This window comes from Teleopsis dalmanni, chromosome 1 (assembly GCF_002237135.1).
Source record: "Teleopsis dalmanni isolate 2A chromosome 1, ASM223713v2, whole genome shotgun sequence".
NCBI lineage: Eukaryota > Metazoa > Arthropoda > Insecta > Diptera > Diopsidae > Teleopsis > Teleopsis dalmanni.
The window spans coordinates 198436300-198508388 of NC_051846.1; the positions used below are offsets into that span (position 1 = coordinate 198436300).

The 72089-nt window shown below is 29.0% G+C and overlaps 2 protein-coding genes and 7 long non-coding RNA genes across 17 annotated transcripts; 2 read left to right on the top strand and 7 right to left on the bottom strand.

Moving 5' to 3' along the window:
• Positions 1 to 10877: 10877 nt before the first annotated feature.
• LOC119673683 lies at positions 10878 to 11835 on the bottom strand. Of its 2 annotated transcripts, XR_005252165.1 has the most exons (5): positions 11711 to 11835; positions 11557 to 11646; positions 11244 to 11498; positions 11103 to 11190; positions 10878 to 11033 (listed from the first exon to the last, which is right to left on the bottom strand). It is a non-coding gene; the product is annotated as an uncharacterized LOC119673683 (long non-coding RNA). The 2 variants fall into 2 exon arrangements; XR_005252164.1 differs by having other exon boundaries at positions 10878 to 11190.
• A 3024-nt stretch (positions 11836 to 14859) lies between these two features.
• On the bottom strand, positions 14860 to 16423 carry LOC119673699. 6 transcript variants are annotated; one of them, XR_005252169.1, is made up of 7 exons: positions 16293 to 16423; positions 16108 to 16225; positions 15804 to 15966; positions 15643 to 15734; positions 15448 to 15581; positions 15322 to 15353; positions 14860 to 15235 (listed from the first exon to the last, which is right to left on the bottom strand). It is a non-coding gene; the product is annotated as an uncharacterized LOC119673699 (long non-coding RNA). The 6 variants fall into 6 exon arrangements; XR_005252168.1 differs by having other exon boundaries at positions 15322 to 15377; XR_005252166.1 differs by having other exon boundaries at positions 15322 to 15386.
• Positions 16424 to 19615: 3192 nt separating this feature from the next.
• LOC119667034 lies at positions 19616 to 20299 on the bottom strand. The gene has a single exon (XM_038076314.1). The coding sequence runs from the start codon at positions 20297 to 20299 to the stop codon at positions 19616 to 19618; it is 684 nt and encodes a 227-aa protein (XP_037932242.1).
• A 6769-nt stretch (positions 20300 to 27068) lies between these two features.
• On the bottom strand, positions 27069 to 27904 carry LOC119673735. The gene is made up of 4 exons (XR_005252172.1): positions 27794 to 27904; positions 27579 to 27734; positions 27427 to 27515; positions 27069 to 27374 (listed from the first exon to the last, which is right to left on the bottom strand). It is a non-coding gene; the product is annotated as an uncharacterized LOC119673735 (long non-coding RNA).
• Positions 27905 to 28720: 816 nt separating this feature from the next.
• LOC119673746 lies at positions 28721 to 29666 on the top strand. Of its 2 annotated transcripts, XR_005252174.1 has the most exons (5): positions 28721 to 28833; positions 28898 to 28987; positions 29045 to 29300; positions 29354 to 29441; positions 29511 to 29666. It is a non-coding gene; the product is annotated as an uncharacterized LOC119673746 (long non-coding RNA). The 2 variants fall into 2 exon arrangements; XR_005252173.1 differs by having other exon boundaries at positions 29354 to 29666.
• A 6003-nt stretch (positions 29667 to 35669) lies between these two features.
• LOC119673762 lies at positions 35670 to 36658 on the bottom strand. Its single transcript, XR_005252175.1, has 3 exons — positions 36546 to 36658; positions 36381 to 36470; positions 35670 to 35989 (listed from the first exon to the last, which is right to left on the bottom strand). It is a non-coding gene; the product is annotated as an uncharacterized LOC119673762 (long non-coding RNA).
• A 617-nt stretch (positions 36659 to 37275) lies between these two features.
• LOC119673773 lies at positions 37276 to 38377 on the top strand. Its single transcript, XR_005252176.1, has 5 exons — positions 37276 to 37374; positions 37457 to 37533; positions 37588 to 37645; positions 37919 to 38038; positions 38093 to 38377. It is a non-coding gene; the product is annotated as an uncharacterized LOC119673773 (long non-coding RNA).
• An 8913-nt stretch (positions 38378 to 47290) lies between these two features.
• On the bottom strand, positions 47291 to 50013 carry LOC119673784. Of its 2 annotated transcripts, none has more exons than XR_005252178.1 (6): positions 49918 to 50013; positions 49688 to 49783; positions 49582 to 49623; positions 48456 to 48548; positions 47732 to 47944; positions 47291 to 47649 (listed from the first exon to the last, which is right to left on the bottom strand). It is a non-coding gene; the product is annotated as an uncharacterized LOC119673784 (long non-coding RNA). The 2 variants fall into 2 exon arrangements; XR_005252177.1 differs by having other exon boundaries at positions 47721 to 47944.
• A 3697-nt stretch (positions 50014 to 53710) lies between these two features.
• LOC119667035 lies at positions 53711 to 58702 on the bottom strand. Its single transcript, XM_038076315.1, has 3 exons — positions 58219 to 58702; positions 57948 to 58091; positions 53711 to 54784 (listed from the first exon to the last, which is right to left on the bottom strand). The coding sequence occupies exons 1-3, from the start codon at positions 58687 to 58689 to the stop codon at positions 54125 to 54127; spliced, it is 1275 nt and encodes a 424-aa protein (XP_037932243.1). The 5' UTR covers positions 58690 to 58702; the 3' UTR covers positions 53711 to 54124.
• Between the last annotated feature and the right edge of the window lie 13387 nt (positions 58703 to 72089).

The window sequence follows — 72089 nt, forward strand, 5'->3', positions numbered from 1 at the left end:
GAATGAGTGACACTTTAGTGGGTACATAATTAAATTCAGCAAATCTATTTTTAGTTAAGCATTTACTTCACATTATTTCAATATTTTTTTTTTTATTTTATATTAAGTGATGACGCAAGTTCAAGTGTTTAAGAAGAATCTAATTCAGATTTTCATTTCATGGATTAATCATTCCAACTAAGATTTTGTATGTGGTAGGAATGACGAAATGTTTTTTATGGAATATGTAATTAGGAAGCAGCAATTGTATATGGTAACTTCTATCAATTGTGAATTCTGATAATTTTTCACTGTGAGGTGTTCATTTAAAAGCTAGATAGATCAATAAATAGATAAAAGTGATAGCGCACTTTATGAATGGTAACTTCATTTAAGACATTTTGGTTATAATAAAGAAGTTTTAAGGCTATAGATGACTGCATCGTATTTTACGAGCAATGTCTTCGTATCATATATTGGAAATACTATAAGGTGATGAATAAACACACTGTGCTGATTATCGAATAGTCACAATACAAGCGAGTACTGAACAAGCAATGTCTTTGAAGCATACATTGGGAATATCATAAGGTGATGAATGGTCCAAAACAAGCGAGTATTGTACAAGCAATGTCCTTGATTCATACTTTGGAAATATAATAAGATAATAAACAAGCACTCTCTGTTGATTGTCGGATGGTCACAAAACAAACGAGTATTGAATAAGCAATGTCTTTGAACCATACATTAGGAATATCATAAGATAATGAATGAACACTCTCTCTCTCTTGATTATTGGATGGTCAGAAGACAAGCAAGCAATATTATTCTCTTATTTCTCTAACGCATTCGATCTACAGTAACCGTTGAAAAAGGCTCCAACTCTATTGGCATGCCTACAAAGTAGATAGTTCTCTTAATGCAGAAACATCAATTCTTAGTTGTCTATTACTTTTCAATGTAAGCTTTATCTGAAGCGAGATTCTATAATAATTACCTAAAGTAGTGGTAAGTGATGATGAAGCCTCAAAAGAATCATCGTTGTGTCTATTTGTAAAATAATTGTATCCAGGTTGTCATTAAACTTTTTCATAGTCGAATATTCAAATTATATGACAAATACTAAATATTCGGGCAAAAACAACACTAATTATCGTGGGTCTTTTGTGGTCTTGATTTTACAATAATAAAAAATGATTATCATGCAACCTATATTCAGTTTTTGTTGCTTTTTAATTACTAAGAATTATTGAAGCTGAAATTGTTAATAAATCGATATAACATTACACGTATATTACTCTATATAAGTAATCTTCTATAATAACAATATGAATATATTTTTTAGCTTATTTTCATTTTTAAAAAATATTTAATAAACTTTATAAATTGAACTTAACCTTGTATCAGATAGTGGAATGTGACTTGATAATAATAGTAAATATTAATTTAAAGTTCATAAATATATACGAATTTAGTATCACAACAAGAGGAAGTGCATGCTTTTCACTCTCGTTTCGAAGTATTTTTTTGTTTTCACATGTGGAAAGCGGAAATACACAGCGAGCACCGAAAGGTTGAACTACCTTCCTTGTAATGCACATTGCCTTTCACTGCATGCACACCTGCAAATCCGCTAAAATGGAAATGTTAACAACTACGGATTTATCACCAACAAGGGAACTTGAATGAGCAACATACACGTGAGCAACACTGCGCTATTGTTGCCAACAACAAAACAATTTACAAGTGCACAGGATGTTATTAATTCGCATATATCAAGCATTTTATTTAAATTTTTTATTCTCTGTTTCGTATCTTCTTGAGCTACTAACTACTATTTTGTAAGCAAGGACATTTCGTAGTAAATAAGCTGAGAAATTATTAGTGTAAATATTTGATTGACGATGAGCAAATAACAAAAATTTAAAATGCATGTAGGCAGAAAAGCATAGAGTTCAATAGACTAAGTCCCTTAACATTACTTACATTGAACTGTGAAAAACCTAAGCATTTTATTTTGTTATGAAAGTATGGAAAAATTTTTTATTTGTTAGGTTTCGTAAAGGACTTTGAACTCCTTGTGTTCATACACAGAAAAGGTAAATATACTTTTTGTACGTTGAACCGTACAAATATAAAAGAAATATTAACAATCAGGATAACTTAATAAAAGTTTTTGAAAAGACAGTAGGTAAATTAAATTATCGGAAAAATTTTGATATAAACATATGGTAAACTCTAAAGAGCATTTACCTTCATTCCAGCTTATTATAATATTATTTACATTCTTTATTAATTCGAAAGTTATTTGCGATAAGTTGCTTTTGTATATATAAAGCGAGTTATATTATTCGTTAAGGGCATCCGTGAAGTTTAACCTAAATCTGAATAAATCTTTATAATAATAATTGTCGTGTATCAAGAATATGGGCAAAATCGCAAAACTGGACCTGAATAAACCCAGATAAGAGCATGACCAGTATTCTGGTGGTTCCTCCTCAAGCACCGATAAACACAATCTACAAGAGTTTTGACACGGACAGGCACAGTCTTCCTTCATGTGTTTCTATTGTCTTTCTATTTCTATTGTCAGTATTCTATAAACAATATCATATAATTGTTTATATTATTTTATAATCTTATTCTAACCGATATTATCTTAAAAATCTCTATATCAAACTTACTATTGATCTAAAATGTTAGTCCCACCCCGTCAGCCAGTCGAAAAAACTTGTATGTCACTTCTGGAGTAGGGATTAATATGGCAGATTCTATCAAAAAGGCACTAACTGCCTAGATCATCAACGTATTTGCTCTTCGATATATTTCCAAGTAGTGTTCATAAGTCAGTTTTCGTCTATGTCGGGTAACAACAGGGGAGTTCGAGAATCGAGGAGACACCAAGTCTCATTACCTGATTCTCTGTTATATTTATATATCTCAATATAGTATATATTATGTCTTATAATTTCTGAATAATCACTTATAATTCTGAATAATCCAAACTTTCGATTTTTTCATAAAGATAGTTTGAAAACATAGACGCTTGACAACTAACGGAAGTTTTCTTTTATAAAATATATATGTTCGATCCAATTTATGCGAAAAATACTTTAGTTTGCATTACAAAATCAGCGAGGATTTACCCAAATATACGTCTAAGCTCATTGTGTGCGTTCAATCAACGATATCATACGTTATGACTGAATCTCTGACACTGAGTCGTGACTAAAGCAGGGAATCTGAGACGTCGATAAATTCGGTAGAATATGCAAAAAGTTGTAGCATAAACAAAACGAATGAATACTTGGCAAATATTGACAAAAATCGCAATATTCGTGAAAACTTTAACTTAAAAATCTTTAGGCAGGTTGCAGTAACGATAGGGTTAATGCTGTATAATAACATTTAAAGATGTTCAGACACCATAATTATAAACAATCGAATATTTACAAGTGTACAGGCATCATAAGTACTAGTAATCTAAACTAAACTTTGATTACAATGACAAGATTTATCCTTTAAAAATATAGTAAAAATTGAGAAGAGAATTACTTGATCAAAACTATAATATGTTAAATTGCCTATAAAACTTTCTGTGACAAGTTAAAATTAATTTTACTGCCATTCTATGGATAATATATAAGTCTGGGTATAAATCTTCGTTAAATTTCCAAATAAAAATACAGATATCTTTAATACTGGCCAATATTAGACTAATGAAAATACATAAAAAACATTTTCTTAGAAAACATAATATATCTACAAAGTCATTACAAATTTTAGTTGAAAAAATATCTTCTCATCTTTCTTTGTGTAGCTGGATTGCATGGAATGCAAGGTCAATAACATAAAGTTCAATCATAAAGCCAATCATTCCTCTAACAACTTCAGACCCAATACCAATGCACACAGGTCACGTATTATTGCGATGAACATAACCAGGGATAAATATAGCATACTGCAAAACGAATTATCTAACCACTTTCCATTTTCTCCGTTTAAGGGACACTTGAACGTTTTTTGTAGATAATAAAAATTACATTCATAATTTGTGTAGCATAAAAATGTTGAAAATATATTTGCATTGCATTTATTTTTAGCTTCGCTTGTAACCACTCTTGCAGTGCGCAACATGTCCTTCAGACAACAGAACGTGCATGGCATGTTGAGCGCAGCAAGTTTAATGACGTCGAGCATTAGAAAATCAAGGATGCATAGTACCTGCCAGAGCTGGGCATGTAAACATCTATGCAGCCAACAGATATGAATGCACATACACACACGCACACACACAAGAACACATATTTCTGAAATGTTTACAGGCGACATGAACGAAATACCAAAGCAGTGTTGCATATTTGGCTTATAGTAAATGAATGTCAAAGGTGTAAAATGGCGGCGAAGTCGGGACGGGGTGGTATATGTACTCGTACTAGTGAAAGTAGTAGCGGCCGTAATAATACTGTTTACAATTTATATGAACAGCCGCAGTCGGTATGAGTTTACAGTGACAATAACAGGAGCAACGAGCAACAGGCGACAGTGTACTTAATGAGTTTTCATTGTGCCACAATCGAGTTTTGTATGCCTAAGGTTATAGGCACACATATGTTCTCACTCACACTTACTTACATATAGAAATGTAATTGTACGTGTTATTCAGTCGCTGAATATTTACATTTAAGCGAGCACATAATACAAGTGTCTTAGGAAGTCCTAGTTTATGTGAGCAGAATTTTAATTGCACCCCACATGAAAATTCAAAACATTCCTAACAATTTGCTGTAATCTTCTCATATTCTTCCTTGTTATCTATGTTCCCATAATTGTTGAATAATAATTTTTAAATAATTTACTAATGAACCTTATACCGAAATTTTAAATTTAATTTTGAAGAGAATACGTATTAGTATTAATTGCTTCTAATGCAGTTATTTGGCTACAAAAAATTTGGGAACATTATGGATTACATGTTGATTACATGAAGTAATACTACTAAATATTTTACTTATAAAGAATATTTGATTACTGAATATTGTAATTGTAAAATCAATTATGCAATTAATATATATTAATTACAATTAATGCATTATAACCCATTCATAGTTAATACATTCAAATTTACCGATTTGTGGAATGAATAATTTAAGTGGGTGACCACCAACACGATAACGACGATCATCCTTATACTATTTATTTTTCTGCTTTTTGGATCAAGCAAAGAATAGGACAGACACCACCATCCACTTCCACCAACATCTTTGCCTGATCAAAGATGAAGAAAAATAAAGAGAATTAGGATAATCGTCGACATCCCGTCGGCGTTCATCCACTTAACTTGTTCACTCTATAAATCGATAGATTAAAATGATTTAAGAATGGGTTATAATTGATTTTACAACCGGTTATATAATATTCAGCAAACAAATATTGAACACAATCAAAAATAGCTCTGAATAAGATACCTTTTAAAAAGTTCATGACGCTTCTCCATTCAAGATCGCATCCATTTGCGTTATAGTTTTATAATCAAACTAAAGGAAATGATGGTTTGTTACTTTAAGTTTGTCGGCAATTTTGTTAACGTTGCAATATAAGTCAAAAGAGCTTAAAAGTCTTTTTAACTTTGATAGCAAAAAATCGAAATTCGTGTCAAGTGTACCCATAAAAATGTGGGAAAATCGCTTTAAAGATACTTTTTTATTTTATGTTGAGAAAATGTGGAACTAAAAATGTTAGCACATGCAAGAGAAAAAATAAAGCAAGGTATCTGCCAGTTTTAACGCTTTTTAATTAAAAAACACTAACTTACGCCATTTTTGCTCTATTTTTACACATTGATGTGAGTAAACTTTTGTATATTTGTAATAAAAAATATATAGAATGAATAAAAGTATGTCAGTTTGTTTTATTAAAGTTAAAAATATCTTCAGCCCATATGTCTTGGAGAGTTAGTTGAGGTGCGTGATCTGAAGATACTCTTTCATTGCTAATAATAAGCGGTGGATTACTTCTACTGAATTAATAATTCCCCCAAGACACCTCAACAAATATAATTAGTTTCGATAGATTAACATCTTTAAGTCGAAATCTATTTTCACGTTAATAAAGAACAGTTGTTTTTTATATGGATAATGATGTCTTCTTCGCGATGTTATAGTAGTGTGAAGTCTACATACAACATTATGATTAAAACCATAAAGTTGGAGATATCTCTTGGAAATATCATGTTCACCAAAAGCACAACCAAAGAATACATAAAAGATAGTATTATAATTTTGAAAATTACTTTGCAGTTTCTTAACTATTTCGAAATAGTTTTTTTTAAGCGAATTAATTCTCTTTGCGTTGAAGGCTACTGCGGATAAAGATAATGTTAAGCCGAAATTTCATCAAAAATGTTTAATTTAAAAAAATATATATGTGTAAAATGAAACAAAAAACTTGCAAAAATATTTGAACTAAAAATTAATAACCAACTTTTGTAAGAGATACAATAATAACAATAATTGCCAAGAACGAGTAATTTGACAGTAGCGCTGAAAAGGCACAGCTCGGCATTTCATGCAATTTAAAACTTGGCAATAACATCACGTACTGTGCACTGTGTTTATACTCTTTTAATATCTATAAGTTTTGTATATTTTTATAAAAATGTATACGGGCATTTCGGAAAAGAGCAGAAAAAAAATGTATTTTTAAATGCATTTGTACATACATTTATTTTTTATTATATTGAAATCCTTGACTTCTTTGTTTACAGGACTTATGAGCTTTTAGTTTGATTGTATTGCATTTTTATTGCAACTATGAATTGACCCAATTTTCAGCTATGCTCAACTGCAAGTGATGCGTGCTTAATTACTTTTGGCATGAGCTGTGCTGATGCAATAACAGGAAATGAAATTGTCATATTTTGAAACAAACTTAGTTACTAAATACTACTATAGTATAATTATTAAAATAATCTAGTAAGAAAGGTCAAAGTTTATAGCCGTTGTTAGCTGAAAAAGTAAATAAACAAATATTTAATAGCTTAGTAGTTCCGAATAAGTTGGAATACTGGTACTGGACTGAGTTTCTTTTATAGATTGAACATTTTTTTAACACGAAGTTGATTTTTTAATTTAATTTAATAACGAAAGTTGGAAAATAAGGTCTCTGCTAAAACGTATTCTGTAGTAAGACTTTTTTTCCACACTCTACTCTTTCCACCACCAGTGTGGTATCGGAATAGGCCATTATTCAGACTTTGAACACAATCTACCCTACCCTACTAGTGATCTAGGGTAAACCCGGGATCTGTAGCAGCTAATTCTGGAGTTACTTCCGATACTGATGAGTGAAGAGTGGAAAGCGAGTGAGTATCCACTTGGAATATTTGCAGATATGGCTGTTATACTGATTTCCTGTCACCAACTACGCTTTCCGGGCAGAGAAATGTGCAATCGTAAAAGCAGGCAGGTTCATACAATGTACTGTATACAATATATTTATAATATAGTATAGTAATTCATCTTTAGTATATTTAAATCTTTTTAGGCAGTCAAGCAGTTATGAAAATAATCGCATGTATAATTTTTGATTCAAAAAATTTATTATAAAGGCTGAATAAATTAAACGAATATGAAAATGTAATTAAAGATATAATTTAAAAGATTATTTTTAAGAATATTCGAATTTAATAACTATATACTGAACTCATTACTTAGGTAAAAATTCTAAAAATTCTCCGAAAGTGTGAAATCGGGGATTGCGAACAAATGTCATGTCTTACTAATAAATATGAAATATCATCAACACACTCATAAGCTGGATTTCAGAACACATGAAGTGCTGACAGCTGTTTCAGCACACAATCTCTCCTCCTCACCTAACCGAAGATTTTTTTGTAATAAAAAGATTAAGATTTATAGTAATATTAAATCAGAATCTGTGAATTAACTGCAACAAACTTTATCACATAAAATATGTACATCTGATAAACACACATATATATTATTATTATTAACATAATTGAATGGGGAATATTGTGCACCGCGACTCAAATGGTCTTTGGTGCTAACATCAGCTCTTTTCATCGATCAGTAGGCTTCTGATTAACTTGAGCATCTTCAAAGATTATATATTGTTTCATATACATATTATGAGGAATAACAAGTTTTTTCCCCCAGATATATATGTTAATACTATTGCTAGTCAGTTCAGAGGAAGCCAGAGAGATTTTGCTTAGTCGTGTTAACATCTAGTCTTAGAAATGCCAATTTTGTTGAGACAGTCCCGGAGCCGACAATACTCTTACAGAAACAGATGTTTCAACATCTGGTCTCTGAAAACCCTATTTTATTGAGACGGTCTCTCAGTCTACAGTACCCGAACAGAAGTCCTCTCTTTTCAGTATAAGAAGTTTACTAGAAACGTCATAAATAAAACTATGAAAAATGCTTCGCTAAAATAAATTGCTTCACTTAGATCAAATACCATTTCAATTTATATTTAATAACATTAATATCTGAAAATTATTTTCACTTATTTCAATGAAGTGTGAACACGAATTTCAATTTGAGAAATCAAGAATTTAATCACATTTTCAATTTCGCAAGGATATCGCAGGATCCCAGTTAACACTTTGTGCAACCAAATTGAATAAAAGTTGCAACGAAGCCAACCACAGCAGCCAAGTGACAAGTGTTTTTCCTTCAATTTTTTCTCAGCTCTAAACGAAACAGCACGAGCCATAAAAATATGTTGCCACTCAACATGCCGCAAATGGGAAAAACAGCAACTGCAATGATGCCACGTTCTATAAACAAAAGTGCACGCTATGACTTACTCGGGTAATTTAGTGAATGCTGCTGTGAAAGGAATGAAAACTGACCGCGTTGCAGTTGTGGCAGCAATGGTTTGCGGGTTGTGGCTTGCGGTTAGTGGTCCTTGTGGTTTTCGCGGTCAACAACCGCCCACCTACAATGCAGTAGTCACAGCAAAAATGTACACCAAATGATGCAGGAATTAAATTTTAAAAACTTCTCAACTTTTAATGATGATAATCGCTTTTCAAGGCTGGCAAATGCGCATTATTAACTCATTTAAAAGCGTTTTAATTTCATGCAGGCACCTACTGAATTTTTAATATTTAGCGCTTTGTAGCTGAAATTTTGCAGGATTTATTTCAATGGAATTTTCAATTAAAATTCTGTGTATTTCTCATTACCGTTTCCGCCAAAGCTTTTAAAATTAAAATTTAAACTTAAAATATTTAGAAATAACCATAAACAATTTTTATCTGTACATTTTTTTATTTCAATGAAACTTAATTAAATTGATTTAAAAGTTCCTAAATGTGGCCTTACAAAAATTTCCTCTATTAAGTATTTTTATTAATTATTTCATTAGATTACGCTTAAGTGCTTTTAAGGTCATTGGCCTTTGACACTAAGCAGGTTCCTTGATACCCTGAACATTTATTCGGCACTTTCCGCCTTTGTATTCCTTCAATTTGTTACTTTAATTTGTTTTATTATCTGCTGCTACAATCAAGATCTCTGTAAATATTTGTTGCTCAGCTTGTCGAAAACTTACAGGAGCAGGAATAACAATGAAAATGTTGTCATAATAGGCTCAACTGCCGACTGCAATAACAATGCCTGCCTCCGTTATATTGTCACATGGTTGAGCAGTTATGCTTATTTAAACACTCCTGGTAATTAAAGTGATGACTACTAATGTCGATGGTAGCAGAGCACAAAGCATGCTCCTTACTGCCTGCTCATTATGTTAGGAATGTGGGAATGTGGGATTATGGTTGCCAATATCCGAATTTTTTTAATTGTTTCAAAATGATACACACACTCATTGGTATGCAAAACTAATCAAGGTATCTTATTCTCAATACTTATTGATATGTGTTGTTTGGTTTTTAATAAAATAATTCAGATCATTTCAATCGATTATTTTTATGTATATGAGACTAAGTGGCAACTTTTGCTATCTTGCTGACTTTCTGTTAAAAAGGCCACCATTTCAATTAACATAATGATTTTGTACTCATAGTACCTCATGCCCGTGCTCGTGCCTGTGCCTGTTCCTGCAGTTGTGAGCTCTGTTGTTGGCAGCTGTTGTGATTTACGCTGCGCATAAATGTCACAAGGATATTTATTTTTTTGGAAGCCATTCTCAACATTTCAACATAAACAACGTAAACAGTTAAAAGGCAACTGACCTCATGAATTACATTCTCATTTCTTACCTTCTCAAAATATGCTTAATGGCTGGAACATTATGTCGAGGTTTAGTTTAAGACTATAAATACTAAGCAGTACAACAAGATACTTAACAACTGAATTGTTAAAATATTAAGTGCACTTTACAAGGACAATATTTTTATTAATATTATAAATTAAAACAACTCATAAAAATTTCACCAAACTACGCAATAGTTTCTATGAGTGGTTGGATATTATAGTAGAAAGGCATCGATAAGGTGGATATGATGATGATGGGTTAGCTTAGCTACTGATAGACTTAAGTACGAGTATATATCATTATTGTGATTAAAAGTGTAAAGTAACAATAATATCAAAAGATATCTTTCTATTGATATCAGCATCAAGTTATTAAAGGTTAGAGTGACTGAACTAAATAGTATAATAGATGGTCATTTCTACACTTAAAAGAATTCTAACATCGGGAGAAAGATTTGTCGATGTTTTACTAGAAACAAATTAAAAGTTATATGTTACAATAAAGGCGATATAAACTGCTAGGTTTGACCTAAAACTACTTTACTTAGTCTTAATATTAGTGCTGTTACCAACTCCATTAAATCATGATTCATAATTCAAATTCACTTACAAAAATATATGTAAAATAATTATAAAGCAATAAAAACCACATTTAATTTCGTCCATTAATTCTTTATTAAAATTAAGACGAAAAAGGGTTCAATTTGGTAGCCATCATGGTGAGATGCGACTCTTCTCATCTCCTTCGTTCAATAATCAAAAAAAATCAATTAATTTTCATGTCAGAATTGTTCGGTTCCCATGGTCCTTCACAATAGAATAGAGGATTGGATACCAAAGATACATAGTTAAATCAAATTTTAAGTGCAATCTTACATGATGACATCTCAAACTGGTTTTTAGACATAGTTGGGTTAATTTCTCGTCCAGAGTGTTTATAACGCAAGTTATTGTCTTCTTCATGCTAAAATTTGAACGAGTACTAAGATATATTAATAGAGATATTTTATAATATACTTTTGATCTAAGGTCTATTTTAGTTCTGAAATCCATGAATAGTACCATTCTTCTATCCAAATTCGAATATACTAATACCCAATAAACTGGTACACAAAAGGGGTATTATTTTTTAACTTCTTTTCCATTTTCTAATTTTTTCAATTGATTTTTGAATTTCATACGGGAATACATGAAGTCCATAACTTGCTTAGTTTCATTAGAGTCGAAGTAATTATGCATTACACATGATCGTTAGAGTTTTCGCAAAGATCGCTTAATGTATATAGACGACATTATTTTTCATAAAATTTAAAATTTCAGAAAAACTCACCAAAACTTATCCTGATCATTCAAAAATCTCTTAAATCCATTAAGAAATATACGTATTTTGTGGGTGCTATTCTGTATTCATATTTGCTATCTGTAATTTAGTATAAATTGAGTTCACTATATTTTGTTATATTGTAAATGTATTATAGATAAACCTTAACCTATATCCTTCTGGTTCTTGTTTTATATTTAAATTTTGTAAGGTACTAATTTAATTACGGAAATTTTGATGAAAATGCCAAAATATGTGAAGTGAACGAAAATGTCAAATAATATGAATAAAAACTTATTTTAATTATACTTGTATATTATTTAATAAAAATCAAAGGTAACTATTTTAAATAAATATGTCACCTTACAACACCTTTACCTTTTGCAAAAAATTTATCTTACGCAGAGTTGCATTTGAAATATCCTTTATTTCAGTCTTTGTTTCAACGAAATCAAGTCCATTTCGTTTTAACCTCAAAACTGAATTTTGTAAGGAGAAAAGAACTTAATTCCACTGAAACAAAGTTGAAATTAAGATTTTTTCGAAATTCATGTATGTCTCTGAACATAGTATTACTTTCACTACTAAAATTTAAGATTTGCTTTGTCGTATTTGAATGTTTTTACCAGATAGATATAGATAGTTCTATAGATATAGATATATATAGATATAGATATAGATAGTTCAGATAGTTCTATGTTCGCTAAGAATCTTTTCAGCAAAACGTTTTATTTTTTTTCATTATAATAAATAATTTTAAAAACTGAAAATATAACTCAAAATCATTTTAAGGTTCTTACTATTGAAATATTTTTTGCATATGCAGTAAATAACAGAAAACCTCTAAAATAAACAACTAAACCGCTTATATATTGCAAAAATATTTTGTGTTTAAAAGTAAGAAATGAAAAATTATCGTCACTAATTTAATAAATTGTCCTTGCCATTTTTCGAGAAAAACAAGAGAACAGTTCCTCAAAAATTGAATAAAGGAAATTGTTATGCATCTGCTGAACTTTTGTGGTGAATTAATGCTAACATCATCATAAGTTTTCGCGCGATTAACTTAACTCACACAAAGTTTAGCATCGCTGCGCATCAAGTTCTGGTCCGCTCCTGCAGCAGCTTCGCTGGAGCGATTCACTCCGGAGACAACTCATTTGTTACGCTTGAATTCCTGTCTAACTTTCACCTTTTTATTGTCCTTGTCTTCGGTGTCGCTGTTGTTTTTCACTGGTATGAGCAACGGATCTGCGGTATGAGAACGTCTGTGCTTAATAATTTTTTATGTTTTATGCTGCGTAAGCACATCCTTTGTAAAAAAAGTATATAAAATTATCGCATGATATAAATAATCTTTCAGAACTACCGCTTTCGGCTACGTTTAGGTATGTTTGCAATGTATGTCGGTATGTCGGTATGTTGGTACGTAAGCGTGTAGTCCTTTATAAATGCAGCCTTAAGCAGTATAAAGTAGTTTCTGTCACGGTGGCAAAAAGGAAAAATAAAAAATGAAATAACAAAGCCCAGAAAAGAGTCACGGGCAAAAAGAAAGCGAATGTCGCGCTACATTAAGGATTTCACTTTCCCTGTTTTCTGTCTTCTGTCTTCTGTGTTGTATTATTTCAAAATATTAAAAAAAAAAATAATAATAGTCAGAAAGTTAACAACTTAACCCAATTTTTATGCTAAGGAAACTTCCTTGTGATATCAGCGAATATCTTTCTTCAGTATCTTTTGTTCAATTCAATGGATTTAAGGGATTGAAAGAGATTGAAAAAAATCATTGTCAAAATTTTAAATACAAAAATTGTTTCATATCATTTATTTTCTTATTTGCAATTTGCTTATAAATATTTTGTATATTAAATTAACGAGTTTGTCTGTCTGTCTCTCCGCCTGTCTATCTGTCAGTTCATGGGCGTACAGGAATGTGTGCCGCCCCAACAATTTTCATGCTTTCATACTCCTATTCCATATCTCACTTGGCTACATGACTTTGTCTTGCCTGTAATTTCCAAAGTTAAATATTCCACTTCATTGTGATGGTCTCGGTGTTAAGTTCACTCTTATCCTGGTGTCGCATCTTTGCTCTAATACACCCATTATCATGTTGGGGTTGCAGAGTGTTAGTAACTTCATAATTGCTTGTGGCATTTTTAGTTTTTGCCATGTCTGCAGGATTTTCAAATGCTCCATTGTAAGAAATTGGGTCAATGTGTTTATTCCTGTTTTACTTTTTCTCTCATTCCATTTGCTTGTTTGCTTGTTCACTTGTTTGTTTGTTGTGTCTCCTCACTTCCCTTTCGCATTTTTTGTGGTTAATAAATTATGCATAAAACGTTAGCAGTTAATAGATTATTACAATTATTATGCTTCCACAAAAACCGAAAAGGAATGATAAATATGAGTTCCTAGAATGAATAGAGGAAACAGAGTGAAAAATACTAAACAAAATGATAAGTAAAAATTAAATGTTCTTAAAGTAGCCTTTTGTTAATTCTTTTATTATTTAAATAACAAATTTACTAGAAAGCTTAATAGATTTTTTTCTCTGATAATAAAACTGCAAAGATAGAGCAATTTTAAAATATTTAGAAGTATTGTATTCTTTATTTATACGAGATATAATTGTAGTGATCAAAAAAACTCAGGGCTTGAGTTGTCTTAACTACCAATAGTTACTTTTGAACAAGATTGAAGCCAATCTGGCTTATACAGCAGCCTCTGTTCTAATGTCCTTTTCAAATTTATGCGAGCACCACTTATAAGACTACGATTTACTGAAGTCATGTTACAGAAAATGTTAACATGACATCCATGAGGTGTTATTCACAAGATTTGTTGAATACAGACAGCCTTATGTGCAAGGCTGAACCAGAATTCGTATGTCCTTTATATATTTAAATTCGATTACTTGACAACTAATAATAAAATAATATCGTTTGGCTTGAGACATAGGAGGCATATGTGTATTTTTGAGGAAATTAATAATTTCTGTTGAATGAAAGATTTATATTAGATGTAAGATGTAAAAATCAAATTAAACTAATAGTTTTTATTTTTTATTTGAAGCCACTAGCGAAAAAGGTCTAACAAAGATATTACTTTAAAAAACTCAATACTTTAACCATCTGTTTATAAATCTATAAATGAATACCTAGTACTTATAATCTTTATATTCTTTAAAATTGTATACATTTCGTATTACTTTTACTGTGAATTTTATTTATTTGACACACCACTGGTCAGCAATTACGTTAACACACCACTGGTCGACAATTCCCTTGAATAAATAAAGAATCCTTGAACTGAAAACATTTATCGAATCATGGATAAGTTTATTGTTTCACTTAACAATTTTACAATACAATATTTAGATACAATTAATAAAGGTGCATTATTATATATTAGAATCACATTAAAGTTATTAAATTCATTTTTAAATTAAAATAAATGGGATTGTTGATTTTCTATTGGTTAAGTATATCAATAACTGTTTGATATTTAATTAAAATAAAATATTTCTTTCATTTGATCCAATCCAGGTAAAGTAAAAATTGCAAAACACGCAAATAATTTTGGAAATCTGGATTGGATTTTAGCGGGAGCAGGATTTTTCACATCCGCTTTTTTTGCCATCACTAGTTGAGTACATCCTTCAACTATAATTTGAGATAATTTGGCACTTATGTGGATAAAAAAAAAATTCATTCGATTATAAAATTTACTCTCCAATTAAAGCGATTGAAGTAAAAATTTTGGAATACTAACAAATAAGTTTTGATAACCTCGGTACATCGATTCTGTAAATAAACACATCAGATGCGCTATGGAAACTAAAACTTGTTTTAGTAATCAAATAATAAATAATAAATAAATAATAGTATATTATCTTACCTTATTTATATCAGGTAAAAATTACTCAGCAGAAGTATACTTTGGAATCTCGAATGTGGTCCTATGGATTTTAGACGCATCGCGACTTGTTCATATCCCCTATTTTGTCAGAACTAGTTATGTACTTCTTTTAACTATAATATAAGAAATTAGACACCTATTTTGATACTAAATACAAAAGATTAAAGAACTTACTCATCATTCAAACGATTGAATCAAAAATTGTGTGGGAGTATATATAAGTTTTAGTAATCTCGGCACATCGATTGTTGAATAGATCATATGCGCTGTGGGAATTTATGTAATTTGATTTAATATATTTAATTTGATATAATATGAAAATCTTAATATTTCACCTAATGTTACTTGATCAAGCAAAGAGTATACTTTTACTTGTCAAAAGTATACTTATGTGATTTGGATCATAAGAGTAGTTCTATATGATGACAACTAATTTGGACTAATAACTATTAGTCAATCACATCCAGAGTGTTGTATCCATAAGTTATCCACTTCGCACTAAAATTTGTGATAATCATAATTTATCTATATATACAATACCAAATACTACAAATTTATTATATACGGCATCTTCGATCTACACGGATCGAATTATTAAGGATTTTATTTTATTAATCGACTAAAAATTGTATTACTTACCTTATTATGTTAAGTTGAGTGATATACCCCAAAGTTATCAAATTAATCACAAATACATCAAGAATTTTTAAAGTCCCTAACTTCACATAGGTTCTTCATAGCACTGATTTGGGAACTACTGTCAAAACAAATTTTTTTTTTTTAATTTATAAGGATGAATACGTATGAAATTGATATTGTGGTACCATTAGTGAATCCATGTGAAAGTAAGGTTTCGAAATTTTGATACATATTCGGAAATACAGCTCCAGACAAAGTTTATCAAAAATAATTTGGAAGTATGGGCCGAAAGTTTGTTTAATTTTGATGTTTACTCTTCAACAGATATTATTAATATGAAATTTAATATTTTTCCACAAGGTAAGTAATTTTTTTTTGGAGAAATCTAAGCTTACTTTTTTAAATTTAAATTTGTGACACATTACGATACTATTAAAATTCCCAGACAAATGAGCCGTAGTTTCTCATATCATTCTTGATTTTATATATAATTGGTAAAGATTGTATCTCTCAATAGATAAGAGATAATCATTAATAATCAAGGAAATTAGCCTTCATTCAACAAAGAAACGCTCAAAATTAATTAGGGACATATTTTCCATCTTTTGACTATATTATCAATCATAACAGTACTCTTGCATTCCTAATGCACTATTAGCTATTCGAATATAGGAGTACTTAACTTCTCTAACGCGTTAAGTTGGGTTTAGGAATTCGTTTCGCCACAGATGCAAAACCCCTTAAAGTCGCTTAAAATGTGATTGGTTTCATTTGTAGCAGTGTGAACAGTTTTCATTTATTTTAGTGTAATTTACTGTAAATAAAGTCTATTTAAGCATATCACTTTACAAAAATTTTAATATTAGTATCTAATTTTCTTAAAATCTGAATAACGATTTAATGTTAAATAATAATTCAATCCTTTACATAGCATTTTTATCAAGACAACAAATTTTTTAATAACACCAACTTTTTTCAGAATAAAAAGCAATTACCTACATTACCGACATTTATTAAATAAGCCTTCAGTAGTCAATTTATGTCCCAAATTTATTGATAAAATTAATATAAAAGCAGTTTAACTACATAAAATGTACTTTAATTATTAAATACAATTAAATGCTATTTTATATATAAAATAGAAATACTCGAACATATTGTTACGTTTATTCTAACGCTTCGTTCGATAACACTGGATTCTGATAAGTGAATAATATTAAACTTGTATTAATTATAACCGTTATTTATCTTCTTAAACACACACAACTTTATTGCTTAAAATAACCAACTTCCTATTCTCTTAAAATTAACCAACTACATTTAAAAACTTATTTACTAGCTAACTGACATAATTTAAAATTATCTCAGTTAACTTGAATCGATTTGTATCTTCGCAACACTGCCCTCCACCTAAACTTGTTCGTCCCGAACAAGTGTCACCATATCTTCATGACAACGCGCCAACCGTTCCAAATGAACTACTTTCATCTTATTCTCATTATTTCTTATGTCCGAAACGAACAAGACATCTCTGACATCAGCATTAAATTCACTACCCGTAGCCAATACGTCATCTGTGGTATCCTCATGAAACAAGACATTTACATCAATTGTCACGTTCTTATCATCTGTGAGGTTGGCATCAACGTTTAACGGTATATCTTTATAAGACAACTTCGCGATCAACAAGCCCTCTGCGATCTCCGCATCATATTTGATTTCCTGATTAATCCTGAACGGATGCACCAAAGTTCGTGCAAATACGATATTATCGACTCCGACATTTTCCATGGCTTCTACAATCCAGCATCTGTTCGTCCTTTTATTCGCGTCTAGTTTTCCCCATACAATCGCTTCTGAATTTGCCGGTATTCGTCGTCGTCGATTCAATCGAACCTGTCTCACCCTATCGCAATGCTCACTGCCAGTATTCAATGGACATTCCATTACCGCGCTCCGTAGGATACGTTGTTCTAAGTCCAACGTAATTCCATTGGCAATCATAAAATCTACTTCAAATGAAATACCCTCAACATATATAACATATGGGGATTCTTGCTCGTCCAAGCAGATGTCATCATTCAAAATTCTCGGTCACTTCAAAACATGTTTCGAACTTTCTTCAACAAAATTTTTTAATATTTAGGGTATCAAGAAGTATATAAGGAAATAAGATATTTGCTAACGTGCCATTGACAAGGTGTACAAGAATATATACAGTCCGAAGATAACATTCGGAATGCAACTATCACGTTTTCCTATATATAATAAATCGTAATTCACGCTTAACAACAATTTCTCGTTGGGACATAAACTTCTAATTGGGATCCAAAAACACGAGTTTTGTAACAAGAATTGTTGGCCTGACGTATACTAGATATTTAATACATAATCATTTAATAAACAAGTGAAAATGATTGAAAGTTCGATATCTGGCAATGCCACTAAACCCGAAAGTATAACATTAAAATATAAAGGTGATGGAACGTCTGTGTCTCCTAAGGATAGACAATATGGAGGAGATACAATATTTCAAAATAATGATTGCCCCTTAACAAGTGAACAATTCTTAAGAGCAAGACAGAAATTTGTTCTTCTTGAAAATGCAAATAGTACAAACGATAGGAATGCCTCAGCAGGAAAAGATGTTAATAAAAACAAAAACAGTTCCCAACCAGTTGAAGCAAATAGAAATCTTCCGAAGGAGTTTGCAGAGACAAGTTACTCAACCATTGACACTGAACATGAAATCAACCCTCCATTTCAGCCTCTACTCTATGAGGGATCAGCCTCCACAGTCTCACCTGTAGAATTGAATCCAAATGAAATACCCTCAACATATATAACATATGGGGATTCTTGCTCGTCCAAGCAGATGTCATCAACTGATTCAGCTATACCAAAGCCGATTAACACAAAATCATAACTATGTAAACCGAAATAGTCTTTCCTCCTTTTCTTTCTTCTCTTTTTTCTGTTTCTTTTTTCCCTATTCATTATTTGAATCAGTCTTCTTCTCCCCCTTATCTTATTTCTTGTTTTCTCTCTTATCCTTCTTTCTTTTCTTCTCTTTCCTCTATTTCTTTTTACCTCCTTTCTTGTCTTCTTTTTTGTCTTTCTTCCTGCCTTCATTTCTGTCTTTTCTTTTGCCTTCCTTCTTGTCTTTCTTTCTGCCACTCCAGTTTCCATTTTCCGTACTTTTGCTGTAAAGCAACACATTATACCGGCAGCCTCGTACGTTAACGCACTGCCAACTGTTTCAGCGTAAGTTAGCTTTGGAAACATTACCACCTGCCGTCTGGTTTCTGGATCACGTATGCCATCAATAAAAACATCAATTTTATTTTTTTTAATGAAGTCACTAGAACTGCCAATATACGCTAAATTGCATAAACGTTCGATATCTACTCTTGCCTTCAGTTCTACTCTGCGTAGCGGTGACATAAAATTGCTGCCATACCTACGCTTTAATAAGCCAATTAACTCATGGTAATTCCTACGTGCCTTATCAGGAATCTGTTGTAGCATCTCTGCCCTTTAATGCCACAATCAGCGCTGCCGTTTTCTCATCTTCACCCCAACGATTTGCAACAGCAGTAGTCTCGAACTGTAACTGGAAAACTTCAAACATCGCGGTTCCACCAAACACCGGTGGTTTTAATTTTACTTCCCCAGTCTGGCGAACACTCGCTAACGAATGACGATTCGACGACAAATCATCCAATCGATTTTCTAACTGGTACACCTCATTAAACACTTGAATATTCCGGTTTGTTTCATCAACCCTTTTCGACAACTTTTCTTGCGCCTCTGCTGTTATCCCGACAAGTTGCCACAACTCTTGTTTTAAATCTTTGAATTCACAGAAAATCTGCTCTGCGTTTTTCTTAAGCTCAGTGGAAGTCTGCTCTGCATTTTTCTTAAGCTCAGTGGAAGTCTGCTCTGCATGTTCCTTCATCTGCTGCATCATCTTCATCATAAGCTCCATCATTTCACTATTACTCACCTGTTTAACTTCTCCCGCTACAATTATCTCTTCAGGGAATTCTTCCATTTCCGCATTTATACCGCTCGCCTCCAAAGCCTCACGCAGCCTTACTTGCAACTCCGTCTTAACACCACCTGTGCTAAGCCCCAGCTTCTCCAGTTGCCGCTTTAACTGCACTACGGTTAACTGTCCAAGCTTAACCATTTTATTTATCAGAATCCCACTTCTGACACCAATGTTACGTTTATTCTAACGCTTCGTTCGATAACACTGGATTCTGATAAGTGAATAATATTAAACTTGTATTAATTATAACCGTTATTTATCTTCTTAAACACACACAACTTTATTGCTTAAAATAACCAACTTCCTATTCTCTTAAAATTAACCAACTACATTTAAAAACTTATTTACTAGCTAACTGACATAATTTAAAATTATCTCAGTTAACTTGAATCGATTTGTATCTTCGCAACAATATATTCCAAAATATTTATTTCAATTAACATTGTTTAAAGACATAAGTGGAGGGAATACCCAATTTCTTTGCTATTATATTACTTGTTTAGATACTCGTACTTTTACTTATTTGGTTTTTTATTGAAGCTTTGAAACGCAAACAAGATACAATTATGCTATTACACGAAATTGCTCATTCCAAATAAATAATCGTCCTAATCAATCATTCATCAATTTATGTTGTAGCCAACAAGCAGCTCTTTGTGGCAATTACTTCGGGTCAGGTCTTCAAATGGTTTAGTTTGTGGAAATGTTAATGGCATTTATTGTTTTCGTTGGTTCCAAGGAGAATAGCCATTAAAGCTGCTAGCAAACACGACAGCATAACCGCAACCACAGCTCCCTGGAGTATTCTTGATAAATAATTCGTATTATTAAAGCAGTCTTCGAGGACATAATGAGAAAGACTTATGGAATTACCAACTGTAGTGGGGTATGTTTTTTATAGTATAAATAGAAAATATGCCCACATCTGTCAAAATAATAATTGTTATTTATATTTATTAAATTATTATTAAGAAAAAAATATTTATTAACACATAAAACTGCTGATTGTGACTATTTAAGTTATTAAAAATGTAACAAACTTTAACTGTAGTCACCAGTAACTACTTAAGAATGTAAGTTGCGTTGTGGTGCTGATGCTGATGCTGGCGTTGTTGTCTCATTAAGATACCAAATCAGTTGCCTAATCCCACAGTTCAATATTGCCCATTTCTCAGGAAAACTTTACCAAAACTTCAATTCAGCTGCGACTCACACCACAGCATACAAAATGAAACGTAAACAGCTGATTACAGTTTAGCAACTTTCCTCATATCTTGTATCTTGTATCGAATTATCCCACTGACCTAAATTCGCAACCGCAGACGCATTTCGCAAAACTTCTTATGAGATTTCGTTTGTTTTTCAGTTATTGCCTTTCCCAAATGTGAGTTTTGTTTTGCAATATTTGTTATTTATTTCATTTGGCGCTGTTTTTTGCTGGCAAAGTTTACGGTCGGATCCCTTATTTGTTTGGATGGGGTAAGAGGTTGGCGGTGAAACGCACTTAATTCCCTTTTCCGGGTTCATCAATAAAATAAATAAAATTTTGTGTTGCAGCATATAAATTTCAACCACGTTTCGCTTTCATTTACTTGTTAGGAAGATTTTATTGTGGCCGAAATGGAGTTTGGTCATCAATGGCCAAAATAAGTAATCAGCACTAGAAATACATCATATAAAGGAGTTTTATTGGATTTTGTGTGGTTGAGCTTATTTAAGTAGAGTTTGACATACACTCTCAAAATAATATTAGTAATAAACTGAAAACAGGAAAACAATGATTTTAGTTGGATGAAAAGAGTTGTAAGTTTATATAAAAATTTGAATATTGATCTTCGATATGAGAAATATATAAATCTGACAATTTCTAAGAATGAGAATCTTCTAAATATCAATAAGTGTACATTAAGTATTAATAAATTTAACATTCATTTAAAAACTTTTGTTAACATTAAACCTCTTATTGATATTCCAAATTAGCTATTATCTGCGGAAATAATTTTTTTTCAAAACTTTGACAGTTCCTTCACAATGCCAACCCTATATTAGTAGTAACACTATACTACACTATATGCATGCTAGGTATATATATAAATGCTTATAATGTAAATTGTAACCGTTTACTGGTATATACATTTTTTTGTTTGGTGTATAAATAAAGCTTTATATAAACTCAATAAATAAAATCGATATAACATATTGTATTTCATTATTTCATTTATTGGCGTAAGCCTTTTGACTTAAATCTAATAGTAAAATCAGTACTAAGCCAGTATTATTATCCCAATTCATAATCGTAAGAGTAAATTATTTATATTATTAATACATATAATTATGCAGTTATGAGAAATATAATCTGTGAAAGAATAGAATAAAAGTAGAATAAAGAAATGACAATATAAAATCCGTAAACTATTTGAAGAAGATAAGATTAAAAAGTTATAAAATACACTCTCTGTTTGACTAAACTTCATTCTTTCATAAATAGAAGAATCATATAGTAGTGTTAAAAATAAGATATAAAAAAATAAAAAGTTCCTGAAAAAGATCTACACTAAAGTGGGAAGGATTTTTCACAGAAACATTATAAGATACTACGTTATTTTTTATTTATTTAGCATCACAGTAGGATGGATCAGTGCTTTGTTTTAAGCTGTATTTCAGAAATTTCATTCATGGAAAGGTATGGTGGATATGTAAGGTATGGAAAGACGTGTACTCACTTTGTACAAGTAATACTAGCTGTCAAATTTTTACCCTGACATAAGACATATTACTAGTTTATTCATTAAGCAAGTCACTTGCAGTATGACAAACCCGCGCTCCCCTTTGAACCAATATATATTTCTCAGTTAGTAGTAAACTTTATCAGTATAACTGGCTTACGGAAAATATTTCATTACTACTCTTCTAAAAACTTTTGAAAATTATTTTGATATGTCCAATCAATAAATGAGTTCTATGGAAAGAAAAGGCTGAACTGAGGAATTCTTTACTTCTGTTCATATTTTTTTTTAAATTATATATTATTTTTTATATATTATTTTTGTTTAAAAGTTGCATATCCTATAATAAAATTTGTGCACAAATTTTTTCCTTTTATATCGATTTTACGATATTACTTATCGATGCGATATTTCTATTAATTTATTCTGAGTACATGTATATATAGAATAGATGTGTGATATAAACTTGGGAAGATGGAGAAGTTTGTTGCTATTCAGTTTTAGAAAACCACTAATATATTGGAACATCTCAACATCTACATAACAGAAGTAGCAAAAATTGGTTACTGATTAGTACATACTGGTTAACAAGTTACTATTCTTTTACTTAGTGCAAACGGTCTGTTTGAAACTTTTCTAAATGGGCTAATGAATCCATAAGCTTATGTTTGACTTTTATACTTCATTAAAAAGCTATTGAATTTGAGTTTTTTCAACAAACTTTAATGTTTCCATAATATGCGTCACATAACTTAGTTACAATCAATTGACGCAATTGTTTTAACTTAGTACTTTAAAAAATGATCGGCAGACCCGAATGAAATCTTGGAGAGATTGCGGCTCTTACTCAACTAAATATTAAATCTTTTTTAAAATTTATAATATAAAATTTATATTATTTATATTTATATTTATTTATATTATGAATAGTTATGTTCTTTATGGAGACTAGAAGGTTATGTATCAACAAATATATGGAACAATTTCGTGAGAGGACTTATTCCAGTTTTCGATATATATTATTATACCAACCTGAAACCTTAATAGATTTCATTGATATCAATGTTTTCGTTTTTGCGTTTTAATTGTGTTCTTTTGAATTTTTGCTTACATTTAAAAAGATTAAATTATTAATCGTTGAAATGATGGTTTATATAATATTTATAAAATAGTGTAAATATATATATATTTTGGTGTTTTCTATAATAATTCATCAAAACATTTTTAGTAATTATCAGTTACTGCCTTCAGAATTGAACAAATCTTCCTTCTTTAGGCTTCCAGATCATTGTAGTGTCTTTCAGGCGGAAGTGGTCGCCATCAGGGAAGCTATAGCTTGTTTGAATGTAGATGACATATTTGGCAGGAATATATACATACTATCAGACAGTCAAGCTGCATTAAAGTCCTTGAGTTCGGTCCAATTTACATTTAGGACGGTTCTTGACTGCTACACATCTCTAAACGAAATGTCGACGCAGCTCAATATTTCTTTAATCTGGGTTCCCGGCCATAGGGATATTTTCGGAAATTGCAAAGCAGACGAGTTAGCCAGAAAGGGTGCTTCAGAACCATACTCGGAGCACCTAGACTATCTGGGCATATCGCTAACATCATGTAAATTGATAATGAGTTCTTTCTGCACTAATACTTTTAATAAAAGATGGGAGGACTCAACGATATGTAGACATCTGTATGCAATCTGGCCACTTTCCGATAAAAGGAAATCGAAAACTCTCATTGAGATGTCCCGCAAGAACATTGGTCTTCTGGTAGGGTTGACTACAGGGCACTGTAAGCTAGGGAACCATGCTAGAAGACTAGGTCTTCCTTTCAACCAAATCTGTCGTAGCTGTGGGGAGGACGATGAGAGCGCATCTCATCTGTTGTGTTTGTTTTTCGCAGATGTTACTCATTGCAAAGGATTTCAAAAAAAACACTTCGCTTCAAAATACTTTATTTAAAAATATTGGTGCTGTAATTTATAAACTATAATAAAATTTTATTATATTAAATTATGTTTTATTACATTTTTAAAATTACAATCCTATATGGTTGAATATGCTATGAAGCATACATAGGAATTGTCCTTTAATAAGGCAACAACCTAAATCTGACCTAATTTTCAAATAATGCACAAATTGTTGCAATTAAATTTATCCTTACAACTCGAATGTTATTGTTTTATTATAAATTTATTGCCAAAGGACATTGGCAATGTTTTTCACACATAAAACTCTAAAAGCACACAAACAAATTTTTATACTAAAAGAGACAATAATAAAAATAAAACAAAAAGTGAAAGCAAAAGTAAAAGTAAAACAACATAAAACAGACACAAAGAGACAAAAAGTATAAAAGGTCCTAAAGACAGACAGTAAATAACGTTTGACATACACAATAACTTTTGTCTGCCAAATGGGCTAATGGCCAAAAGCGTTGAAAACTCATAAAAAGAAATAATAATAATAAAAATAAAAATAAAAATAAAAATATAAAGAAAAATATTTATATGTTAAGGAAAAAGGATAAAAAAAAATTTATATAAATTTTATAAGAACGCAGCAGTCGAAGCAACAAAGTAAAATGGCCATAAAATGCAGATAATAAAAATTATTGTTTCTGGCTTAGGTTTTTGGTACCAGCTTAGATTTTTACTCCATTTTAAGGATTTCACATTTTGGTTGTCCAGATTTAAATTCAGAAATTACTTGAATTAAGATAGAATTTATATATTTATTAATTTTCGGAAATATATTTTTATGTAGAATTATTTAAGTAATTTTTTTCAAGCAAAAGGACTCAGTCGAAAGATGGAGGTAGTAAACAAGACAGCGAGGGTGAGCTCTGAAATATATAAGTTAAATCCCGCAGTTTTTCAAATCCAATCCCTGCGCTCAGTTTCATTAACGCACAATCATGCAATATAATTATATGACCTGATTGCTACCAAATGGGACATTAACTTGTTAGTCTATAGAAGTTCCGTTTGGTTTCCGTAGCTCTCAACTTTTAAATTGAGACATCGCAGTTTTACTTAGTCTTTTGATTAGTAAAATAAGTAAGAACGTTAAACATTAAACAGAATGTTTTAACTTTAATTAAATATTACTAAATAATAACATTAATAATATTTAAAATTAAACAAAGTTTTAATTTTAACTTATATAAGTGACGACACCTCGTTACAAATCCCGATGTATGAATCGATTTAGAGCATAAAATAATTCACAATCACGATGACAAATGACTTGTGGATTGGTTGCAAAGAGTTTGAGTTTGCTTGGACTTTATGACCTAAATTAGACAGAAATAAAACGAAAAGCCGGGCTTCAACAAACTCGCAGTTCATTCCGATCAGTGAATCAGTGAAGAAAAATGCCATTAATTATATTTTATATCTGTGTTAAATCAAATTTCTTTGAATGAAAAGCTGATTAAATCGCTCAATTACTTATTATGTCTATGTGAATTACAGGGGACGGACTTCCATGGATAGAATGTACAAAATAATTCTCAAAATGGAAGTGTTTAGGGTGGCATTAGTTTGCGCTCTCTTAACCTAACCTAACGTATTTTTTTTTATTCTATATTATTATTACTTTATATCTATATTCAATATTTATATATAGAAGATAAAAAGATATTTATTATTTAAAGAAATTTTTTCAAAAAGTTATATAACAAAAATTCTATTTATATTATTTCAATTATTTAATTTTTGCGTGACTATACACCTATTTCGAATATTGCCAAATACCCATTATCAATAATGTTTGAAATAGTTCTTGTATTTACTTATTCGTAAATAATTTTTTTGAGCCAGCAAGTACCAGTAATCAAAATCGTGCCCTGCCAAATTTGAAGCTCAGAGTCAGTGCCCTTTAAGATTCTTTCAATTAAAAAACGAAACTATTTTATTATGGTTTAAAATTTTTTAAAGACTCTTAATTAACCATATGTGTTAAAAATGAAACAGTTCCTAATTTTATTACATTTAAAAATATTTCCGTTAAAAACGAAATGGAAAGAATCGGACTTCTGTATGCAAGCTGACATCACTTCAATAAAAAAAATTAGTTTTATTGCAGTATGAATACTACGATAATATTGCGGAAAAGTTATCTATTCATTTAAAAGCCACTCAAAAACTTTTGATATTCCGTTTTATAATAAAGTCTTGTTTAATTTCGTCAATAAACTTTATTTACTAAAAATTTATACGAAAAAGGTGGCAATTTGATGTTGTCATAATCGTGTGGAAAAATAGAACAATTAATCAATAAAATAATGTTCTCATCTCACTGGAGTATTAAATGACGTAGACCTACCCCAGCTAATAGATAGTTGTCTACCACAAATACGTTAAAGATGAATAAGAGTTTGAGTCTCCAGTGAATTTCCAGCCAATGACATCTCAAACTGGTTGTTAGACACATTCGAGTTGGGTTCAATTCCGGGGTGTTGCCATCGAACTTTAAAATTTTCTACAAATAGTTTAAATAATGTATAAATATTTTAAATAAAATTTAAAAAGACCTGCAGTTCGTTTCGCTTCTGGAAATTAAACATTGACTTCCGATGGGCAAATTACAAAAATTGAGTAATTGAGTAATTGAGTACATTGTCTATGTGGATATAGGTTTTACTTTCGAATGAATAGATAAATATAGAAATATAGAGTTACTTACTCAATTGAATAAAAAATTAAATAAATAAGAAATGAAGATTATTGGTTGTGAATGATGATCACTAGCATTCATATTCATCATTCTCATCATCCAAATTGTTGAAGGAATGGGTTAAGTATTTATATTGCACTCTTTTTTTATATTTATATTTACTGTCTGCAATTTTAAAGATATAAAGCATATAGTACTTTTTAAGTTAGATATATTTGCAATACCTTAAATGATTTCATGCAAGTAATTGAGTTACTTGTAAACTTTGTTTTATAGTTCATTGCGGAAAATTTTGAATCAAAAGCCGAAAGTGTTGTAATTTTGATTTTTGTGGAGCAAAAACTGTAACTGATATAAAAAAATATGCGATCTATTCGGAATGGTAAACATTTTTATGAAAGTCACAGCCTACGTTTTTAAACTAAATTTCACAATAAAATATTTTAAAATTTTATTAAAATTTTTGGTTCTGTTGTGAATCAAGAGATGCTGAGTATGCTATGAAAAAACGTAGCAATTGACTGCAGATTCATAGAGTGGCACCTTCAAATCCTAAAATTATTTTCAACTCAGTAACGTAAATAGAATATTCCTATTTTATCTATATTAAAAAAAGAAATAAGCTGACCATACGTTCTGAATAAATCTTTAATGGGGACATTTATATAAAAAGTAACTATATAAGAACTGCATATAACATACATAGTTTTATAATTGAATATAAAAAAGTAGTAACTAAGGTTCATAAAAGAGCTTTAACTCTCAGATAGATAATGACTTGTAAGATGGTAAACGAACTGTGTAGGTTTAATAAAACAGCAGTTAACTACATGACTTAAGAGGTATTAATATTAACAGATAATAACCAAAACAGGAACTATATTTTAAGTGGACTGTCTGTGGTCACCAAATGATACACATATTTCTAAATAAAAAAAACTGTTTCTTTAATGGAGCTGATTGTACAATATATGTGATGCACTTTCAGTTTAGAACTGCAAACTTGTTGTGAATAATTAATTTGGTTGGTTATTATTTAATTAATAGTTCTAAACTTATTCTAATTTGACATTTTAATTTAAAAAAGTTACCTTTGACTTTTATTAAATAATACATAAGTATAATTAAAATAAGTTTTTATTCATATTATTTAACATTTTCGTTCACTTCACATATTTTGGCATTTTCATCAAAATTTCCGTAATTAAATTAGTACCTTACAAAATTTAAATATAAAACAAGAACCAGAAGGATATAGGTTAAGGTCCTTCTATAATACATTTACAATATAACAGATTATAGTGAACTCAATTTATACTAAATTACAGATAGCAAATATGAATACAAAATAGCACCCACAAAATACGTATATTTCTTAATGGATTTAAGAGATTTTTGAATGATCAGGATGAGTTTTGGTGAGTTTTTCTGAAATTTTAAATTTTATGAAAAATAATGTCGTCTATATATATTAGGCGATCTTTGCGAAAACTCTAACGATCATGTGTAATGCATAATTACTTCGACTCAAATGAAATTAAACAAGTTATGGACTTCATGTATTCCCGTATGAAATTAAAAAATCAATTAAAAAAATTAGAAAAAGGAAAAGAAATTAGAAAATAATACCCCTTTTGTGTTCCATTTTAATGGGTATTAGTATATTCGAATTTAGATAAAAGAATGCTGCTATTCAGGGATTTCAGAACTAAAATAGACCTTAGATCAAAAGTAAATTATAAAATATCTCTATTAATATATCTTATTAATCGTTCAAATTTTAGCATGAAGAAGACAATAACTTGCGTTATAAACACTCTGGACGAGAAATTAACCCAACTATGTCTAAAAACCAGTTTGAGATGTCATCATGTAAGATTGCACTTGAGATCTGATTTAACTATATATCTTTGGTATCCAATTCTCTACATTGTTGTGAAGGACCATTGGAACCGAACAATTCTGACGTGAAAATTAATTGATTTTTTTTGATTAATGAACAAAGGAGTTGAGAAGAGTCGCATCTCACCATGATGAACACCAAATTGAACCCTTTTTCGTCTTAATTTTAATAAAGAATTAATGGACGAAATTAAATGTGATTTTTATTGCTTTATAATTATTTCACATATATTTTTGTAAGTGAATTTGAATTGTGAATTGTGATTTAATGAAGTTGGTAACAGCACTAATATTAAGACTAAGTAAAGGAGTTTTAGGTCAAACCTAGCAGTTTATATCGCCTTTATTGTAACATATAACTTTTATTTTGTTTCTAGTAAGACATTGACAAATCTTTCTCCCGATGTTAGAATTCTTTTAAGTGTAGAAATGAACATCTATTATGCTATTTAGTTCAGTCGCTCTAACATTTAATAACTTGATGCTGATATCAATAGAAAGATATCTTTTGATATTTTTATTACTTTACACTTTTAATAACAATAATGATATATACTTGTACTTAAGTCTATCAGTAACTAAGCTAACACATTATCATCATATCCACCTTATCGATGCCTTTCTACTATAATAGCCAACCACTCATAGAAACTATTGCGTAGTTTGCTGAAATTTCCTTTAGTCGTTTCAATTTATAATATTAATAAAAATGTTGTCCTTGTAAAGTGCACTTAATATTTTAACAATTCTGTTGTTAAGTATCTTGTTGTACTGCTTAGTATTTTTAGTCTTAAACCAAACCTCGACACAATGTTCCAGCCATTAAGCATATTTTGAGAAGGTAAGATATGAGAATGTAATTCATGAGGTCAGTTGCCTTTTAACTGTTTACGTTGTTTATGTTGAAATGTTGAGAATGGCTTCCAAAAAAATAAATATCCTTGTGACATTTATGCGCAGCGTAAATCACAACAGCTGCCAACAACAGAGCTCACAACTAGAGGAACAGGCACAGGCACGAGCACGGGCATTAGGTACTATGAGTACAAAATCATTATGTTAATTGAAATGGTGGCCTTTTTAACAGAAAGTCAGCAAGATAGCAAAAGTTACCACTTAGTCTCATATACATAAAAATAATCGATTGAAATGATCTAAATTATTTTATTAAAAACCAAACAACACATATCACTAAGTATTGAGAATGAGATACCTTGATTAGTTTTGCATACCAATGAGTGTGTGTATGATTTTGAAACAATAAGAAAAATTCGGATATTGGCAACCATAATCGCACATTCCCACATTCCTAACATAATGAGCAGGCAGTAAGGAGCATGATTTGTGCTCTGCTACCATCGACATTAGTAGTCATCACTTTAATTACCAGGAGTGTTTAAATAAGCATAACTGCTCAACCATGTGACAATATAACGGAGGCAGGCATTGTTATTGCAGTCGGCAGTTGAGCCTATTATGACAACATTTTCATTGTTATTCCTGCTCCTGTAAGTTGTCGACAAGCAGAGCAACAAATATTTGCAGAGATCTTGATTGTAGCAGCAAATAATAAAACAAATTAAAGTAACAAATTAAAGGACAACACCTAAATAGTGCATAATCAATTTATGTACTATACGATGACATCGTGCAGAATGATAAAGACTTCCTTTTTTGTAGTAAGATAAATGGATTTAAGGTTTGTGTTCATAGTTAAAATGAACCGAATTCACATTATATCCTTTAAAGTGAATAAATTCAAGTTTTTAATAGATGAATTTTAAAAAGCTCACGATTCCGTAGCATAAAAATTTTTATATCATTTGTTAATTCAAAAGAAATTTATGTTTTTCTACCTTTTTTTTAACTATTTCGACTTATATTAAGCATTTCATTGTGATTTGCTCATCTTAATTATGGTGTACACCAGTGCTTTAATGTAAGGGATGTTGTTGATTTATAAATAACGTTTGACAGCTAAATATGCTAAATCTGTACTTATTAAATTATAAACTTTACTTCCCAGTGCACCATTGCCCTCATTGTTTCCTTTAAGTCCTTGGAGAGTATTGAGTTACCTCGATATGGGCATTATAGTATATATTAACTTAATTTTATTAATTCAATAAAGTTGTGGACAAATGTTTTGACATGAAATGTTTTAATTTTTTAATACTATCAGTTTTGGTTTCGGTGGCGTATGAGTGACATTCATATTAACACGCAAATGATTAAGAATATTGAACTATTTCAGATATTTTTAAAAAATTCTTGAATATAAGTATTCATATTAAATTTAAGCTATCATAAAATTAGTAATCAATCATTTATCAATTATCTTGTAGCAGTTTAGCAAACAAATTATTTACCAAATCACTTATTGTTATTTATTAACAAATTGCTACCCTAATCAAATGGTTAAACTGATGTGATTGAACTCAATATAACAAATGAATATGTCGTCAAAAATTACTTACCACAATTTGAAGGAATAAACTGGACTACCTTGACCACACTTACGTTTTTGTGGAAAAGAGCAAAAATCCACTTCTGAGGTTTACTGATGAATTAAGTTGTGTTTCTTCAACTTTTGACCATCAATCACCAGAAAATGCTTAAACATTGAGATTTATTGTGGCAAATAAATCTTTCCTTGTCAATTTGAAATGTTCAAATGTAACAGGAAATATGCAAAAATAAAAATAAAAAGACAAAAAAATTTGAAAACATGTGCTGAAGCAGATTTGGGTCGCGTAAATCAAAATTATTTGGGTTAGAATTGATTTTAATTTCATTCAAAATACAATTCTTCAAGGACAATATAAAAATTCGTCATGTTAAGAAAAAAAAACATATTTTACTTAATCTCACTTAAATTAGATATTCTATAACTTTAAATAGTTCACCTTTTAAAAATCATCCATTTATTCCTATGGGTACATTTATTTTTGAGAACTTAAATATTTATACTTAATAAAATTATTCTAAAGTGTCAAATATTTGTTATTTCTCCGATGTCGGTTTCGCAGAGAGAGCTGCATAACCTTATCTATTCTCCAGCAAAAACTGACGAAGATTATTTTATTTAATGTTGATAAAGTATACCTACATTATTTAGAAACATCACTGATTCATGTTAGCCTGTGCTTTAGATGTATTGATATTATTACTCTCATTAAACGATAGTTCTTTAATAATTAGAACTCGTGCAAGTTTGAAGCCACCTATTTTTAATGGAATAAGACCAGCAAAAATTTTTAGAACTAATATTTTTATAGCATCACTACGACTTGACCTGTTTCAACAGATATCCCCACTAATACCGATTGCAAGCCGTTATCATTCAATAGGTTTAAGCTGCATTGCAATGCTTCTTAGAGTCTGCATTCCTTGCTGTCAACCATAAAAACTCCTACTAAATGGTCGAATATATCATTATTTTTTCTCCAGAAATGTACAGAGTACTTAAGTTATATAAATATGTATAAAAAAATAACCTATAAATACGGACTTGAACAGATTATTATTACAGCACAATTAAAACATTTAATAGAATAGAATAGAAATTAAATAGGTACTGGCTTCCAAATGGATTCCAAATGTCATCACTTTAAATATTCTGTCCTACAAATGAACTCTTACTGTATATAAGTTAGTTCTAAGTTTTTTGAATAATAATTTAATGCTAGCTGTTATGGATGGTCGTATATCAGACAAGCATAGAATCTCCTTGCTTCTATTGCAGCCTCTCTCTGTGTCACAAAAAACATAGAGGTAGAGGTGTCATCTAACTCTACGCAACGCCAATATTCACCCTAGATATAATTATCTTGCTGGGACAGCAACACAGCCTAATATGTGCTGGCAGATATATTAATAATTATAGTTTTATTTTATTGAGGAGAGGCGCTCTTCCGTTGCATTACATTATTTAAGTACTATATAATCTAATAAGAAATGTGTATTTACACAAATTATTAACATGTTAGTTCATTTCATTACTTTATTAATTTATTAGTAACGTTATTATAACGGATATTCTTACTCTATGACTTATGAGATATATGGTGCTATGCTAAGAGCACGTCTCTTTGTATTAACTTAACGATAAAGTAACTTAAGTCAAAAGAATAGTATAGTTAGTCTATCAGAAGGCGTCTTAATTAATTTATTCAACATACATTCCACTTCTTATACATGCCTAATATAAATAGCTACTTTGAGGTAAACAAGACGAAAATGTGGGTGCTTTTTTTAAAGTAAGTTTCAGTAAATAGAAAAACTATATAAAAATTTAAAAAGACTTTATTGAATGTAATTAAAAATAATTGCTAAATTTTTAACCAAATATTTAAAAATAAATACCATCTTTCCATGAAATAATCATAATATTTTATTGCATAAAATCAACTGTAATACTTCAACTGTTTTTTTAATCAAATTCAATAAAAAACACAGTCTCAATATTAATTTTATAAGAATCTTCACATAGTGTATTGCTATTGAATATTTAATGAATTCCTCGAAAAGCATACAACTGAGTATACATAATGAATATATATAAATTCATAAAAATATATCATTTGCATATATTTTCACACCCGACTTCTTTTAATAAAAATGTGTTCTCTTTCGAAGAGTATTTGAGAACAATGAATGTTTATCCACAAAATTGCATCTTATAGTTTGAATCAATTGTTCCGCTTCGAATATTTTAATAAATGTCATTTCATATATTTTTCTTATGAATGTATTTGATTCAATTTCATATAATGAAAAAATTTTGAAATTAAATAGTACACTGCTTATTATTCAATGATATTTTTATATAAGTTTATTGTATAGGTAGCAACTATGAACGTTACAGATATAATTATTTCATTTTTTGTCCACTATAATTTACTTTAGCTTGGAAAATACGTTTAAAATGACCAAATTTTAATGCCTCTAAACTAAAGTTCTTTAAGGTAACCTTTCATTTTTAAGGCGTTGGAGGAACATATTACCCCAGTGGCGTACACAGGAGTTTGCCCTGAATACATTACTGCTTTGTCGATAGCAGATCGTCTACATAATCGAATACATCAAAAATTCTTTGAGAGTTCAGTTCAAATTTTACAAATTGATCCGCTAGATGATGCTAAAAATATATATTCTGGGAAATGTTATGGTTCTGGAAAATGCACCAAATTAGAATAAAATTTACTTCGAACAAAAAAGAATCTATGTTGTTATAGTATCATCACAAAATAGTACGAACTATGCCATTATTTGTAGAAGGTTGCTAGTAAGAAAATCTTATAACCATATCAAGTATTATAGTATAATGGATAATATATATGATATGATATGATCTCATTAGATTGAATAGTAACAGCAGTATGCAATTTTTGTAGAATGGAAAAAATGTGTCACTTTTTATACAGATTCATATTAAAATTCTCTATAAAAACTTATTTTAACGAAAACGACCTGATAGCAGCATCAAATGATTACAACAAAATTGGAAAATCTTAACATAAAGCTAGAGAAACAGAATGATTGCATTAAAAATAATTATTTTTATATATTGATTTATGAATAATTAAAAATTGAATTTATAAATAATTGTGATTGGTGAACTATTGCCTCCATGTGTTCTTTTATATAAGTTAATGTAATAAAATTCTTATTTCATTTCATTCATAAATTTTATTTAGTAAAAATTTATGTGAAAAACAAAACAATTTGAAATCGCCGTCGTGTCGAGAAAATGCTGACATTTATTTGAAATTATATGAATATCTCTCAGCAACTAAACCATTCAGTCCTTATACTTTCCAGGCAGATTGAAAGTTACTTATTGACGAATAACTCAGACTTAAAGATTTTAAATCTTGTCATCATAATGACATCTTAAACTGTTTTTTAATTACATTCAGCCACACCTTCTAGACTTGAGTTTTCAGGATTTGTGATAGTAAGTCATCAGAAATTATTCCGGAAGTCCAAATCTGAAGTGTAATCATCATGTTTAAACTAAATTCTGTATACAGTCAAATGCTTAACACATCTTGGATTGAAGTACATAAATACTTTCAAGTAAATTGAAAACTACTTAATTAACTTTTACGTAGATGTCTATATCCTAAGTGATGATATGTACACAAGATGATAACACCATCCGATTTTTGGACAAAATCAAATTTCGGCATTTAGAACTAATTTCCAGACATATTCGAATTAGTTAAACATCCCGTACTTGAACCTTTAGAGTTTTTGTAGTAAATTTGGAGTTATTTATTATATATAGCCCAGAAGTCCAAATTTGAAACCAATCTTCGTGATAACTTTACGAATTGAATTTTAGATATAGCTAAGAGATATAGCCCAACTTAATTGTGAGTTACTCATTGAATCAGTTCAGTAATCAATTTTGAATGCAATCCTCGAGACAACGTTTCAAATTGGTTTTTAGAAATATCCAAGTTAATTATACATCCAGGGTTTGGTACTAGCATTTTTTTTATATTTTTTAACTAAAATTAAATAAAAAATGAATTTTAATAAATGTTAAAAAGGCACAAATAAATATGAATTTTGCACTATTATTAGTATTCTTAACTTGTTAATTTTTCTTTTAAATAGCTAAGAAGTGCATAACTAATTAATTTCTTGAATGTATATATATATATATATTGCATATATGCAATAAGTACATAATTCTTATAGAAATCTGTATGTAAGTGCTAGAGTTTTATTTATGACTTCCAGAAATTCACATCAACTACTTAATTACATAAAATTCGAAGAAAATTTAAATAGTACCTACATTATATATAAAGTTTATGTGGATATAACAAAAATTCTAACTGTCTTAAATTACTTAAATATGTATTATTAAAATATTTTAGAATCTGAAAAACTCACCAATATTATATTATTATACTAATTATTCATAATATTCACTGTTGAATCCATAACAACATGTGGTAATTTTTACATAGTCATATTTGCTCTCTGAAATTTGTTAATAGAAAGGTTCTTAAATTTTTATCTACTAAAAACATCTTGACATAGTATTAAGGTCTGTACCTTTGTTTAATGTCTTGAAAGTATTTTTATATAAAATCAATGCATTTACGGAAATTTTGTTGGAAAAGCCAAAAGTTTTGATATTTCGAAATTTACTGAACGAAATTTTTTATTAATATGAAATTTGATATTTTTTATTTAAAAAAACACTCGTATACTAAATATTTAAATATCACAGGCAACTCTTTGGCATTGAAATGTCAAAATGTAAAACAAAAAAGAATAAAATTTGGTTCCAATAATTTTTATATAGAATTAATAAAGACTAAATTATGTAAGTGTACTAGTACTTCTCTGTTCTGTTTATTATCTATTCTGTGAGGGCAAAAACAATTTGTCTATTCAAATTTGGTCATGAGAGCCGAGGCTATCTGTGCCTTCTGTTGAAAGTAATCTCATAGATCTAATATACAAGTTCCTAGCAGCTCATGAGTCAATTTTCACAGTAAGTACCATATATGGAGAGGTTCTTATACTAAAATCCTAAGCGACTGAAGACGCTTACGGCTTTTTTATACTAATCGATGGCACAATTTCATTGTCTTCGTGGTGGAATCGAAAGCAATTGTTTCAAATGCTAATAAAAATATTAAATATTTTTTTTTAAATAAATAGGCTATGATTTTATAAAAAGAAATTACCAGTAAATACAAGAATTTTTTTTTTCATATTATTTAAAATATTGGAACAGAAAACTTCAAAAAATTTTTTTTCGGCCATGTTATCAAAATTATTGTATATCGCACATATTTTTAATATATAACATTTTTCATTAAGCCACACATATATATACCTATAAGAATGAATTATAGTTCTGGAACAATATAAAGTAAGTACTTTTAAATGATAGCTTAAACTAGCTTATAGGATATAGCCAATATGAAGTACATGTTTTTTCTATCAACTTGCAGAGAGCAAAGATAATTTAATAATATAATCTATGGAAAGACTTAAAATATATCCATTTAAACTTAAAATATGAATATTGGTAAGTTTTTAAAACTAAAATAATATTTAAGTTAATAATTTTTGCCATTCACAGAGAAGTCCTGAATATAGCCAGCAGTGTTTCATATTAAGTTCACTCCAACTGATGCAAAGTAAGTGGTTGGTCTTTTTCAAATCACTTGTAAAATCAAAATATATATAATTCAACTAGTCACAAAGACAACCTTAATTTCAATAGAAATCATAACCACATTAAACAACTATATGTTTAATATTATTAACTACTATAGCTATCGAAACTTACGACATAGTTAATTGATAGTGCTTAATAGCCGACCTACACAACATGCACTACACAAACCAATTCAGTGACTAACTCTCTCTAGGATATCCATTTTAATTTTATATCTTTTGTTTATAATCAGTGATACCAACCTACACTATTGTATTGATTAAAGGAATTGGTATGAAAAACCCTTCGAATATGCCGAATGGAATCGTCGAATTTAGAAAATCCAGGGTTCAATCAGCACTTTGAATAACTTGTAAGCTTTGTAATATATTATTTAGAACGTTACGGTGCCACTTCTATATTTTAGTAGATATAAGTGAATGATTTGCAATGTGAACACTGCTGGTAATGAACAAACTTGCCGTATCTGATAACCAGTTTGAGATGTCATCATATAGGAATACGCTTGAAATCCAGACTTCAACAAGATATTCTGATTAGCAATTTTAACTACGTTTGGAATAATCAAAGCTATTCACGATGTAGTGAAGCAAAGACGTAGAGTTGTTGGACTAGATTAAACTGGATTGAGTATTTCACACGATGACCTTTTTAGCTGCTCTCCTATTTCGTCATATTTGTCTAAATAAAAAATATGGACGAATTTGTGTTGTTTTTATTGTAGAACAGTGATTAAAGAAATTATATCGGTAAAAAGTTCGATGTAAGTATATTTAATATACGTATACACATACTCGTCTGTAAAGTTTTTGTCTCAGAAAAACATATAGCATAAGTATGTCGATCAAGTTATTTCTAACAGATTTGTGGAGATATCAGGATCATTATAAGATACGCAACTATATTTAATTCATTATGTTTGGTTATATGATATCGTTTAGCCAATTTATTAACAAATCTTTTTGGGAAACAGAATTAATATTATCATTTTGTTTATATAAACGCTTAGTTAATCAAATTGTCTTTGATGACATAGTCTTTCATACTGTTTGAGGACAAAGTCCGCATCATCAGAACATTACACAACCACAACGTAAACTGATTATACATTGTAAAAAAAAATTAAAAATATGATAAGGAATAATTACGCTCTTGGCACATATGTTTACTCATATGTAGATGTTATGAGAGATATAAATAAATCAAGTCTTCCAGTTATGTGCGCTAAACATTATTGTATATATTTTACTTATTTGTTCAAAAACACGTTAAGAGACTGTTATACATTTTAATCGATTGGTCTTCAGGTATCAGGTATATGTCTTTAAGGCATCTTCAATTATGGAATTCAATGGAATTAATTTCCAATTGGGTACTTCAGTGTATTTGTCAGTATTGTCATTGTACCCATTTCAACACAAAGCTATAATATAGTATAGGATCACGTGATACAATATTCATCTTTTTTTGTTAGTTCTGAGCATATTAATAAAAAATATTTTGCTCTTCGTTCTCAATTGAGACTGGACTTTCCTTTAAAGAGCATTTTAGGCTATACCAAAGGCACAAGGAGTTTTTTAAAACCGTTGTATTCATAACCTAACCCATAATAAGCTGTGAAGGAAGTGCATGATTTTCATTATATTTTATTTACTTAATAATTAAAAAGTTGCTATATGTGATTATTAATTTTATTATTTAGACTTTGAGGAAACTTTAAATTTGCTACACTTCTGTATTTAAATATTTGCTCTTAGTGTTTACAATTTTGTTTTGTGTACTTTGCCAATTCAATTTATTTGGTTGTAAGAAGCATCTATTTTACTTGCTCTATTGTTGCAGGATATTTATTTCATTGTCATTGTTATTTTGTGCTTTAATCCTTAAATATTACTCCTGTTGGATTTAAGTGACGTTGCATTGTTAAAAGCGAAACGGCATTGCTTCTGTATCAACTTACCAGTGCGAACAGCCAAGTAGTGCTCAGAGTCACTGACGCTGATAGTCGTACATGCACTTCCCGACAGACATATTGCATTATAACTCACATTCGAACATTCGTACATTTACACATGCTCATACACTCGCAAGCACGCATACACAATAAAACACATGCTCCAGTCGCTGTTTCTGATGTGTTCCCGTACGGAACATGAATGTAATTTGAAAATAAGTAAAATTGAAATACGTGCTCAATGCGTTGCGGCAGCTGAAGGCTGAGGAGGGGCAGATGATATTACGAACGTATGTTTCGTTGTTGTAATTTTCATTATTTTTCAATTTTTCCAGCAGCTTAAGAAAAATTATTGCCATTTTTTTTTGTTTTGGAAACAAAAACAAGCTCGTAAGATATATTTTCTCTGAAGAAAGAAGAAGGTTTTTAATTAACATGTATAGGTGTTTATAGATCCATACACATACAAGTTGAAGACGAATATTGAAAGGTATAACTCTATTGTACTCCATGATTAATTCGTTTCAAGAATAATTGGCAATTGCTTAAGATAGTCGTATGTGGTACTTGTTTTTCAATAAATGAGAAACTGAAGTTAAATTGAAAGTGAAGAAATTTATTATGTAGTTGGTAGCAATCCCAGTTGGAAGAGTAAATAGAAATTAATGAAAATTTTCTAAACTATTTCATGAAATTAACATCAGTTTTATGAGAAACACCCATGATTTGCTCTGATATCATTTTTGTTACTACATGCAAGCAACACATCGTCACATAAGAGATGGACTTTCTGAAGTCTTAAGAAGTGAGCTTTTAGTGGTACTGCATAAAGTTTTCATATATAATCTTGATCACTTAGTTCATCAATAATTATAAATATACTGTATGTGAGGCTGTATGAGGTTATAGATCGCTTCGTAAAATACAGATCTACTTAAGACTTAACAGTTAAGCACTTAATGGCACTATAGAGATTTATCAAAGCTATTTGAAGCAATTTCGGTTGCGGTTAAGGTTTTTTTTAATGAGAAAACCCATATATCTGTAAGGTACACATCAAATGAAATGGAATTGTATAGTTTTCTCACGCATGCCACTTAATCCAATGACTTATGGTTTGCTCCATGCATTCCAATCATGTATATTTTTAAGGTCCTATCTATCCTCATATGCCATTTTCTATAAGTGACTTTACCTTGTTTTACGGATATATCACGATTTTTTCGCATCGCTCACATGAATTTAGTACTTGTTCCTTTTCTGTTGCTATATAGACACCAATCCAGTACATTTTGCAAATAATCTATCTATCTTATCTACCGCCTATCATATTTACAATCTTATATTAATTGCTTCGCTTTGTTCCAACAGCATCACGAATTTTTCGCATACCATAATACAGTACAGCTAACGTGACTTTACATCTACTTCTTCTGTTGCTATATGGCTACAAATCAAATATATCCTTAAAATATATTTGAGCTGTGAAGACAAACGACAATTTCACGAGATAGCTTCCGTAAACTATTACTGATCTACATCTATTAGCAGCTGGTGATTATGTAAAGCACCGTTCTATTGACCGCAGCGCTGGAGGAGATCAGAATTATGGTACTAACCATAGGTGGCCATTAAATTTGTACGATGCATTGAATTTATTTGCTCCTAAAATATTTTTGAGTGTATCTGTGGTTAGCAGGTTGTAGAGAAGCACTCACTACATATTGAGCTTAAATAGATGGGTCTTCATTGTTTTTAACGAGAAGTTAAGATACCAAATGTTTCTGAGCTATGTAAAGGCAGATGGGACTGTCATCACTAGATCCATATTTGCCTTAGCATCTGTATCTAAAGATTTTATTGGTATATTTCAAAGAATATATTAATTTAGTGACATGAAACTGACAAATGAAATAATAAATAATAAAAATAATTCCAGTTATCACTTACAGTTGTTTTCAATTGTGATTTGTAACTTAATGGAGCATTTCAAATACACAATTAATTATTTTAAATAGCAATTAAGCAATGATAATTCGTAAACTTTGACATTTTGCAATCAATTGCTTTTCACAACTCTACAAAGCATTTCAACATATTTCGCAATACTACAGTACTTTTTAAAAACTCTTCTTTAAATTGTATTATTTGAATCCTCCTATGTCAAATACAAATCCCAGCTAATCCCAACAAATGCACTTACCTGTATCACCAACAGCATTAACGTGCTCAATGCAACTCCAAGCTGGCTCGGTGCCTCGGTGCTTTCGTGTCTTGCATTGTCGTAATGGCATGTCAACGTGTAAGCCACGTCCAACACATTCGCACTCGATGGGAGCCAATAAAATCAGTATTAGCACTGCACACAATCCAAATCCTTGTCAGGTTGTTTGCTTTCCAACTGCTGCAAGCTTGTGCCGCTCGATGACAGGCAATCATTTCAATTGCAGCACACACAGCGGTGATTCATTGAAAATCACTTTAAACTGTCGTAAATTTGCACTCAAAGTCCTGTAAAGTTGTGCTTCAATAGATTTTTTTTACTATTTTTCAGCTTTTTTTTTTTGTTTTGTTAAAATAAATATAATTTTTGGTTTATAAAGTAAATTTAATTTGAATAGCATAAGAAAGTTTTTGATAAAATCAATTTAAGGCATGGTTAATATTAAATGACGTTTGTTACTCATACACCATATCGTTGGCAGTTCCAGGAAGGATTAACGTTCCAGTCATCTAGTTATCTAGCATTTTGGCGATAACCAAATTCTTCTTTTGTAGAACAGTTAAATAGAAACTGGGATAGACCTACTATACTCACATATCTGTGTATAGGTTGACCGCCCTCAAATAGAAAACAAATCTAGTGATCTCATTTAAGCAACCCGTAGAGACACTCATTGTTTTAGAGTTAAAACAATTCTAAGAAATGTAGTATTATCTTCAAATAATATGATTAACTCTTATGGAACGAAAACTATCATAGATAGACTGTGCATGCACTGCGACCTAAAAGATTTTATGTGTAGATCCGAGAATGAAATATGCGTTTGCCTTTAGTCAAGTACAGGACCTTCTATTTAAGAACATCCCAAGCTTCGTTTTTAAAATAGTTTAAGCTGAATTTCATATGAATTGGTCACTGAAGTGAAGTTGACCTTTAGCACTACTCCATTCTATCAATCTATCAACCACTTCCTGTTTCTCTGTCCAGGACTTCAGACTTGGAAGAGATAACGAAAGCAAATTTAACGGATCTCCTCAACTTCATCTGGAAAACCAAATGGTTTAACAAGGATAACAAAGACTAGCTACTCTCCTCGCCCGGCAAAATTTTTTTGAGGGCATCACAATAGCCAATATATGCCTCCGAGTGAAAGTGCTGACAACTGTCAGCACGCGTCTTCCGAACCTAACCTAACCTATTTAAATATTAATATATTAAAAATTATCTATGTAGATTAAAATCTGATATAACAGATAATTTATAAAAAATTTTTAAGCTACACTTTTAATATTATTTTAATCCTGCTGAATTTCATATTGTCATTAAAACTGATAGTTATGCATATTATTTTTTAATCTAGTGCAAACTACACAGCAGTTAAATCTCTTTAAGTGTTCTACAAATAACAGAAGACATATAAGTCTTCCACAAATTATTTATTACAGAATATCCTTTTAATGTACTATTTCCACATATTAGCCATAGGTTACATATGTACTTCTTCTCATTAATAATTTATCAATATTTTCATCAAGAAAACCAATAAATGCTCATCACTCACTACAGTTATTTGAAAAAGGTGAAGTGCTTAAAAGTGGAAGCCCTTTAAGTTTAAAGTATGAATTTCTGTTGTTATTCCACTTCGACTTAAAACTTCCTAACAAATACGTACAAGTGTCGTTTGTATTGTTTAATTTACGAGTTCATTTATTCTAATGTTTCCGGGAATGTACCACATTTTGTCAATTTGCTTGTGACATCAAAATAAATGTTCAAAGTTTCCAGTTTAAGTTGAAAAGTTCGTTTCAGCAAAATTTGTTTAAAATTATTTAAATTTCCAGAATATGCGATAACTTTGGACTTTTGGACTAAAGAAAAAATTTTCACAATATTTCTATTTTTAGTAAATCCTTCTTCAATTCTTTAAATAAGAGAGGTTGTAATACTAATGTATTGGAATAAATTACAAATTTCTTATGAAATCTGAATTTAAAACTTTTATAGAATAATTAAAATAATTATTTTTAAAAACTTAAATTTTATTTAAAATGTTTTGCTGATTTAACAACTATGCTTCGCCTATTAGCTCCTATGGCCATCATAACCACGTCAGGCTATGTCAAAACTCCCTTTTGTTGGCCAATTCTAGGCGCTTTTATTTGATTGCTTTTTGAAGGAGTCGAATTCTGTGCAAAGAGGTCAGATTCAACAGTAATACCAGGCTAGGGCAGATCGTAATAGACAATTCCCTTCCAATCTTAACAAACACTCAACTCAGTTAACTGTCAATCCAGGCTTTGAAGTCGTTTGTAGATAGCCACCATCCTTTGCCAATGATAACTTACATTGAATATTCTCATATTCAATCCTTTCTCTATCATCTGTAATGATTCTGTTTAGAAATAGGTCAAAACCGTTGCCTTTTAGCGGAGTTTGATTGATGGTAATTTAATCAATTAATAATTTTTTGCGTTAGTTAATGTGGTACACAAGCATATTTTTGAATCCTTTTTTTTTGTAAATAATTCCAAATTATCATGTGCTTGAAAGATATTTTTAAATTAATATAACGTTTTACAAGAGCGACGAATTACAGAGGTGCTTTCACAAAAAAATGTAGCCTGAAATGTCACCTTTCAAATACATGTTCGTCTGATATAATCGGATTTATCTTGGTAGACATAGACATAGTCCCAACACCAACTAGTAAGAAAAAAATCTCAAATCCTTTTTCTATTATCCAATATTCATCTTTATTCCAAACAAAATCTTATTGCTACACAAGACTACAGACATTTCACTTGAGAGTTTTGGGTCAGAGCTTTGTCGTTTTTAAAAAAAGCCCGGATCTATTGAATTTTCAGACCACACACTATACCATACAGTGACTTTTAATGGATGAATTGGTGTTTTGTTGATTTTAAATGCCCGACATGTGACAATTTTATTTGTTGAAATATGATCGTAAATTCTTTTTGACTTCGAATTAAACTACTTTACTTACAAGTTTATCTTGTTTATATTATATGTTCTTCTTACAAACTATGTAGTCTAAATGAAAGCTTTTGCTCTATTTTATTTCAAACAAAAGTTTCTTATTAACATTTTAGTATCATCAATATGCAATATTTTATCCACTGAACCAATTTGCATTTCTCCACATAATATCTTGAAGTCTTATATGGTTAAGGATAAATAGGATAAGATTAAAATTATCTATCACAGTTTTAAGAGATAAATAAAAATCAACACAACGTGATTTATAGTCCTTAAATATAAAACTAATTTATCTATTTTTTATGGTTTTCTTATCCGCTGAAGTAATTTTCCCTATTTTCTATGATTATTTGTTGAGAAAGGATAACGAATGGTTTCAAAAGCTGTCCAAAGCTTTAATGCAACAAAAGCACAAGGTGGAACGAAGAAGCAGTTGAATATAAAAAATCTAAATATGATAAGCAAGAAAGAACATTCCCATTAGAACTTTACTTTTCATTCTTAGTCAATAAGCAAATAAAGGTATTTCAGTTATAATTATGGTATAAACTTACTCATATGTATAAAATCATAAGTCCATTTCTGAAGGATTAATATGTTAACAAATGTATTTATGTTAAGTTAGTAACATAATCTATGTTATTACTGTAATTTTACATAAATTTATGTATATTTATGCCGCACATGTGACAATATAATAAATAATAATAATATCGTTACTATCTAAGAACTATTAATATTTAATATTAATACTATTATTTTTATTTATAGTTAAAATAACTACTATTAATTTTATCATTCGTTAAAATTAGAACTATTGATATTATTAGTTAAAATTAGTAGTATTAAACAAATTACTTTCATATTTTCTTATTTATTCACTATTAAATATTAAATGTCAAGCACTAACTGACGATAGCAAAGTGCATAAAACAAAAAAGGTTTAAGTATATGATAAATACCGCAGAGCGCCATCTGACGCAAGTAACAGAAAATGCTTCATTATTTATTGTGAATGGCTAAATAATAGCATTGAAATATTTGTTGTGAACAGGAACATTATGTTAAGATAACTGTGAACTCTGAAATAAATTGTATGTTATGTATATTGTGAATACAATTTTAATGTTTATGTTAATTAACAGAACCCTCAAACAGAATATGTACAGGGATATATTAATAGAACAATTGTATTTACGCTTATCTGTAAGTGAAAGTTAATCTGACTTTTAAATGTTAACTATTTTAACATTGAGAATGTTAAGTTTATTTTTACAGACAGAACTTAACCTGTCGTCTTTTTGTCTTCGCCTTAAATTGATATTCTACCGCTTACAATGTACCTTCTGCTCAAAAAGTATCCGGATTTTATTGTTTGTTAACTACCCCTTAAGTAAACACGGCACCACTATCATCGCTCAGGAACCATATTCCTCAGATCTGGATCCGTGCAACTTTTCCTGTTCCCGAAACTCAAATTGCCCCCTTCGTGTTAAGCGTTTTGAGTCGATTGAATCGGTAAAAGAGAATTCGTTGAAGGAATTAAAAGCTATACCTTCACGGGACTACGAAAAGTGTATGGAAGATTGGGTTAAGCGTTGCCATATGTGTATCGCTTCAGAAGGAGCATATTTTAAAGGAGATAAATTAAATTTGAAATAAATTTAAATTTGTTTTATTTACAAAATCCGAGTACTTTTTGAGCAGAAGGTATTTTCTGTCGTTTATAATTGGATTACTATTTTATTTGTATTTGTATTTTATTGTATAATATATACAATGGTATACATTTAAATTAAGTTATCTGAATTTTTTAAAGATCACAAGAGAAAGTGTTGCAAACACAAATAAAAACAATTCAATGCTGTTTTATGTGCTGTAGAAAATAATATGTTTGTATGCGAAACAATCATTTGAGTGAATAATAATATTAATTCAATGATAATAATTCAACGTAAATAATTCGATAATAATAACTCAAGGCAAGAGAAATTGGAAATTGAAATTTTGTTTATTTAATTATTGATTTGCAACATAATTGAGAAAAAGGATATATCAACACAAAAATGAGTTATGAGAATCTTTTTAATACCTGATGTAAATAATATTGTTTGATATATACCATATTCTACAATAACATATGTGAATTATATAATGTTATGTATATATTTCCAGAGGTTATACTTATTTAATGTTCCCGTAGATTTTTGTGAAATTATTAATATAGCTTTTCTTTTGCAAATCCAGCAACATAATAATGAACATATGAAAATCATCCATTCTCAGATTCAGCAGTTGAGAATATCCAGAAAACATTTTATAATAAATACCTCTATTCATGGTGGTTTAATGGTGGATTCTATACAATAATTTTCAGTAGTAATGTTACTAGTAAAAATATTTATGCTTAATTTCAAATACAAACAAAATCCAATTTGTCAAAACTTTAAATTTTATTTTGACAAAAAATGTAACGACTCAATATATCGTTAAGAAGTTCATCTTCTACAGTTGAACTGAAGGAGACAATTTTGAGACACAATTAAAGTAAGAGTTTTTCTGTTCATCAGAAGTTTTCAAGGGTCAATCAATAATAAGACTTTTACGAAATTTGAACCCCTCTTACTTTCATCTCAACTCTTCTATTAAAAAATTTGGTAGAAAAATCCATACATTGCTGCGAAACTTTCTATTGACTCCGTCTCTGAATTCGATGACATCCTAAGAAGCAGGTACTACCAGTCCGAGTCTCTCTTCCAACAAACTGGCAATGTGAAGTGTAAAATACCTAGAAATTTTTACAAGTAAAGTTTTAACTCAATTGATTTTGTTTATAGTATCTTAGATCACTTTTCGTACTCAAGTATTACCCTCATATATGGTTGTCAGCACCTGTAAACCGTATACAACAACAACGTTCCAAAGAACTTATCATCACATGAAGGTTTCATTGGGAATCCTTTTTCAAAGATGAGATAAATGTCGAAGCAAGTAAAGTATATTTTCGGTTCTATTGTTTAACTTCTTTAAGAGCCGTGATTTAGTTAAATTCGGTATGTAGTCACGTCCGTTATAGTTATGTCCTAGTTTTGTTAGTAGAAATAAATGAATGTTACCTTATTATTATTATTAAATATTATTAATTTAATAATAATATTAAAAATATTGAATGAACAATCGTTTAATTAGGAGGTCTACAACTTCTGTAGACACTTAAATTCACAGTGTCCTGTGTAAAGCGATCTATATATATATATATATATATATATATATGGAAGGTTAATTCTTCATCCAAGAAACTGGAATAGTTGTAAAAGAAATTTGAAAGGTTAGTCTTTGCTTCTAGGAACTGAAATTGTTATATAAGGGAAATGATCCAGTTTTAATATTGGCTAAAAAGGGTTAAATGATTTCATGCACCCAGAAAAAAAAACTTCTTATATGTAAATATTAAAGATGGGTCACCTTCCCGTTTCACGAATCAACGAATCATCATCCATACTTAAGTAGCTTTGTTTTGGGATATCATAACAATTTCATTACTTTCTATTCCAGTTTTTATGTAACATTAAAAATAAGAATTTATTGACTTACCGAGTTTTTAATAATTGTAATTTAAAAATTGGATAAACACATCGTAATTTCACGAAATTTCTTAAATGATTTATAACACATATTGAAAGACGTCTGTGGAAGAATATAGAAATATTTAAATAAACACATTTTTATGTAAATTATGTACGCACAAAGAAGAAAAGAGTACCAAAGAGGTGCTTCAATATCTTCTCACTTATGATCCTAATAACTATTCTAACTATTCTTCTTAATGGAGAATTCAAAAGAATATGTCTACTACATGTCATTTTAACGAAGGAAGGATAAATATGTCTATTTATATGTCATTGTCGAAGGTATCACAAGCATTTCACTTTAATAATAATGTGTCATAAGTCTATGGATTGATTTAAAACTTCGATCACAACTTATATAAGTTAATATGTATATATTCGCATTATAACGAAATATGGGCCATATATTTTATATGCCATGATTAGACGAGTAAGATAATACACTTCAAAAATCAGCTGTTTATTTATATGGAATATTTTAAGGAACTACATATCATTCTAAATTTTATCTGGTATGATAAAATTTTATTTCGAATAGAAATATGATAAGTGTATCTAAAAATATGTGTATATGTTTTAAAAATCTTGTACATTCTCAACTTATGTTCACGGAAACAAATCAGAGCAAAAGCAAATTGAATACATGATTGTGATTATATCAAGTACGTCCGGTACTTGTATTTTCTATTAGTAAATTGTTAATTGTAATGATGTAGTCCTTGGATATTAATGTTATAAGTTAGGAGATAATGCACTGTGACCTAAATAGCATTTGTGCAATCTTCGTGAATCCAGATTATTACTTCGGATTTGATTTTCTTTACAAAATTATTGGAGTTTAATGGATTTTTACTACGACCTAGAGATCTATTGTGTAATATCTCTAGAAATTGCGATTCTGCACCTACTTCGAAATTTTTGTCAAGTGGTTTAAATACTTATCTTGCTACTTATCTGTCGATAAAGTCAGCAATAATCAGTCTATCATATATTAAAGGTTATCAGCAACAAAGTTTACAACGATGTTATGTAAAATATATAAAATATATATTGTATGTTATATATCTATATATATGTAGTAGGATACTCACCAATACGTGCACTGGGAAGTAGTATCGATCTCGTACATGGATCTTATAAATATATGAAAGGGTCATTAGATATTTATATATGTAAATACACAATATATTTACTTACTTTTTATGGTAATACGTATTACTCCTAAATATTAAGTTACTAACTAAATTTGACTATATTATTTATTAAATATATCGTTTCTTATTAAAATATTTTCTGTAAAAAATATGGAAAAAATACTTTTGTTAATAATGTTAATTATTTTAATTTATAATTAATAATTATTAAATAAAGTGACACTTTTTTTAAAATTTGCTTAATTAATTAATAAGCAACTTTTGTTAACTTACCAATTCTTAGTAAATGTAGTGTGTGTTGTTTTGTATGTAAAATAAATGCAAATTTTGACATTTCTTTTTTAATTTTGATAAAATTCCAAAAAAGTTAACAAGAAGAAATTTTTGAAGTTTTCTATTCGAAAATATATTTATTTATGAAATACAATACATTTTATTTTACCTCAACATTTTTTTGTTCAATTCAAAGCCAACTACTCTAAATTAAAATTTGTTTAATAAAAAATGATAATTGATATAATGTAAAATTTTTTTAAGATATAAAATCTTCTTAAACTATTGTTTTAATAAATAAAAATTAAGAATAACAGCTAGCCTCGTAGCCAGAAAATAAATTCGTTGGGGTGGTGGGATAATTTCAGTAATTAGAAAAAACATTTTATATCAGAAAGTAATCAGGATTGAATTGTTATATACATATATATAAAAATAATCTTCCGATTCAATTTAGGATTTCAAACTTCCAAGTTTCTCCAGCTTTCCGTTGGTTAGGTACCTGCAAACAGCCAAATATGGATGCCATTCCTCTTAGAAAGAAGAACTAAGCAGCACATATCAAAATTCTACATATCTTATAAAGAGAGATATATATTAAATCAAGATGTTATTGGATCAAAATCCAATATATATTGTATAATCGCCATTATAAATGTATCCACTTTCATCTGACTATAATCCCTATAGCCATTTTCTTCGAGAACAATGGAATCAAATACTTCACTCATTAATTACTAGGAACCAACAAATCAAAAATAATATTAAACTGAATGGGATGTCTAATTCATATCCTATAACTTCTCGAACCTTCTTCCGACCAAGTAGAGACTATTACAATATACGAGAGCAACAAATTGCTTTATAAACAACTTCTTAAATGCTCTAACATCAAATTGATTACTTATTCAATCACAGCACATATACCTTACCACTGTTTTGAAGCTGCAATATTTCGAGAAACTCAGCAATCATATGTATTGTAAGGTTTCTTGATCTTTCTTCTATTATAAAGATTACTGTTGTCATATATCGTCTATGAAAACATATACGCTTGTTTTCAGTTTATGGGATCCCGAGCTTGATGGGTAAGGTATTTTGACATACCATGGTATTTCGACGACAATATAAAAAATTTAAATATTTGTTGGTAAGACCCTTGAGTCCATAGTCGATCAGTTTGAGTTCTTCAAATGGCTTTTTTGTCTTTAATTATTCACGATGCATTTCAAAAAGAAAAAAGCAAATTTCAAAATTTTAAAAAATTTTTGAGATAACAGTCTTTGCCTACTAATGATTTATTTATTCCGTATTAGAAATAAATATTAGATATCATATTGGGAATACTGTCTATTGAGGTCGACGACTCTTCATCTGTAAAATAATATTTAATTAATTGTTATTAATATTAGAACCAACACACTTCTCTCCTCACTTATTTAATTATTTTCTCAAGTCAATATCCACGAATAAATTCCAATTCGTTGAGTTATCAACGCCCACTAGAAAAGTGTGTACCCATCCGATATCTCAAAAACAGAACGAGTATTTCAGCGAATTTCATAAAAACATTGCACTGGGAATTAGCAATGTTTACGTGACTTGCTTTTATAGTCACGAGTGTTCAAATATTTAGATCGCAGATAAGATCTCGTAAAAAAAAAACAATTAATTGATAACACTAATTCCATACTGGTGGCAACGGAGGCTCGTCAAGTTGTTCCACACAACCTCACAAGCTCGGTTGATGATAACGAAGTGGAAAAATTCTAATAGAGAGACGGCACTTGATTAAATTATCTGGTAATTAACATTTATGGTAGGCCTTCCGTTGATTATTTTTGGTATTATGTGATAATTAATATTAAAATAAGTCACGTTTTTCAAGGAATTCTAAATTTAAAACTATTGATTCTAAGTCTGAAGATCGCAAACTACAATTGAACACAATTCATAACAGCAGTGAGTAATATCGAGAAATAAGATTACTGAAGTGACCGTTGTTCAAATTTTCCGGGAGGTACTAACGACGTGTGATACATTACTATTTTCAAAATTTTAATATTATTACTGTGTTATATTTGTACCAAAATGATAAATCTAATTACTGTTATAACCGGTTAAAGTCAATATAAAGTAGTTCAGATTGGATGAAATTAGTAAATACATGACTCAGGTAAGCACAGTGATGATATATTCTATATAATACTTCGTTAATTGTACAAAGGAAATAAAGTGAGCTTTTCTAGTGAGTCCCTAAAAAATTGACACTATCTGCTTGGAGTATTGGAGCGCTTTTCAGTGTAATTGATAGTAAAATACTAGTCTTAAGAGAGAACATCACAAGGCTGGATGTTTAATTATTAATTTCTGAACGTTATTTTGCTGGCCAAATTTTACAGAATGGCTATGTGGTTGGTAAAAGTAGAAGTGATAAGGCGATGACTTGTCTTAAAAGAATTTCTGATAAAAATAATACATACAAAAAAGAGGCTCAAGGATTAAGAGGCCCTGATTAAGTTTACCTGATTAAGTTTGCGCTGAAATATCTCGATTACAAATAGAATTCTAATACGGGTTGTACTATTTAAATGACAACAATTTGTTTCTAAAAGACACTAGAATTTTCAAACTAAGAAAAGAAAGGCGTTTAGCTTCACCCAAGATTGTGTTTGAGTATATTCTAGAGGTAAGGCATGCTTGTTGTAAGAGACGTTTAGAATTCACTAGGCACCACTCGATACTGTTTGGAGTAAGGATGATAGTGAGTGAGTTTTCCTTGTGACACCCGACCGGAGGTGTAAATCTAGCACTATGGGGTTAGAACCCACAGCTTTGGCTGCCATGTCTATGTATAAGAGGTTGACCCTTCTAATAAAAGTATCTCAGTGGTTGTAGTTAAAAGCAAGGGTTGCGGAAGTATAAAATGTATTTATTACTTTCAGTGGATGTGAAGTTGCATTTCTCAACTGGGAGCTGTGGCCAAAAAAACAGCAGAGGTGTTAGATAGATCTTGCTACCTCCCAAGGTGGAAACTATAACAAAGCGTATGTGGTAGCAGTGGAGAAATATACTCTATATCTACTCTAATATATTTAAATTATTTTAATATGTCTTGAATATGTCATTATAATTATTAAAATAATCTTTAATGAACTCAAAAAATAAAATAAAAACCATTTTGTTTTTAATTTAAATTAAATTAAATTTTATTTGCTTTTTTAATAGTTTATTAATATTTTCATTTATAAATACATACATAGTTATTTACTATTATCTCACTAGTCTCATTCTTAAATTATTTACAATTAATTATCTTAACACTTAAATCACAGTTTAATGGAAATTTTGTATGTAATAAAAATAAATAAATTATTCAGTGATGTATAAATAGTAGAAAATGGAATAATAAATTAATTGTGTAATACTATTAAATAATTGCATAAAAACAATAAAAATAATTAAGTACATTGATTTAACAAATACTTTAACAAAAATTAATACTTTTGGTTTAAACAAAAAGTTAAATTTGTTGGTTAATTAATAATATAAGTAATGACAAGATATGGAAGAGCAGCATATTCACCACACCATAACAATTGTGGTGTATATAAATAATACTAACGAATGACAAGTGTGGTAACATTGAACAAAATAAAATATTATAGATTATCTTAATAGAAAATCCTAATTTAATTTGCTTGCCATTCAAAAAATAAATAAATATAAATTAATTTTAAAATTATAAAATCGTTCGTAATTAAATTAAATTAGTAAATTCTTTTCGCGCAATAATATTAAATTTTAATTAAGTTAATTAGTCTATGGTTAACGTTTATTATCACTCCTTCAACTCCTTCATGAATAGTAGGCGTTGTTGTTGATGTTGTTATTGCGATAACCCTGAGAGATCTGCTGGTATAGTCCCTTTTGGGACTGATGAATGCCACGTGTTAGTCGAACTCAACGAGTGGCTCTAAAACGCAGATCTGACCGCGCTTGGAACCGAACTGTAGGCGTCGATATCTGTGCATATGCAATAGACGATAATTTTAAACATAGGAACTGTCGTACTTTTTTGCTTATTTTAAATGGAATCAAATATGGCATGTATTGATTAAATGACTTATTTTAGTAATACTATTTCGTAATTTCCTAACTCCAAGAATTGCAGTAGGCAAAACTTATTTAACTGCAGATTGGATATTTAAGCACTTTGTTTTTGCACATGACGATGCTTCTTACGTCTATTGCCACCTTGTGCACTGCTATTTCTGCCACTCTTATTACTATTACCACTGCTGCCACTTCTGTTGGATTGATTTTTTCTATGTTTACCATCCTTTCCGATATGCTCAATGCTATCTTTCGCCATTGTACTTACACTTGCACTTTCACTCGAACTGGCGCTACCACTATCCAAAAGTAAATGTATTTTCAATTTATTTGCACGCTTCGAATTATGTTGTAGTTGACATTCTTCATTACTTCCAATGCGGCTGAGAATATTAACCATTTGATCTAGATACTCAAAGTAGTGATGTTTGGTCAACAATAGATCAACAACATTGGGATCATTTTTCTCATGCATTTCGTAGATTCGTGTAAGGAAGTTTAGTCTCTTATTCATTTGTGCTCGACTAACTGAAGTCAACATGGCGCTTTTCTTTTGTGGATAGGAGGAATTGATTGTGGTCTCAATTTCACATAACAGTTCCTGTGCGCTAAGGAATAGAACGTTCAGCTCCTTTGTGGTTTCCTTGATTTGGTTATGTTTCACTTTATCGTATTTGTATTGCGTACGTCCCAGGTAGGCAAAGGCGGCCACATAGTTTTGCATGTTGCGGTACCAACGTTTTAAAACGATCTAAAAATAAAATTTTAAATAATATGTTATTAATATAAATTACATTAAGTGCTTGGCGATTTTTGATTGATTTATTATATATAAAATATAGTTTACATATTGATTTTTATTACATGATATGACCATACACTGACACACACAACTGCAACTTCAAACCGCAGCAGCTCTTATGCAAATTACGCTGTTAATTCTTAGCTTGGCAAGCACAGCACCAGCACCAGCACCAGCAACAGCACCGACTGCCAAGTGCCGAGTGCAGCGCATTGACAGTGCCTGCGAAGAACTGGTTTCATGCCAAGCAAGCAATGCGCAACAAGACAAAGCATGCAATGGAAATAAGAAGGGTTTTTAACCCAGCTAAGCGTGGTTCGCTTAAAAATGGCTGTGCTTTTGTTTTTGTTTTGCCGGTGTTTTTTTCATTTTGTTTTTGTTTTTGCTTTTATGTTTTTGTATATTTGAACTTCGTATGCGCATTCATGCCCTGAGGGCGGTGATTGTCAAGTTAACGCACAACTTTTTTTGGTACGTGCAACGTGCGTTAATGCTGTTGCTCTACTCTGCTCTGCTTGGACCTACTGTGGTGTGGTATTATGCCAGCCAGCGAACTTTCAGCTGCAGTGTTTAGTGTTTACTTTCTTTGTTGTTTGTTGTTGTCTTTTTAAGTAAAGTTAAGTATAATTTTTTAATTGACTTGTTGAAAGTGTGATGCACTTGCGTTCATGTTTGATGTGGACATTTGCATTAAGGTTAATGTTGTATATCAACCTATACCACATATGAGATGAACATCAAGATGAAGAATGGAAGACGGTTCAAGATTTTAAATAGTTTTAATTTTTTTAAAGAATTTCTCTCTCTTTCGTTATTGTTTATACTAATTTATGGAGTTCTTTAATAATATTGATTAAACTTCAACTTATATTCAAACTTGAATCTAAATACTAGGGTAGTGGTAATACTGCAACTAATTTGAAGCAACGAGTACGAAAATTTTTACTGATATATAAAAAATAAATATAAAATATTGAAAATTTTTTAACAAAAGAAAATAAAAAAAACACACTAAAGTGGGCTTGCCTGGTAGCTCGACAACTCTTTGAAAGGAATAAGAATAAATTTAACAATATATGTGATAAGTTTGTTTTAATTAACTTTTAATTTTGTTAAATAAACGACCTTAAGTGCGGCGAAATTAATTTAATACAGATATATGTAATAGTGTGAGGCCCAGGTTTCAATGCACTTTGAGGTTAAGTAACACTTAACTGTTCAGCCTGATGAAGTTAAGTTCAACAAATTGATATATAAAAATATAATAGTATGAGGCCCAGTTTTCAGTGCACACTAAGGATAAGTAACACTTAAGTGTTAGACATAGACCTTAAGCCCAGTAGAATTAAGTTATGTAACATTAAATATAATAATTTAATATTTTGAGGTCGTGTTCAATGCACACTAAAGTTAAGTAAAATTTAAGTGCTATATATTGGCCGCTGAAGTAATACCCCTAATATATATATTTAATCATATAGTGAACACTTTATGTAGTTGTTTTATATATATTTAAAAAATCATACATTTTGGGTTTAATTGAGCTTGAATATTGAAAGTTTTCCATTGCAATTATTTTATAATCAAAAGAATTATTTAACTAAATCAGAACTTTTAGAGATTGTAAATTTAAATCAATTTTTTTCTTAATACTATTAAGAAACTATATTTCTAGCCCTGACACACTTATGTTACACAATTTTCTTCGCATACCTTCTTATTCACTCAGACAGACAGTAAACGCCCCATTCTAAGCACTGAGGTTATAAAAAAGTATTCTAGATAATAACACTATAAAGATAAGTGTCTATAAGAGGTAACAGCAATTATTGGAAGTTTGATGTAAATCAAAAAGATAGTACGTAATTCACTAAACTACTTCAATTCTACAACTGGGAATTCATTACTGGAAAATGAAAACGTGTTTTTCAAAATATTTAATTTTTATATGATACTTGTATATATACAAAATCTGAAACTAACATAAATAATATATAGCATACAGCAACTTAAAAGCAATGGAAGTAGAAGTGAAAAGGCGGATAGAAATCAAAGGAGAGAAGAGCGTTAGGAAGCACTTGTCAGCTTCCTAACGCTCAGAAATCTGACTTAAGCAGTAATCAGAAGCTCACGAAGATACTTGAATTAATACATTTCTATCATGAAACTTAATAAGTTCACATAATCACATTAAAATATAAGAAGTGCTAACAACTTGGAAAGCCTATTTTATGTGCCATAACTGCAACTGTAGACAACATAGATCGCTTCAGAGCATCACTGATGTTAATAGTTTTAAAAGATAACTTTGCAACAATATATATGTATGCATGATGGAGTGAATGGATCGAGTAGCAAGAGCAGAGCATAGCGGAGAGTTTCTATTGAGTTTCAATTTGACGCACAGTGCATCTTCACTGCAGTGTTCAGCGTTGGCAGTTGAAGTCAAAGCACTTGAGGGCGCACAGCTGCATTATTTATCACATGAGCGAATGTGTCACGTCAAGTTAGCCGCTGGTCAAGTGCAATTGTCCCAATTGTCATGGTATGCATTGCGGTTGCAACGACATCGCTTACGGCACTTACACTCATACTGGCTGTTGCCAGTAACAGGAAGATGTTGCATAGTTGCATAGTTGCACTTATGCTTGATGCTTCTTGCTGCACAGTTGCACAGTTGCACGGTTGCATGCTGAATGGCGATGTTTAAATGCCGATTTGACAGATTAGTTTGTCAATTTTATGATTTTGCAGCATAAAAATTCCGCCGCATGTAAAATTAGTCAAGTGTCTAAAGTTGAAATTAATCACGATGAGAGTTTTTAGGTTTTCAGGCATTTTTAGTTGCGTTTATATGCAAATTTTTATTAATTTTCAACTATTTTTCATAAATATTTTTCATATATATTTTTCAATGTACGAATATGTTTGTAATATTTTTTCCAATTTTTTTTTTATTTGTCATTGGCATATTATTTTTTAAGTGGTTTTCTAAATATTTTTCTTAATAATTTATTAGCTAAAAGTGTGTCAAATGCTGGTATGTGGAATATTTATATATATATATGTATTGACTTGATATTATTTTTAAAGTTTTCTAAGTGAAACTTACGTCTGAGTTTTGCTTTAATTTCGGCAGAAACTTGTACCTCGCGCTGTGCATCCTCCACATATAGGCTTCGCTGATGTCAATTTCCTTCAATGTTTCGTTAAGGGATAAATTATTCTGAACGCTTTCTCGAAGCTGATTTAAGTACTATAAATTAAAAAAAAAAAATATTAATAATAATCATAATCATATAATGATAAAAGCGAAAGAAAGTTACACATAGTATAAGTAACAGAAAATAGCGTACATAATTATATTTGATTTCTATACTTACAATACACATTGGTGCTTGTCTTTTGAGTGGTTCCTCAGTTGGGTCATAAACGCCATTGCATGGATTCTCCCATTCCAAAGTTGTTGAATTTACATCCAAATCATTTTGAAAATATTTATTATTTTCTCGCTTACGTAGACGAATACGTTTACGAACTCCACTGTCGAGCTGCAAATCTGGAAAGTGTTGGGGCAATAAGTCCTCTTCTGCTGCCCATGCCGACGCTGATTCTTCCACCGAACTGGTCAGTGAAGAAGAATTTTCTTCTCTTAATACAGCGGCTGAGCTGCTCTGGGGCATTTGTGTTAGCAACATTATAGTCATTGTCATTAGCAAAAGTGTTAAGGGGCGTTGGGTGCTTATCTTGTTGCTGTTATTGTTGCTGACGTCGTTGCACTTACGACGACAATACCACACGTTCAAGTTAATGCAGTTGCTGCTGCATTGGCTGCTGCTGGTATTATTGCTCATGCAAAAACGTGTGGAATCGTTGAGCAATCTCAAATTATTTACTTTAGCCGTTTTGTTAGTGTTTTGGGTTGCGCTATTTATGCAACCGCCTAAAATTAAAAAAATTAAAAAAAACATTAATAATTTATTTGTGTGATTAAATAGTTGATATGGTTATGCAAACTAAATAAATAGTTATTGAAAATAAATTATATTAAAAATATTTCGTTACATACATATATATAAATAAAAGAAAAATAAAAAATTTTTTTTAATTTATTTGTGTAAATAATAAATTATTCAAGCCTACATATACATACAAAATAAAAACTTATATACTTATATATAAAATATTTCATTAAATATAGGAAAACAGAATATAAATTAACAATACTAGTTCCCTACTTTTGGCTACATCCAAGCATTCCACTGTGGGATCATTCACAGAATCGTGATATTCAGTCAGAAAGATATAATATTTTTCCCCAACTATAAAGAAATTTCTAACTTTATTATATATAAATTATATTCCCAAATATTCCTTCTATTATATTCCTAAAATTATAGACATTAATAATTATCTTATAATTTTTTAAAAATTTTCTAAATTTAATTTTTTTTAATTTTTTTTAAAATTAAAGTGGCAATAAATTTAAAATTTTTTTATAATAATCATTATTTGAAACAAAAATTGCATGAAATGCTTTTATCAAATTACACATAATATTTTAAAAATACGTAAACATTCTAAAAGATATTTATTATTAAAATCGTTTAGAAAGTATACACGTCAAAACATGTCTTATTATTTGCAAATATTTTTTTTGGTTTTGTTACTGACATTTCATAAAAAGAATAAACATTTCAACGGTTCCACTCAATTAATTAATAATACTCAATTAATGCAATGATTCATCTTATTAACAAACAGAAAAAGTTTAAGAAAAACAGAAATGTAAAAACCAATATGAAGCGAAGAAAATATAATTAAATATTAAAAATGTTTAAAAATTAAACGAAATAATTTGAAATAAAATTTCAAAATTAATCTTAAAAATCATTAAAAAATTAAAACATATTTTTTATAAAATAATAATAAAGAAAACATTAATAAAATAAAAAAAAAACATAACAAAAGTATTACAAAATATTTAAAAAAGGACTATTTAACTATTTAAGTTTTATAAAGATTTAAAAAATTTAATATATATTATATATTAAAACAATAATTTGAAAAAAATCAAACAAACTAAAAACAGGAGTACACAATATTATAAAAAAAAGTTTTAAATAAAGAATTAAAATAAATATAACAACTCTAATAAAAAAATATTAAAAATAAATTGAAAAAATATAAAAATTGTTTGAAAAATATTTCTTTAATTTAACCAAATAGGGCTTTAAAATATTTTATGATTTTTAATAAATAAAAGAATTAAAAAAAAATTTAAACAAAACTTTTTTCGAAGTTTGACTAAATAAGGCCTTAGTATGATTTCAAATAATTAAAACTAAGAAAATGATTAATATTTAACCAATAAAGTCTTTATAATGCTTCATTTTTCAAACATTTAAAAAAAAATTTAAACTATTTTTTTTTATTTTAAACAAATAAGGTTAAAGAAGTTTTTTTGAAAAATTAAAACTTTAAAAATTAAAAAAAAAATTTAATTAATTAAAAATTTAAACTAATTTTTTTTATTTTAAACAAATAAGGTTAAAGAAGTTATTTTGAAAAATTAAAACTTTAAAAATTAAAAAAAATATTTAATTAATTAAAATAATATAAAAAGGAGTTTTGTTGTTGTAGGTCACTACTTTTCATCACCACTCTAAAAAATTCAAAGCAATAAACTAATTTAATTTTTATTATCAACAAAATTAATTATTTACTGAGTTACTTTTACTTAACTTAATAATTACTATCATATAAAAATGATCTCAATCACATACCTTTTTGGTAGATTTTATAAAACGATTACTTAACACAGAATATAAATTGCTTTATAAGAGGTTTAAGTTAATTAATTTAATTATAATTTTAGTATATAATTATTGATTAATGATTTTATTAATGACTCCTTTTTAAATCAATTTATGGTTTTTATCGCTTAGATAATTTATATTAATTCACATAACACTACTAACAAGAATTTTTAAATTTTTATGGACACTTCAAAACTGAATTTATTCGATATATGTTATATAAATATTTATAAGCCTTAATAAATGAATTAATAAATTATTAAGTTGCTTTCGTTCGTTTAAGATTTATTCAAATGAAATATTCGTTGTTTACGTTTCGCTGTCTTTTTATTGACTAACTAAACTGACTTGAATGACTAAAATCTTTAAGTTAGCCTACGACAACCAGCCGCAACCTAACTAAAAGCGACTAACCAACCAATCAACCATACAACCACACACAGAGAAACTTTTGTGTGCCGCTCCAGCTACAGCTAAATATAAATTGAGTTTTACGCTGGCAAATTCCAAAGCAAATGCACAATTTGTATTACTCATCCATAAACAGTTTTCAGTGTTTTCAGTGTTTTCAGTGTTTTCAGTATTTGCTGTACAGCAAATGTACCAATTACACATACAATTTACATACGAAATGACAATACAACCATTACAAAAACAGCAACTAAAACAAAAACAACAATAACAGCAAAAAATACCGAATGAAAAAACCCACTTTTACGCTATGCATTGAGTGAAAAATGTAAAATATGCTATTAAAATGCAATTTTCTTTATCAAATGCAATAAAAACAAAAATAAATAAAAAACGCAACAACAAAATATAGGGAATCACATGCAGCAGAAAAGTTAAGTAGGCGCACGTGTGAGTGATTATTATTTCATAATAAAATTTCTCTCTTTGCAATGCGTATTTTGTTGTAGTTTCTAGTTGTGTGCGTATTTTTGAGTAAACTACATGGCAAGCAGTTGAGTCGGACACCTGTAATGCATGAGTAACTCAAGCGTAGTAACAAGACAGTCAGATATTTTACATGCTTACATTGAATTGAGAGTGTTTTTCTTTTTGAGTAAGTCTTGCACCCACACACAATTATAAATAAGGGGTTTTCTTGAAAATTTTCTAATATACATTTCGACATACAGTCATTTCATTTTTACTTTTTAACTTATTTATACCTACTATTCTGGTGGGATATGTATATTCTGTTATCTTTGTAGAAAATGGATCTTGTTGCTATACTCAGTATAAAGCACTATTTCTTTTCTTGTGTGTTTGTAAGTGAAGAAAGTGATTTTCTTTTGTGTGTTTTATCCAATAGAAATACTTCTGCTTAAATTTTGGTAATATTTAAGGGCACTGCCCACATTTTCAGTGATATGAAGTCATTCATATAAGATTCTTATCATCTTCTTGCTCGGGTTTTTTTTTTTTTTGATTCTGAAATTGTACTCACTCGTTGGCGAAGAGTGTATGTAGCTTTCATTCATAAAAGCTTGCTTGTAGCAAAAAAACTAACTGAGTCATATATGCGGGTATAACGTTAAGTGTGTTATTTGAAAACTGAAACATAAGCGAATTTCTGTTTGAAACTTAAAACGTTAATTATTTTTAAATATTAATTTAAGTAATATAAGAAAGTTTTCTTGCATTCAACAAAGTTAAATATAGATTATAATATCAGTATTCATGTTATTTTTAAGTATATAGTAATGTTGATAAACACAACAAACAAGTTTAAAAATAAAAAATATTTTTTCTGCTTTCATATTTAAGTAGAACACATCTATATATTTATATATGTATTACTTATTTCGCCTACTTTCTTTACATTTCTTGCATTAACAAAATTATTCTTATATGGTTTTAATTTTCAAGAACATTTGCCAAAAATAAACAAATAGTCAAACCTACACGTTTAGTAAACAAAAACCATAATAACATTTATTACTCAAGTTCAAAGTTATTTTGAAATTAAATATGAGTACCGCAAATAATTTTAGTATAACTTTTAGTTCATATTGTTTATGTTTCACGTGCATTTGATATCGGCGGGGCTAAGTGGGCTGCATACAACTTGCGCTCTCACTCCACACAAATTTTGTGCTGTATTTTTATCATTACTCAAATTTTTTTCTTTGCAAAGTTTGCTGTTATTTTTTCTGTTTTGTTTTGTTATTTTTCTCTCCCCAGGTTCGTTGACTTTACAAAGCTTTGGCATATTCAGAAGCTTAAGATTTTAAAGCAAAACCTATCATTGTAAAAAAAAAGTTTATTATAATGTAATTTTTTTGTAGTGGTGTTGCTTTATACTCTCATTGTTTTTGTAATTAATATAGAAACAGCTGATACATGTATATTGTGCAAGGTCGCTGTTTGTTGTTTGTTGTTGCTCTTGTTCAATGAAATTATAACTCAGAACAACTGCATACATATGTTATCATTGCTTAACAAATAATAGGAGAAACTGATAAAAAAGAAAAAAGAGAAAAAACACAAAGAGAGTAGCATAAATAAATTCTAACATAAATTATAGTTTGCACCACACACTTCTCCCACTTAGTTTTGGTTTGTTAAAAACTTTGCTAAATTTCCTATGATTTCACAAGAAATTACGTATTACTCATACGTTGTGTGTTGCGTTGCGGTCGCCCTTGTCTTCGCCTTAGCCGGCATTTACAGTAAAAATTTTATACAAATTAATTTGCTCAATTGATTTCAGTGTGAGACAGACAAAAAAACAAAAAAAAACAAAACCACTACGAAATGATTTTTTCAGTATTTTCGTCTACTAAGGCAGCAAATGCAAGCATTGTGTTTCCTTTATTAATTAAATTTTTTTGTTTTTTTACTTGTGCAGTATTTAAATCGTGATTTTAGTCATGTTTTGAATTTTGTTACAAAGCTGACTGTTGAAGTCAGCTTTTTTTTTGTTGCTCCACCGCACTTCTTTGATTTGTCCGTCTGCATATATGTCTATGTTTTGCTTTTTTTTGTGGTTATATGCAAATTTCAAGCGCTAACTGAAATTGCGTGTGGCTCAGTATAATTACGTGTTAATTTTAGCTTTTTAGTGACTTTATGGTAGCATAAAAAATTTAAAATTTATTTTTAGCTCAACTGAAGCGTGGGTGACTTGTCTTGTGACGAGCCAATTTGATTTGTAGATGAGCTATGATTCCAGCGCCATCATGTGGGCGTTTTCACTATGTTAGTTTTGCATGAATAACATTTCGGAAACTCAATGATTTCTGCTTTTTTTTCGTTCTGCTGTCATTGAAAGTTTAAAATTTTGAGTGGCTATTTAATTTATACAATTAAATTTATTAACATTGTTATGTTAGGTCAGTGTTTGCGTTACATTTCATCGATAAAATCGAAATATTGATAAGATGTCAAAAATAAACAAATTTCACGGTGCACTGATAAGCGGGCCATAATCGCCAAATTAAATGAACTTACCCAATTATTTATTTAATTAGGGTTTTCACTTGACGATAAGTAGAGAAGTGGTCTTTAATTGATTGTTAATTGAATTTTAATTATAACATAAGATGACTTAATATCTTATAATTACATTACAATTAAAGATATGAAAAATTTAGAAAAATTTGAAACAAGAACTTAAGGATTTAGTTACTTTCCATAGTGGTTTTGGTAAGGCAACTTATGATTAATATTGATATACGGTAATCTAACTAATATAATTAAGATGATCAATTTTGTAGGATATATTAATAAAATTTTTGTTATCATAAATTTTTTTTTTGATATGCAAAAATTTAAATAAAAAACTTCTCTTTAGTTAAAATTAAGCTGATTTTAGCAGTTTCAAAAATTATAACAGTAAAAATATTTTTTATTGCTTGATTATTTAATTTGTATTGTAACTTTCTATAAACTATTGTAATTTCATGCATTATAATACTTAAATGATTTGTTCTCATTAAAAAAAAATTTAATACACCGAAACGTTCAGCGATTTATAGATAGAGTATCAAAACAACGTATTTGTAAGAACTATTGATTTTTTTAATTTTTTTTAATTACGTTTTAAAAAAAAGTTTTAAATAAAAAATTATTTTAATAACAAATTATTGTTTTAAAAGTACTATCGATTTTCTTCAAATTTTTTTAAAAATAATTTATAAAAAATTTGTTTATAAAATGGTGTTTATAGTAAAAGCCTTTTTTTAAGATTTATTTTTTTAAGTAATTTTTTTTTTAAGTAATTTCAAAAAAAATAATTTTAATAGTAATAATTAATTATTTCGAAAGCGACACAAATTTTTTTTAAATTTCCTTTAAAATTTTTTTGAATAAATTGTTAATAAAAAATGATTTTTTATAATAATTACTAGTTCTATAGTATATTTCGAAAGATTTTTTTTATAAATTTTTTTTAAATTGTTTTTTATAAAAAATTTTATTAAATTATTATTACTAATTTATTTTTAAATTATATAATTTAAAATATTATGTAAAATTAAAAATTATATAAATAATATATTTAATGTTATTAATATTATTATAAAATATTGCTTTCTTTTAATTTTTTTTTAAAATTACTTTTTAAAATAAATTTTTAAAAACAATAATTTTATTTGTATACTCGTACATATTTTATATTATTCCACAGTAAGAATAGTTATACTATATATCATTTATATTCAGTTATTTCAAAGAATTTTTATTTATTTTATTTCTTTTTGGAGTTGCAACTCTATTTTTTAGGAAACATTTTAAACTTGAATAAATTTTAACTAAAGTATAATGGAAAAATTTAATTTGATTTTTAAGTTAATTATATTGAAAGAAACTATTTTTATAAAATAAGCTACTTCTACATATTAAAATTTTTAATAAAAACAAAAATACTAAATAAAAATATTTGCAAAGTTGAAATATTTATAAAACATTTTAGTATGAACGCAAAATTAAGAACCTCGGGAACGTTGTGTTTATCATGTCATATGTAAAATATTGCTGTAGTCATAATTGTAAATATGATGTAATAAAAAAAAATATTGCAAGTAAGCCAAATCATATGTATAAAAAGTCACTTTTTTTATGAAAAAAATTAATTAATTTATTTCACATTTTAATAAATGTCAATTGTTTCACAAAAACTGCATAAAATAATTTTTGCTAATTAAATTTAAAAACTAGTAATAAAATATATATAAATATTGTTAAACAAATTTATACAAAATATTTAGTCTTTCTAATTAAAGTACTTTAAAAGCACAACTTCATGTTCAAAATATTTTATTAATAAAAAAAATGGATATATAATTAAACATTTAAAAATATTTAACTCACTTTGTAAAACTTTTTCACCAAACATTTTATTTAAAAAGGAAATAATTTTAATAATTTTTAGTTAACAACTTTTATGCACTTTTTTAATTTCGTTCACGAAGCGTTTTATTTAATATATCCTCTATATTACGATTTATTAAATAATTTTTGCTAAATTGACAGATACTTCTGATCAACTTTCGTCTACTTAGCTTTATTCTTAAATGCTTACTGATTAATGATTAAACTAGCTTCCAGCTCTTTATATATATAAATATTTTGCGATTGCGATAAAACTCAGTCTAATTCTTTAAACCCATATCAGTGCCAATAGATAACAATTCGTATGGAATTGTATCGTATATAAATAATTATGGTATATGCCCCCCGAAAAAAGCAAAATAAAACAAAAATTTTATTATTCTTGAACGATTCACGGGAACTTAGCAGCGAATTTTGGGAACATACGTAAAAATATTTATTTGTGTGCAGACGTACGTAGTAACGACAGAAGAACTTTACGCAACTGGCGGCGTTGGTGGTGGTGGTGACAATAAAATCACTTTGAGACCGGTCAGCAGGATGAAACCGCAGTATACATTGTATATTTCACATTGACGTCAACCAATGAAAATTTTCTAAAGAAGCGTATTTATATTATTCTTTTATTAAAACAATGTTTTATATAGTTTAAAAATATGCTTTATACTCATACAAATATTACCTGCTTTTATACACAAAAAAAAAATAAACAAATATAAAATATATAGCAAATAATGAATGAATACATTGGAATCAAATAAATATATACTGAAATATAAGATTAATATTACTCAAATACGTAAGGATTTAAATCAATGTATAAAAAAGAGGATTGTCTGTGCTCTTATTGGAGCAATAAAATCTAAATACTATAAAAGAACGTAAGTATATATAGGTAGAAATCCACTGTCCGTTGACCACACATAAATCTATCAGATTAACTTAGACACATAAATAAAAGTACACAATTTATATATATGTATATATATTATGATAAGGTTTCGTAATAGTGTAATATACCATATACAAAAAATTTACTGAGTTAGGATATCATTATATATAATTATAATCATTGGTACTAAAAGGTACAATTAAGTTATATATACATAAATTACGGTTCAGTTATCGATTATTATAACAGTCAGTTTTATTCATTTTATAAAAAATTACAATATATTTGATATTATGAATTCATTTAAATCAAATTAAATAAATAGCATATACTATAAAAGTTGAAATGGATTTTTAAATAACTTCTACATGTGCTGGATGGTTGTTTTATAATAGATATAATTTCTATATCTAGTGTATATTGTATATAAATATATTTTCTTTTTAAACTGTCCATCCATTTTGGATATTGGCGGTTATATCGATTAAATTTATTTAATTTATTTAAATATTAGATTATTATTTAATTATTATTTATTAACAATTAAATATATAAGATAATAAGAAATAAAATACATGAATAAAAAAAAAACTAAATTGTATTAATAATAAAATATTTATAAAAAATAAATACATAAAGTAATAGAGTAAGCAGTGATAGATAATAGTAGTCTTCATAGTACAATCCTTTTATTTTTGATAGCTTAAAACGTGTTATAAATCTTAAAAAGAATACTCAAAGGAACAATTCATTTAATTATTACGAAACCCTGGATCCCTGGGCTATATTCACATGCTTGCACAAGTCACCCAATATTGAGATACAAATAATTTTCTTATGTATAAGATCATAGGTCTTAGCCTTGTTCTATATTTTTATTTACTATAAGCAGTGCTTGAATAAATATTTCTATTCTTCTTGTCAGAATACGTGAGCTAACTATGAAGTAAGTGCAATACTACTATCCAAACAATTCATCAATATTATTTAGAGCATACCTGCCTATAATAAGTTTTATGCTACAATTATATCTATAAATTATTATATGATAATGTATCTAATTTTAAAAAAGTTAGGTGTTTACGTTTTTGGTTCAATTTGCTATTGTCTAAGTTCACTTCAAATTCGGTCAATTCATTTTGTTGCAAAATGACTAAATATAGTTTATTGTCTAGTCTTGGATGAGCTAAACAATTAAATAAAAATTAAATAATTAAAAACTGTTGTCATTTTAATTTTTAGTTAAATAAAAAAAATTCTTGATTATTTCATTATTTATTTCGGTAATCATTATTAACTTCAATGGCAACTACAAGAAGAAATAGTTAGTGAGTTTATGTTAGTACTGTGAGTCCGAAGTTCGAAAATTGTCTTCTGTAACAAAATTTTTTTATCTTAACCAAAACAATTGAATGACTAACTAGTAGCCTAAATTGAACACACATAATATATATAAAATATATTTTTAATTTATGTTATACATACTTACTTTGTAGAACAATGACACAGCTAAGGAGAGCATTAGAGTGAGTTAATTATCTTAGGTAATAAATTTAATTTTAAAGAATACTTGTCAAAGTTTTTCATTAGATTATGTATATGCTTCATACTATATTTTAGTAATGGATTTTTATAGGTGAAGAAAATTTATTTAATCTATTAAAATTAATACTTTAATGCACTATCTCATGGACTTGGTTGAAATAAATAATTTTTGTTTACGAATTAATTAAATTATTGTCAGAACAATTAATTTTAGATGCAGTTGTCCACTTAACTTGTTGATTTACCACAAAATAAAATTATTTATAATTAACTTTATTTTAGTTTTAAATATATTCAATATGATTTACCGGTGGAGTTGCTTAGAATTGACTTCATCGATTTAAAAATAATCTCCCGCATCTATCATATTAAATAAATATTTACATATATATTGAGATATATATATGGATAAATTTGTGAGTATTAAATGTCTAATATTACCATTTAAAAATAAATTACCATTGAATTACATATTAATATAAGTGTGACAACATTAATAAATATATATCATAATTATAATTTATTGAGAAAATATGATAATTAATTTTTGTTTAAAATGTCTAAATTAAAATTTATGAGTTGAAGACATATTAAAAATAGTAAGGTTCTAAGCAAACTCATTTTATCACATTATCACTTGATTAATATACTTAAAATCATGAGCTGATGATGTATGAGTACTATTTAGACAATAAAACCACAGAACTTTGTCATATATTATTATTAATAGTAAAAATCAACACTGCATGGTTCATATAGTTTCTATTTATTTAAAACTAATATATTAAATCCTTTAACTCATGGGAGAAGCATAAGGCCGCAACAAATATCTTCCACTCGATACGATTGGTGACCAGTAGCTTCAACTCTCCTCAGCTTTTCGGCAGGTGTAACAATTCCATGTCAATTTGCATTCTCCAGGTGTGAGCAGGTCTGCCCCTTCTTCTGCTACCCATCGGGTTCCACTCAATCGCCATTCTTGTGGTATAACCAGAAGAATAACGTAAAGTAATTCATCCTAAAGATAACATTTGTTTATAATAAAAGGATCTTGGACGTTAGCACTAATGTGCATAACTTTTGTTCTGGTAACATTGATTTTAAGTCCCGGTCTGTTTGCCGTAGTTACCAAACGATTTAGGTTGTGAATCGGGAATCTCCAACTTTCAATATTTAATTTAATTGAAGACATATATTGACAATCCTTAAAATTAGTATCCCACTAAAGAAAAAAAATTTGTCTGTACTAACTATAGAGAAAAGATTATACCTCTTTATTATAATATACTGCCTTTACGTATCATTTTTTCCTTGCAATCATATATTATCATATAGGATTGTAACAGATAATACATAACTCCATATAGATTATCCACAATTAGTATAATTAAACTTTTATTTAATATAAAAATCGTACTTGCAAATCCTTTTAAGGTGGGAGGCTATGTGTGGTCGTTGGCGCCAATACAAAATCTATTGGTGCATATTACAACTTCCTTTGCGCTAGCGTGGGTATATATTTGGATAATTAATTATACTAAATACGTATATTAATTTTCTATATCTGCGAAACATTTTATTCTTTGTCAATACCATCTTTGTCTTGTTAATTTTATGCCTTCGTTTACGTATTCATTTTCATATTTGCTTTAAACCCACGTACCAAAAGAGGGGCACTACGTAAATTGTTAACTTATTTAGGGTTTTTAAGTGGCAATCTCTCTCGATTATTGTACAATATATAAAAAAAGTGATTAAATCGTTTTATGTCTACTAGGCAATAAATTTTCATAAACGTCAATAATTTTGTGCAAAATTATTATATGGGTCTTGTCAATATCTTTATTTGATTAGGGCTTTTTTATAATAGCAAAATTATCGGTGCTTGCGGAATTGATTAGGAGATATGTATAGCAATTTTTAGTTTTTTACCATTAAGCTTTTTACCATTTTAAGCTTTATTAATATGTATTTAGTGTCAATAGATATACGGATATAAATAAATGAATCGGTAACAGTACACATAGTACAATTTTATCAAGTGACGTCTATATGTCTAGCCACAGTCTTCTAAATTTAAAGTGAGTTGTTAAGTCAATTAATTTTAAAATTCGCTTATCAATTGATATATAACCAAAACGTGTTTGCAATTTTTTACCTAAATGTTAGATTGTATGTTAACATATATTTTCGCTTTTTACAAAGGTCGGTGTTTCATGGATACTTTTATTTGCTTATTTTATTTATATATTCTCCCAAATTTATTAAATATGTTTTGCAGACTTTAATGATTTATAAGATTTAAGATAACAGCACTTTGTAATCGTCAGTTTCTTGGACAGTAAGAAAAAATTGAGTTATGCTCTCATCATTGACACTACAACTAGTGTCTGGTCTTATCTGCATCCAACAAGTTTTAATTAATTCTGACCGCAGGTTGCTATCACCCAAATAGATACCCGTACTTTACTACCGCAAAACGGTATACTATATACTATTCACTATTTTCTTATTGTTATATTAGGTGTAGTAAAAAGAAATCTAATATTTTCCCAATAGATGACTTTAGTTATCTGTCCGATCGGATTACGTTAGATGGCGTTAAAAATATGAGATTTCGTACTAAAAATCTTTTGACAGTTTGGTAAATAGTTGACTCAGTTTCGTTTAGGCACGCGTCAACCCATTTCTGAAGTGGTTAGTGACTAATGATAAAAAGTGGATCACTTACGACAACATCAAATGAAAACGTTCGTAGTTGATTGATGGCCAACTATTTTTCTGGAGAAAAATTTACTTCAAGAGAGTTTTGTGAAAATCGACTGTCTAAATTTTTTGCCAGTAGGGTTGAGGATTTCTAGGAGAAAGGCATAATGAAATTACCTTCAAAATAGTAAGTTATCGAACAAAATGCCGCATATTTGACCTAAATCGGATCATTACCATAATTAGGTAAATAAGCTTTCAATTTCATGCAAAAATAATAAATTTCTTTTTACTACACCTATTATTATTGTATGGTGTAAATAAATCAGAAAAGTTTTTATATGTTACAGCAACAATTTTTTTTTATATTCCTACAAAAATAGATATTTCTTTTCATATATTGTGAAGATTTATTGCAAAATAATTGATGTATTTAGGATACCTTTCATGCTTAAAATCGAAATTAACTTAAATTTCTCAACAAAATTAGTTTATACAAAAATTTAGACTATATGATAATTTAAGTAGTGTTAAAAATGTAAACATTCAAAAAGGTAAATGTACTGATAAAAATATTGATGCAGTAAATCAAAAATGTCACTCCTAACAACTTGGATATTATATGGCACTTCATGGCATTGTACACAGCATATATATATAAGCTTATATATAAGGCGTGAGAACTTTAGTTGACACATATATTTCATCCAATTGACAATTTTTAAAAAAGACTATACTTTTGCACAATTTCAAATAGATTCGTATGAGATATTATGGGAATATTATTTATAATTATGAAGGCAATACGAATTATATTTTTATGTCCTCGAAACTTATAAAAATTCTCGTGTTTGAAATAAAGAAAAGTTATATGTTCCTTATGAACAGTTTAGTTCTTTCTATGTTCTGGAAATGCGATTGAAATGCATTTTTCAAAAGGCCAATATGGCGT

Bases quoted from the DNA above. Each gene is read 5' to 3' on its own strand.
- LOC119667034 (XM_038076314.1), bottom strand. From the start codon at position 20,299: ATGGTTAAGCTTGGACAGTTAACCGTAGTGCAGTTAAAGCGGCAACTG.
- LOC119667035 (XM_038076315.1), bottom strand. From the start codon at position 58,689: ATGAGCAATAATACCAGCAGCAGCCAATGCAGCAGCAACTGCATTAAC. The intron at 58,092-58,218 runs GTAAGTATAGAA...TTTAATTTATAG, and splicing joins GACAAGCACCAATGTGTATT to TACTTAAATCAGCTTCGAGA. The intron at 54,785-57,947 runs GTAAGTTTCACT...TTTTATTTTTAG, and splicing joins AATTAAAGCAAAACTCAGAC to ATCGTTTTAAAACGTTGGTA.